General features: G+C 39.1%; 1 long non-coding RNA gene across 1 annotated transcript; it reads left to right on the plus strand.

Moving 5' to 3' along the window:
- The first annotated feature begins 4,696 nt into the window (after positions 1–4,696).
- Positions 4,697–36,115, plus strand: LOC136007274 (uncharacterized). Its single transcript, XR_010609573.1, has 4 exons — positions 4,697–4,803; positions 7,519–7,642; positions 28,699–28,841; positions 35,894–36,115. It is a non-coding gene; the product is annotated as an uncharacterized LOC136007274 (long non-coding RNA).
- Positions 36,116–72,089: the final 35,974 nt, after the last annotated feature.

Genomic DNA, 72,089 nt, shown 5'->3' on the forward strand with positions numbered 1-72,089 from the left:
ATATTCAGCCATTGTGGGGATGTGTGTAGGTAGCTGAAAGATTCTGATTCCTGGAAAATGTTCAGCATTGCTATCAGACCTTGTAATATTACATATTTTAGCAGAAATAAATTAGTTGATCTGATCTGAAGATCTCTGTTTACCACAGGTTCTCAGAGTGTAACTACAAGTTGTCCTTCTATTAACTTGTCACAGAGTGGAGGTGCTTATTATATAGTATCTTAATGCTGAAACCATCTCCAAATACAAGAGCTGGATTCACGTCATTCCTCTGTCTGAGACTTCTTAATCCTGTTTATCCCATTTATCCAGAGTCTTAATTATGCTGAGCTATATAGCACAGAGGGAAGCATCCTGCCATTAATTTTGCTGAATTAATTCCATTTTAGTTAAAAGAATTCACAACTTGGCAAGCAAAGATTACCAGCACTAGCATGGCTGTGTAACCACTAAGAGTTGTCTTGATACCTAGTACTTCCTTGAATTATACCGTATTTATTCACATAAATTCTACTTCATGTAAAAATACATGAAGCCACTGAATTTAGGCCTTTCTCGTGAAAACTTCACCATGAGGAGGAGTTATATCTCAAAGTGGCACCATCTAATTTGTGCAGCTTAGACAGCTGTCATGCAGGCATTCTGGAATTCAGGATTACACCATCAGGTTATCCTCTCCTTCAAGTGTTAATTCACTAACACGATCTTTCTAGGTATCATTGATTCAGGATTTCCCTGTTAGGCTGTGATTCCTTATGAAGATAAAAAGGAAAAAAATCCCAATGTAATGCTATACTGAGCACAGAATTTGTCTTATCACACTCCTTTACAGCTCTTGGGAAACAGCCTAGCCTTTTTTGTTGTTTTTGTCACGGGACCTGCCGTTTTTTTAACTCACAGTACTAGACTGTGGAGTCCCCTGTGTGGTTGTGAACTGGGAGTAAAAACCTATAGTTGTACACTGGCAGTGCCTATTTTATGCAGGAATAGAAAAAACCAACCAGTTTATATATAAGCCGCTAAATTTATTTCACAAAAAAATAAGCTTTTACAGCTTTAACCATACAACTTCTCTTTAATTTAAGGTTTTATATTTCATTTGATAGTCACCAAAATGAATTGCATTGTTTCAAAGTGGTCCTAAATCCTGAGCTGCCATCACCAGTCTTAATTTATCTTAATTTATCCATAATTTATCCATACTATCCATACTATCAGTAAGGACAAACAGTCTTAATTTATCCATACTATCAGTAATATGAGAAGAGAAAAAAAACATTTTAAAATAATGGAAGGAAGGATACTTTGCAGTGCTAAGGCTTCAAGAAGACAAAGGCAATTAGCTTCTTACTCTCATTACTCAGTCAACAATTTGCAACCTGGAGGAGTGAGAAGCCAGTCACAAAATAGTATGTCAACACATGTATCTTATCTTCTATTGTGGTATTATCCCACTGGTTTTCTGTTCTCAGAAGTGGACTGGCTCCTGAAACTTATCATTGAAATGAAAATTATGATGATTTAATAACAATAGCTTAATTCCAAGTTTTTCTGTGTAATTGGTTATTTTTCCTGCAAATCTATAAGCAACGCCAAATTGGCAGTGCTCAGTTTTCACTTGTAACATGGGGTTTTTTGAGTGCTTTTATTTTTTCTGCAAATAGTGCATCCTCAACACTTCTGTCTTAGCTTTTGGAATTAGAGGACTTTTTAAACACAGGTAACACAGAGGCAGACCCCCTTCCCACATACTGACAAGATAAATTAAGGATTATTTGGAATATTTTCTTTCTTTCTTTGTTTTACATAAAGTAGCAATGAAATTGAGGAGAGTTGACTTCCCAGGTCTCTCTTTGAAGTCCATGAGTGTTTATACTTGCCTCCAAGGTGCCAACGTCCCCTCCCATAAAATCTACCTTGGAATGACAGGCCACTTTGAGAGCTGAGTGGAAAGCTTCCCTAGTGAGGCTAACTGTGGCACCTTTATGATCCCCAGAAGCACCGTCAGAGGAAAAATAGGTCATTGAAGGAATTGGCCCTTCAGGCAACACTGACAGTAGTGGCACTCACTGTAGTGGCTGGCATGGATGATGAATGTAGTGAACACAGGTGAATGCTTAAACTTTAAAGCAAATGGGTGTAAAAATCCCACCAAGTATGCTATTTTTATGGAATGCAGACCTAGCAGAGTATTTTTCGTTTTCTTAAAGCGGGTGGGCTATCTGCATAGACAACACCAACAGTTGGAAACTCCCAGATTTTAATCCCACTTTACACTCAAATTCTGTCTATGATCATCATAGGTTATTCACATTGTTTAAATTCTCATTTCCCAAAAGAAGCCGAAGATTATTTAATGAAGAGAAATTTACATCTGAATCAACTGCCTCAGGAGCAGCATATTGAGGGAAGACATATTGAGAGATTATCATGTCACACAGCAACAGTGGGCATTTTAAACTCACTAGTGGTCTAGCCTGGTGGCCCCTGGCTCCCCCTACATTTCCCAAGACAGTGTTAAATGCTCCCCCATTGCCCTGTGAACTGTGGTTTCTCTCCAACAGTGGGACCATCCAGTCAGTCCGTGCAGCAGTAGGGAGGGAGAGCAGAGTCAGCATGCTTGGAGAACACAAGTGATTTTGGCCAGTGCCTGCTTTTGTCTCTGACACTATTGCCTCTGCTGTGAGGGATTAGATTCTTCAGACAGTAGGACTGCAAGTTTCTCAGGCCTGAAAAGCTACCAAAATGGAGTGTTTGGCATTCATGGTCTCAGAGTATTGTTTTGTAATAAAAGTTATAAATTGAACTCCAGCAAACAGTCTTAGTGAATAAACAGTGCAGCTGATGCTATACTCATTGATTAGAAGAGGCCTTACAGTTTCTTTCTCCAGAATGCCAGCTAACACATAACTCGAGGTCTGCTCCATTGACATCTTGCTTTTTTATTCCTATTTTCTCTGTTTCTTTTCATCTGCTGACTGCTATTCCCATTCATGCTGGCCTATGCCTTGGAAAGCGTTTTCATTACTGAATCGGGGAGGCATAAGAATTCAGAAGCCTTCTTCAGAGCATAACAAGATTAGGAGTCAGGAGACTGTTACCTCTGTTCATTGTTTGCATTAATTTAGACTTAGTAACGATGAAAATCCCTTTTCCCTGTTCAGCTACTAGATTCCTAAAGCTGTCAGCCTGTCCTAGTCGGAAACAGAATTTCAGTAAAATCCTCTTTGAATGACTGCAAGAAATGCTCCTAAGCCAACTTACTGTCATTAAACATTAGTAAAGAAGAATCAGGTTAAAACACCGTGAATTGGCCACCACTTCATTTAATTAACACTGACTCTGAAAGAACAATAAAAATTTTAGTGGTTTTTTTTAATCACTCTGTATTCTAGTTGCACTGATTCTAAAGCTTATATGATTATAATCATTGTGCTCAAAGTAAAAGGATTTTTCCCATGCCTTCCATTCCTTAAATTGTTTTTAGATTTCCCAAGGGACACATATTGTGTAAAATTACGATGAAAAAGATTTTAAGACAATTATGTTTCTTTAGTTGGAAGCTGAAGTTAATGTTTTTGAAGATTTTATTCCTAAGAGCCCTGGTAAAAACAGAAGCCGTGATGCCCCTCCTTTACATCTAGGGCAATCAACTGTCAAAAACAAGGCAGAAAGGCTAGCCTATCTTTGTGAACCACAAGTCAATTTTTCACTTAATATATCTGCTTTGGGTTGACTAGAAGATGTCTATAACAGAACATTAACAAACACTGTAATTTGCCGGGGTCAGACAGGTCTGTTGCTTTGTGACTCTGAGCCCTCTTAAATTATGCTATCAGCTTTCAAAACCTTATTAGGTTTAACCCATTTCGGCGCCACTGGCTTCTCGGAATCACCAATACACCTCTAATCAGAAAACCACAGAGAAGCCAATCTGCTGCTATCAGAAACCTCAGTACAATTTTGTGTATTAATATTTCAGAAAGCATGTAGGAACACATGCTCCCTGCTGAGCATTACAACGAGGCAAGCTACAGTAACAGCAGAGATTGATCGCCAGTAAATCTGGCCATAGAAACTTACTGCTGTCTCTTGTCTGGCTGTGGAGTTGGTAACCAAAGAGGGGAAAATGAAATGGGTTTTTGGGCTTGTGATTAATAAATTCCCATAAATGTCAAGTAAGACAGCACACAGAAGTTGCGTCTCTTACAGGAACAGAAAATACTTAAAATAATGTCTAAGGGCTAAAATTTTTGCAGCATTACCCTATGGCTGACGTTACAGACATTTTGTTTTCTCTCTTAGTTGTGGTGAAAAGTCACTCAGTATTCCTGAAGTATTTCTCCAACATAAGCAGCTGTGCATCTTCAGCCTGGATCAGGCAGTTACTGCCCTGAATACACAAGCCACTGGAGAAAAAACAGAGAGAATGGTTTTCCAGCGGTGAGAAACCAGGCATCTTGCTTCCCTTCTGTTTGAAAAGTTTGTATTCAAACTCAACGAACAGACCTCTTTGCTGGGGGATGTCTTTCTTTTTTTGCGAAGCCACAGATGAGCAAAGCTTTTGCTCATGGTGGGGCAGGGGCAGCGGCAGGGCCGGCAGGGGACATGGCACTGGGACCGAGGAGGGGCCACGGGCGACGGTGGCGCCAGAGCTCTCCTTTTCCCTCAGGTGGTAGAAGGGCTTCCGGCGGCACTGCCTCCCGCGGCTGTGCTGGGGCACACCACGCCGGGGCCGCTCCCTGCTCCTCCCCGCCCTGCGGCTGCTGGAGGAGCCGATGGGGAGGCGAGGAGCGGACTTAGGTGGGTATTGCGTTGCAGCCGGGCGAGGGACGCTGGCAGTTAGTGCGGGCAGGGCCGCCTCTGCCTGCTATCCGCCTCAGCCAGTCAGGTGTGGTGCCGGGCGGGAAGAGCGGGGCTGCCCCCCGTCCCGATCCTCGTGCGAAGCAAGTGTTAAATCTAAAGCTGCCGAACTTCCAGCTCTGCTAATTTAAAGTAAAATGAAAGCTACTGGGAGTGCTGACTGTCGTGGAAGGACTTATAGCACTATATATAGGAGGACCTATATTAAAAAAAATCCCTCTCAACAACATGAAATGCTTGTGTTGCATCGACTTACGATACTTTGTGAGGTGTTTTTCTTGTGGAGTTGTTGGTGGAAATACCAACGTTCATTTGGCCCAGCTTTGTCTTGCTCGGAAATCATCTCTCTGAAAGCTTCAAAATTAAGAGGTCAATTTAAACTATGAAAATATTCTTGCATTAGAAAAAAAAATAAGTATATGCATGTTTTGGAGGGCCTATATAATGCTTTTGTGTTTAGCAGTCTATTGTCACGTGCACCTTTTTGCACTAGACTGCAGAAGTTAACAATAATTTAGGTTGCTGTTATGAAATCAGCTTAGAGGGCCCTTCAGGACTGTCTCATCTCTTCAGGCTTTAATTTGTTGGTGGTTTTGGGTTTTTTAACTTCCTCCAGGCTAGTGCACAGAACATGGTTGTGTTCCTTGTCACTTTTGTAAATAGGCTGTGAAAAGAAAACTGAGTTTTAGAAAGAAGCATACAAGTTGGACTTCGTAAATTACAGAGACATACAGACAAACCCCCAAATTAGTAAAGCTACTATTCACATTGCACTCTAAAACCTTAGCAGTTTAAACCAAGAGTTGTCCTGACTCTGGGGAATTCAAATTTGAGATGTCACTAAAGTGTATGAAGCCGACAAAGTTCTGCTTGCTTTTTTTGTTTGTTTGTTTCCCTATGTTGATGTTGATGCTATTTTTAAAGGGATTGTCCTGGGCAGATCAGAAGTATGTGTGGCATGTTAAGGTCAGAGCTGGATGGTGTCATGTCATAATCTTAAACTATCTGCTGGAGCGGGTGATGCTTAACCAGATCAAGCCCTAGATGTATTTATTTATATTTTAGTACTCTTCTGGATCTCCAAGCTTTCAGGCACACTCTTCTTACCAGCAACGACTTCCTTTGTGCTTTTGTATCCTGTTTTACCTCTGTGCCATGGTAATGTGGTGTGCTTGCTCTTTGACTTCAACCTTTTCTAATTTGTATGATGTATTAATAATATTAGCAAGACCAACAGATTTACCCTGGTCTAGTAAAATAGCTGGGAAGCTGAACAGTTCATGCAGGATGAGGGAGAACTCTAGTTCTCAGTCATATTTCTTAGAAGAGTTCCCTAACATATATTAAGATATTGCATAATAGTACTTGCACTTCTCTGCTTTTAAAAACAAGTGGCTAAAACTATTGAGTGATCTCAGCAGACAAAATCTGCTTCAGAACTACACTAAGTTGATCCATTTTTATCAATTGATAATCTTCTGGTGATTTTTAGAGCCTTCTTCACCTTCTGATGGGTATTTTTATCAGGAAAGATAACTCATTTCCCTTCCTAGAGATAAGCACTGTCTTTGACTTTACCCAGGCAGTGGGAACTAATATGGAGGCAGCCTAAAGAGACCACAAATATCACAGGCTGGAATGTAGAGAAAATAAGTTATATCATATGCCCTTTTTCTTTGAGCACATAGGTGAAATGATTACTATTGACTGAGCAAAATTAGATTTGTCCATCTCTGCTCAAAGACTGAAGAATGCAAAGAGTAAATTGTTGCACATGTAGCAAACTTGCACTAAGTTTTGTTTTGTACTGCCCATGATTTAATTTTTATAACTCTTCATCTGAGAAAAAGAAGTTGAGAATTAAAACTTTTTTGCAAAGAATTTTGAAGATGAGTGCTTAGGATTTAATACTTATTAGATATTTATTGATCCATTCAGCACTTAGTTTGAGAGTAGCTGAAGGAGGAAGCTTTTAGGCACTAGTTTATAATGTCAAAATGAAAAACTCATAGAGTGGTAGCATCAGGAAGAAAAAGCAACTGTGTCTGTTAGTAACTTACATGGTATTTCTGCACTTTTGTCAGTTACAAGGAAAAAAAGTTGTATATAAACACAGAAAAGGAGCTTACCCGAATAGATGTCCTAATTTTGGGGTAATAACCTGTGTCTAGTTAGTGGTGCTTTTTTTGCCCCCCCCTTTTTTTTTTTTAATCTGTTTTGAGAAACAAAAGTACTTGATAAAACAGTTTTGAGAAACTTTTGTTAAACAAAGAGTCTAAGTAACCTCTAGGAATTCAATGAGAAAGCTGAGCAGAGGGACCCGGCTTGAACATTTAAGGAATTTGGAATCGGTTTCCTTATTCCTAATAACACATTTAAAACATAGAGTTGTATCTTCTAGTGCCATCCTCTGATGAATTAGAAAAGTAAGATTCTGTAAAGCAGAAGAGAAATTTAATCTTTAATTCCACAATTATTCTACAGCATTATGAAGATAACCATCTTAATGCCAATCTGACAAGAGAGAGAGATAAAGCTGTCTTATGGTATTGTCATTTTTATTTTATTTTCCTCTAGAGTGATACTGGAGCAGGGCTACTAGTCTGTATCTTCCCCTGAACAAAGCTGAATCACTTTCTAATCTCTTCTGCGTAGATTCTTATGACAAGATTATGGAAATCCCCAGCTCATCCAGTTGTCCAAGGCTGGATCGTAAAAATTCTGTAGCGCACGAGGAACATGACTAGCTGTGATCATAATCATGGGACTCATTTCTTGTGTGAGTAATCCTAATACAAACAAGTAAACCATTTTTTTTAATATTACTCTTTTTTCTTTTCCATTTTTTTTTTTTTTTACCTACCTAAGCACCCTGATCCTGTTTTCTGTAGTAGGACTATTGGCATGAATATGGATTAAAAGATCAGAGAAATAATGAAATGTATGAAGTCACTCTTGTTTTCTGGTCAAAGTTCTACATGTCAAATTAATATTTTTGGACAAATTCATGTCTGTTTCTAATCTGATCAATGTGACTAAAATAATCTTTTTTATGGTGTAGACTGTTAGGGAGGCCTTCCAGGAAAGGTCTTCCACATACCCCCTCTCCTTTTGTGCAACTTAAAAGGTTTTGAAATAGCAAATATAAATATAGTTTGAAAGATTTAAATATAGGGAAGATCAGTACAGATGTGCACAATTGTTTACAGAACTGTTGAGGAAGTATGTTCTCCAGCTGCAGGTGAGGAGGGTACAGGTGTCACTGGTGTTTATAGTTATTTCATATTTTCATACTGAAGAATTACCCTGATTTGATAGCAAGTCAGAAATTAAGCCACTTCTTAAAGTAGTCTTGAGGCAGGAATCTTCATGCAATAAAAACATTTGCATTGCTTTTTTTCCTAGCCAAAGAGGCTGAGCTATTGTTCTCCCATAAGGATTCAGGCAGAATCTTGTTTTGCTGAATTAAAACCCTATACAAGCTTGCCTTTTGTTGCAGCAAGAGATAAAGGCCTTCTTCCAGACATTGTTGGGGCCTGGGAAGGCGGGGCCTGGGAAATCGACATATATCTAGATGGTGCAATTTGGAGGGGGAGGGGCGCTTATATTTTTGCTTTGTTTCTTCCAGGAACCCTTGGCTTATTTCTAACAGGTTTCATTGGATGTGCTGCTTGGCTGCATCTTCCCAGAATCAGAGGGAATATACCAGAGCAATGTCTCTTCCATCAAAGTTTCTAAACCATGGTTTTTAATGCACATTTCAGTTATCTTTTTTTCTTGCCTTCCTCTTCCTGCAGTTTTATTTTGACTCCGTTTGAGTCCCCAAATATCCTGGGAACTGCACTGTTAAGGAATGAGAGTGGTTTCTTTCCCCACGGATTCAATATTCCTGCTGTCTTGCTACATTGCTTCGAGCAGTGCAAAACTGGTGAAAATCAATTAAGGTCTTGGGAAGTTGTTTTACATAGCATAGTTTTTCTGTCACTTTTCTGGAAGCCACATCTTACCTTTCCAATTTCATAATATGTAGCAAGTACAGAATGAGTCTGTATGTGGCTGGAAGAATGCAGAGAAGCTCGTGTTGTCGAACTAAAGTTTTTCTGCGGCTTTGTCTAATGCAGTTATTACTTAAAACATAAAAGCTTGTGGTGGTCCTGTGCTTCCTTCTGAGTTACTAGTGTCTCATCCACTTTTTGCAAGCTGAGTTGTGTAGTTCACGGAAAAATGCTACATTGAAAAGCATTTCACATGTGTAGGCAGTACAGGAACAACCTACAGTGCTGTGGAAATACTTGTTTTCTCACTGCACATTACTTGTCCAGTCTTTCTGCCAAGTGTCAGCATAAATAAGCACTTCTTTCAAAATTGATTTGCTTTCATCAATATGATTGCAAGCTTTTGGGCCTTTAACTGACGTTTCTACACCTTGTTCCCACATCTCTAATCCCAAGACTGTGAAGTTAACTCTTGTTTACAGAAATGTCTTTGCCAGCTGTTGCGCACAGATCATTCCTGCTAACCCATGTAGTGAAGCAGACATCCTGGTAGAAGTGCATTTGTTTAGCAACGCTTGATTGTTGTTAACTATACTTTGTAATTACTGTGGTTTGGTTGTCAAAATTGTGTTGGTGTCTAGCTATTGGGACAGAAGCTGGGAGGTGAAAGGATTTGTTAGCTGTAAACCTGCCTTTGTAGGTTTATTAGAATTCAAAGAGCTGAAAAACAGTCAGGTAGTAGCCTAGAGGTTTTGATTCTTACAAACTTTAATAGCTTTGGTGGAGTATTATTATTGGTATCAACAGGTACATCAGCAATCTGTATATTTGGGAGGATGGATACATATAAATTAGAGCATATGTCCACCATTTAATGTGTGTTACAAAAATAATGCATATGGAAATAGACCATCAGATACTTTTCAGGAGGCCTAAAAAGATTTGTGAGTTCTTTCATTATACCCATTTCTGAAGATGGGATGTTTGTTTACTGTAAAAGAAAGAAACTAGTTTGATGTAATGCATTCAGGGCTGCACTTAAGCGTGCTATGATTTGTCATTGTTTATAGGAAGAGGTTTAGTTAACCTTCAAAAATTGTCTTTTATGTGATCTGGAAGTCAGAAATATTCCATACAGATACCTAATTTCTGTGAAGACAGGATATGTAGAGCTGACTGATGAGTAAAATCAATTTCAGGTGAGAGAGAAGCATTGTTTTCCTCAGAATTTTCAGAAGCCCTCAAGAAAATTGTTTTGGCTGTTAGAGGGTTAGAATTGAGAAAAGTTTCTAAGCTTTCTTTTTATACTATGTATTTCGGTGCCTAAAGCACTTGCTTGGCTGGGTTTTGATCCTGCATCTTACTTATAAGTATAGTGTGTCAGTACTTAAAAGGCAGTTGGGCCTTTTGAAATCTGATGTATTTAAATATGTAAGTAGGTGTTTACAGTCTGTTCTTACAGTTACAGCCTAACCCTAGGAGGATGCCAAAAGTTAAACAGACCATTTTAGGGTATTGTAACAATTTGCACTTGCAGTGCATATAATCCTAGGAGGATGCCAAAAGTTAAACAGACTGTTTTAGGATATTGTAACAATTTGCACTTGCAGTGTATCTGACACAACGGTACTGTGTCTGGTAGGATGCTTTGCATCATTGATTACATGATCAAAATTTTTTCTGATTATCAACTGTTTTCAGTTGAATATGCTGCTTAAAAGAGCTTGAACCCTCAACCCCCTTCAAAATCAACAAAACAGAATCTTTATAGATGTCTTTGTTAGTGTAGATTCTCTTGGTTGCTTAAATAACACTGGCAGCTGTTGTTATTTTTGAACTGTTTTTTTCCTGTTTAAATATTCTTACTTCAGAACAAGAGCATGATGTTTTGTTGAGGCTTCTTGCACATTGTTGACTTCTATTCACGTCAGAGGAAATTGAGTGGCATGCAGTGCTACAATAAAATTGTGTGGCATTAGTAAGTATTACCTTAAAAGATAATATAACAAAATTTAGTATCCAGCCGAAGTCTGAATATCTACTAATGGTATCCTGCCAGAGTGAATCAGAAACTCAATACGGGACAGAGCAGTAAGTGTTACTCATTTTTAATATTGCCAGCAGAAATAACAGAACAAATGGGAAGGTACAGCACTGTGAGTTATCTGTGTAATTGGCACCACCTAAAGCTGACCTTTAGGTTTCTGAAGCATAATGTATATCTTGGGTACATGGCAGGAAGAGAAATAATGAAATAGGCTAGACTCATCATTGAGAAAAATATGTAATCCATTTTGCATTGACACATAATTCTTTGAGATTCTGGAAGCCATCCAAAATCTGTTCTAGTATTTTCAGACAAATGGCTGACACTTTAATGATCAGCTATTTAAGGTCAACAATTTAAAAAGAGTGGTCTACTTGTTCCAAATGAAATTTAATGTTTGAAAAGGAATTTAGTGTTCAGCTATAATATATGGCATGTGAAAACATAAGTTGACCTCCTGGAAGGAACATGTCTGCATACATTTCCATTTACATGAATGTCTCATGATGTTAACAGTGTCATAAATGTTGATCAGTTTAATTAAATGCATTTATCATTCTCTAGTAATGTACACAGTGGCACGTGTGTTATCTATTAAAGTTTTACTTTATGAAAATCAAGCTGATTATAAAATGTTCTGTCTGCTGTGACATATTGAGAGACACATGGTGAATATACCCAAATCTCATATCAGGTCTCGCTTTTCTGATTAATAACCATTGTGGCAAAATTTTGCTCTAGGCATATTTTGACTTTTACTGCATATGTTTTTAAAAGTATGTTCCAAATGCTGGTCTGTCTTGTTGTATCATTCTTTATTTCATAACTTAGTAATCACAGCATATTTCTGTAGTTGGACTGCCTAGTGAAAAATGACATTTCGGTCAATACAGTTTGTTTAAATGCAATGAAAGCATTAGCTGTGTTTAATATCATTTCTGGCATTACACATAACTGCACCAATACTTTATTATACTTCAGTGATGATACGCAAGCTAATACCTACAGCAGGATGAGGTGTGGTTCACGGAATTTTACAGCACTTTTAACACAAATAAAGCTAAAGCTTAAGAGAATTATTTTTATCACTGGATGTCGAGCACTTTGGATTATTTTTCTTGATCATTTGATTGAAAAAAAAAACATTTCCTACACATGCTTTCTCAATACAAGATGAGAATAATTACAGCTGAGTAAATGCTTAAAAAATACCACCCTCTTGTGTTTACCCTAAATAAAACAATAGCTTAAATTGCCTTTGTCTGTGGTTATACTTTCCACCTGCTTGCCCCAGGTGTTTTAATGAATAGGTTAACAAGAAAAATGTGTGCAGAAAAGCCTGCTTTCTCTAAGACTTCCCAGTAATTTTATCAGTATCAAAAGACAGCAATTGCTCAAGAAATATCATTATAAAAAGCTGCTTGGACCAATCATACTATAGATCACATAGTGTGTGCCCAGTCCTAATTAAAGTCATAAAGATCATTTGGATACTAGTTTAGATGATTTGATAAACATTATTCAAGTATGATAGCTAAAAGTGCTGCCATGCATTCAGACAATAAAAAATGAGGAAAAAGTGAACAGAAATGTGTTCTCAGGTATGTTGAGATGGTGCCAGGTTTTCACTTGGAGCTTGGAGGAAAGTTACAGCATGGGCCTGAGATTGGTCTGTCTTCTAATGCTCACTCAGCTTGAAGCAGGAGTGCTTTGAGCAGGGGGCTGAACTACAGCACATCCTTTTCAAATGAGATTGTTCTTCAATTTTGTGATGACCAGCTCCCACACCCATAAAGCAAAATCATATTGGTGAATTTGTTTCATTCTGCTGAATTTGCCTTTTTTCCATAGTTGCTGTCCCATTAACTCAGCTTGGAAATAAATACTCTTGCTCCACTGTTCTGCGTAATCACAGAGGAAGCTCTGAAGGGCTAAGCTTTGTGGAAACCACTTGGTTGAACTGCAGTGGTTATCAGCCTTTTGCTTTCAGTTGTGGACAGCACATTAGTTGTCTTAGAATGTAATGTACTTAATTTTCATCCTCTTGTGGCGTGCTGAGCGGAGTAATCTTATCCTTTTAACTGACAACATTTAATTTAGTTGCCCAGGTCGGGATCTTGATTGCACCCTGGAGCTGATGGTATGTCAGGATCTTCACTCCTGCTTGTGCTGGAAATGATGTGCATAAACTTGCAGTCTGTACTTGTACAATTGCACTTGTACCATACTGTACAAGTGATCTTGTACAACATGGTACCTTCTGGTGGTAACTGAGCTATCTGGAAACAAGCTTTGCAAAGGTATCCTTTCTTCCCAAAGGACTAAAATAACTTGGTTGAAATGTAAATAGAATGTTTGAGTAGACAAACCTATTTGTTTAGGCCTTATTCTATGTGCCCCACTGTTTTACAGGTTGTTATTCTCAAAGACTTTGTCCAGATTAGGATGGTACTTCTCTCGAATGGCATTGTACTGATGCAGTGAACTCATTTCATTCATCAATTGCTCAGCTGGTATGAGGTAGTAAGCAGTTGTGTGTGGAAGTGTGAGGGGGAAGGACCTGCACCTTCCTGCAGCTGCCAGGAGTCTGGCTGTATGTTCAAAGTTCTTCAGACAAAGGGAGTCTGCAGGAGGGTAGAGGGCTGACAAAAACTTAATGATCCCTGTTCAAAACAATAAACTTATGCAAATGCCTTTGGCTTGATGAAGCAAAGAAATGGGCAGGAGAATCTTTCCTTTTTGTGATCTAGAATAAATAATTCACCAGGTTAAAAAAAGAAAATAAAAAAGAACAACAGGGTTTGATTGAGAGGTGTTGTCTTCACTCTTCTTAGAACATTATTAATGAAATAAGGAAAATCCGTATAGGTAAATATACAAAGGTGATGATAACTATAAAAATATATCTTAATTTAGCATTCATAAAATAGATCTTGATGTTAAATGTAATATTTTTAGGATTTTTTTTTTTTGTCATGATATACAGTCTGTTTAACCTCTCAATATTAAAAGGAATAAGGACTCACATGGATAAAAAAAAGAAGTTACTATATTTCACATAATCTCATATCTTCTGTTATTTACGCCTCTTTACAATGGACGCAAACCTGTGTCAGACTAATTATCTCCTTGTGTGAAACAGTGCGAGAATCTTATAACTTATACTTTGCTTGCGTGTAATTACAGTCAGTCCAGAACATTCTCTCAGTAGTTTACATGAAGAAAACTTGAGAATGAGGTCATCAAAGTAGTAAACTCTTAATCATTATTTGAGTGTCAGTGTCCTGCTTTTATTGAAAACTGTTTGTTTTCCCCACTGTCACTGCAGAAAAAAATGGAAAATTAGGGGTTTATTTGAACTGCCTGAAAGGGATTATAAAGAAAGGATGAAAGAAGTTATTCATTGTTTCTTGACTTGCATCAGGTACAGGTATCTGACTCTCCAGTGATGTCCCAGTCGTGCTTTACAATTAATATTGCTTCATTTTCTGCATGTGGAGCTACTCAAGTGCTCCGTTGTCAACACTGTTGGAAGCTGTAGTGAGATCCTCTATGGCACAGGAGGTGATGTGTTAGTCTCACTGAATACATCAAGCACATCGCAGGCTGAAGAGCAAGATGGTGCTTAATTACTTAATTATCACTTTTTTTTTTTTTTTTTTTTTTTTTGTTTACCCAAACCTTGTTGTAGTTCCACATTGCTAAAGGACTGCTTAGGGACAGACTGTACTAAGAAAAGTACAGGTGCTGTCTTATGTCAGTGCAGTAATTCCTGTTTTTTTTTCTCACCTTACGTTGTGAGAAATAATCATCTGTATTACTGGAAGTACTTTTGGACTTTTGTTTTCGTATGAGCTGTTGGCTTTTGATTTGAACACCTCTGTTTTTTAAAAAAAGAGGCTTGGTTAGCCAACTGATGGAAGTTGATGAAACTTTAGAGAAGGCTGCGTGGAGACCTCATAGCAGCCTTCCAGTATCTGAAGGGGGCCTATAGGGATGCTGGGGAGGAACTCTTCATTAGGGACTGTAGTGACAGGACAAGGGGTAATGGGTTAAAACTTAAACAGGGGAAGTTTAGATTGGATATAAGGAAGTTCTTTACTGTAAGGGTGGTGAGGCAGTGGAATGGGTTGCCCAAAGAAGCAGTGAATGTTCCATCCCTGGAGGTGTTCAAGGCCAGATTGGATGGAGAGTTGGGTGACATGGTTTAGTGGGAGGCGTCCCTGCCCATGGCAGGGGGGCTGGAACTTGATGATCTTAAGGTTCTTTCCAACCTTAACTATTCTATGATTCTATGAAAGTACACAAAGGATTTTGCATTATGTTCAGTGGTGTGGCTTGGTCATGGATAAACTTTGTTGCTGTTGCAAGCTCTCTGAATACCCAAAAAGGGCTTCAGTATCGCAGAGTTAAGGAATGAGCTCATGAAGGATGTGAGCAGTTCTGCTTTTGAGAATAACACTGAGGATAAAGCTATTATAGACTTTGAGGAACCAGTTGCAACTGAACAGGTGAGTAGTTAGGATGAAAGTGATTGCAAAAGCCAAGATGGCATGTTTAGAGAAAGAAAATCTTTAGCACAGTCAAAACTTATATTTAAAAAAAAAATCTAAGAAGTTAGTATTATTAGTTGAAGTTAGTATTGTTAGCTGTTATATGAAGAATTACCTGTGGAAAACATCATACTGGGAGTAGAAGAACTTACGGTAAACAGAGGGCAATTTTGAAAAGGGAGCATCCTAAAGGTACAGTGGTGGTCTGTTTGGTGTTGAAAAAAGAGCAAGATACCAAACATTTATTTACCAGGGCCTTTTAGTGACCTGAAAAGTGAAACAGAATTCTACAAGACCATGGAAGATGATGTTGTTAGGAATGGATATAAAATAATAATGTAAGAATCCAGGAGGTTCTTGGAGTGGAAGATAACTTCCTAACCCAGCTGGTTAGTGAGCCAACTAGCAGAGATGCCCGGCTAGATTTGCTGTTCTCAAACAGAGAAGGACTAGTGGGTGATGTGATGGTTGGAGGCCATCTTGGGCAAAGCTATCACAAAATGACTGAATTTTGAATCCTTCGAGAAGTTAGGAAGAAGGTCAGCAATACCTCCACCTTAGACTTCTGGAGGGCTGACTTTGGCCTGTTTAGGACACTGGTTGGCAGAATTCCTTGGGAAACATTACTGAAGGACAAAGAGGTCCAGGAAGGCTGGATGCTCTTTAAGAATAAAATCTTTAAGGTGCAGGAGCAGGTGGTCTGTGTGCTGAAAATCAAACTGTTGGGGAAGAAACCAGCCTGGCTGAAAAGGGAGATATTGCTGGACCTGTGGAAGAAGGGACAGTCATGCCACAAAAAAGTACAAGATGTTGTTAGGTTACATAGAGAGTTAGAAAGGCAAAGGCACAGATGGAGATAAATCTGGCCACTGTCATTAAAAGTAATAAAAGTACTTTTACAAATATATTAGCAATAAAAGGAGGGCCAAGGGGAACCTCCATCTTCTAATGGATACTGGGGGAAACCAAGTGCCTGAGGATGAGGAAGAGGCCGAGATACTTAATGCTGCCTTTGCCTCAGTCTTTAATAGTCATACCACCCATACCCTCAGGGTACTCAGTTCCCTAAGTTGGATGGCAGAGATAGGTAGCTGATTGAAGTCCCCATAATTCAGGAAGAAATGTTTAGAGACCTCCTGCACCACTTAGGCATATACAAGTCTATGGGGCTGGATGAGTTATACCCAGGAATGTTGAAGGAGCTGGCAGAGGAGCTTGCTAAGCCACTTTCCATCATCTATCAATAGTCCTGGTCTAGTTGGCAGATCCTCTGCCCTCTAGAGAGATTGCAGAGGATTGGATCCCAGAGTTGGTCAGTGTGATGCCGCCCTATAAAAGGGCAGGAAGGAAGACCCTGGGAGCCAGAGGCCTGTCAGCCTGACCTCAGTGCCAGAGAAGGTCATGGAGCAGATGATCCTAAGTAAGAGCATAAAGACATGCAGGAAAATGGAGTGATCAAGCCCAGTTAGCATGGGTTCATGAAGGGCAGGTCCTGCTTGGCCAACCCAATTTCCTTCTATGATTTCCTTCTGTGACCTTCCTGGTTGATGAGAGAAAGGCTGTGGACATTCTGTGTTTGGGCTTAAAATAAAGCATTTGACACTGTCTCCCACAGTGTTCTGGAGAAATTGGCTGCTCATGGCCTGGATAAGTGGATTCTTTGGGTTGGAAACTGGCTGAGCCCAAAGAGTGGTGGTAAGTGGCATCACATTTAGTTGGTCAGATGGACCAGTCACTAGTGGTGTCCCTCAGGGCTTGGTGTTACAGCCAGTGTTGTTTAACATCTTCACTGATGATCTGGATGAGGGTATTGAGTGCACCCTCAGTAAATTTGCAGACACCAACATGTTGGCTGGGAGTCTTGACCTGCTAAAGGATAGGAAGCCTCTGCAGAAGGATCTGGACAGGCTGGATCAATGGGCTGTCGCCAGTGGTATGAGATTCAACAAGGCAAAGTGCTGGATCCTATATGGGCCACAACAAACTCATGCAATGCTACAGACTTGGGGAAGAGTGGCTGGAAAGCTGCTCAGTGGAAAAGGACTTGGGTGTGCTAGCTGACAGCCGCTGAACATGTGCCAGCTTGTGCCCAGGCAACCGAGAAGAACAACAGCCTCGTGGCCTGCATCAAAAATAGCATAGCCAGCAGGGCCAGGGCAGTGATTGTCCCCCTGTACTTGGCACTGGTGAGGCTGCACCTTGAATCCTTTCAGTTCTGGGCCCCTCACTACAAGAAGGACATTGAGGTGCTGGAGCTGGTCCAGGCAACAAAGCTTGTGAAGGGTCTGGACAGTAAGTCTTGTGAGGAATGGCTGCGGAAATGGGCTGGGGTTAGCCTGGAGAAGAGAAGGCTCGGGGGGGACGTTATTGCTTTCTACGCCTACCTGAAGGGAGGATGTAGGGAGGTGGGGATCTGTCTCTTCTCCCAAGTAACGACTGGTGGGATAAGAGGAACTGTCCTTAAGCTTTGCCAGGGGAGATTTAGATTGGATACTGGTAAAAAATTTCTTCATGGAGAGGGTGATCAGGTATCGGAAAAGGCTGCCCAGGGAAGTGGTGAGATCACCATCCCTAGAAGTGTTCAGAAACTGTGTAGATGAGGCCGTGATCTGGTTTAGTGGTAGACTTGGCAGTCCTGGGGTAATGGTTGGTCTTTTCCATCCATTGCTGATTCTATGATTCTGTGTTTGGACAAGTTAAGGAATATTGAGGATTCTAGAAATACTCTGAAATCACATTTGAAAACAAGAAAGCTAAAAGAAAGTGTGTCTCCAGTGCCTAACCAAGTGAATAAGGAAATAATGGGTAAAATAAGTGAGGCTGAAATGTGTAATGCCTTTACTTTCTAATATTTATATATGTGCTTAGAGTAGCTTCTACAGTGTAAACAAACATAAGGGGAGCAGATCAAGTATTTTTTACTTCTGTTACTGATTTGATGACAGAATGGGGAAATATTTTAGTTAAAACCTGAGCCCCAGTACTTCTGTGTTGTTAGCATCAGAAAACCTGGGGACTCTGAGTGGGTAATAACACTTGGACAATTTAGGACAGGTCCAACAGAAGTTTTATTTACTGTCATTGGAGGGAGAAAACATTTTCCAGCTCTCTCCCTCTGCTCCCCTGTTCCCTGCCTAGGAAAAAAAGAAAGGTGACAAAACTGAGTTATTTCCATGTTTACAAAGCCAGGTATCCATTCCTGGGAGGGATGGACTCCTTAAGCAGCTTGCTAACTGCTACAATTCCAAGAAGGAATCAGACAGAAGCTGACCATATGGAGAGGGAGCTCTCTGTAGAGCCTGTGGGGGTGGCATACCCAGTATTAGCTCAGAAGTGAGGAACTGCAAACAATCACACACTGTTGGCTTTCAGTCAAAAGGAAGGTTCTTTTAGTGAAGATAACTTTGTAGCTAGGCATCCCAATCTTAAATATCAGTATTTTTGCCACCAAATTAGTTAAAACAAAGTTTGAGACCTTCTGTGAGTGAAAGTATTTCAGTGAAGTTTACCTTTGAAGATCTTGCCATCATAAAATAACTTTTTCATCCACAACTAAGGAGTTACCTTCTAATATATGAATACATAGGTTTTCTGCTGTGCTTTTGGCAAAATGACATTGAAATGCTTCCTTCACTTTTTTTTAGCTGTACTATGGGAAATAGAAATCTGCTTTGTTAAACTTCATTTGGTTTTCTCAGAATGTGGAGCACTCTATAATGTGATAAACCAGTAAAAAGTGCCAGGAAAAACTGGGCAACTTGTTTAGACTTTCCTTCTCTCCTTCCATTTTAGCTTGAACTTGTTTAGTTCTGATATATATTTAAATTTCATTCAGTAGGTAGAAAATCAGTCTCAACTGGAGGCCTGAGATTTGTAGAGAATCTGTTTTTCCTTTCACTGCAGCATTAGGATGTACAGGATAGCTTAGGTCACACCTCAGTAGCCCATCAGGTATTTGAAATTATCATCATATTATAATCTCTTTTAGCCTTAGCATGCTGTTGATGGAAGCTCTTTTAGCCTTAGCATGCTGTTGATGGAAGAGTATCCTCTCTCCTAAGTTACTGTTAATGGAGCTTTAAAATGCGGAAGTTACCACTAAATACTAGTAAGTCTAGTATCTCAGTCAATGTGAGACACTGCATCCAGCAACAGAGAACATGTGTTTTCAAGAAGTGTAAAAATGGAAGCCTGTTTTCCTTGATCCCTGCACTGCGGTAATTTCAGCTTTTCCTTTATTCCATTTGAAGTTTATAATTCTGTAATGTTTCCTGTTGCCCAGCTATCCCTTTCCAGCCAGTAGCCTGGGCTCGTTCTTGTGTCCCTTAATTAAGAGTACATATTTGCCTGGCTAATGAGCATATGCATTCATGTTGGCCACGTGGAAGACACAACAACTCTTTATGTCACACTCGCCTTTCCAAGTTGGAAACCCATTTAATATGGGTATTTTCCCTTTATCAGTTTTTCAGACTGTATTTTTTTTTTTTTCACAGAACTTCTAGAAATTTTAAAATTTTTGATCTCTCTATCCTTCTCTCAAACTGGGTTAAAATTGGCTAGCAAATAATAGCTTACTAAGCAAAATAAGCACAGAATGGAGTTCCCAGAAAGTTTTGGGAAGCTGACTTTAAAGCCATAGCAAGCATCAGTCCTGCAGCTCTGTTGTAAAAGTGGTGGCAGAAAAATCTGGAGGAGAAGTAGCATCATTTCAGTTTGCCGGTTGGAAGTTGATAGATGAAAAATTTTGTTAGTCTACAGCTAAAAGTCAAATCTGAGACCTGAAACCATGTGAGGATGTGTGGTTGATAAATAGACTGTACACAAAAGTGAAGGACATAAATACCTGTTTTTCCTGGTTCTAGATTGGTTGTGCTTGAGAAGCAGACAATTCAATTCTTTGAAACCTAATCTGGTCTAATTTATGTGATTTGTGTAATGTTCCATTAGTTGTTTAAAGAGGCAAGAGGTTTAACATTAAAAACATAAATATCCCCTTAAGGGGGTGGAGCTCCTTAAGGTACTGTAAAGATTAAAAGTTATAAAAGCAGAAATGAAGAAAAGGAGAGGAAAAAAAGGAGACCAGACAACTTAAAGAGAGCTTGAGAGGGCACTTGTTAAGATAGAGAGGTAGTAGAGAAGAGATGTGCAGGAGGAAGGTACCTGTGCATTGAGGAGGTAAAACATGGGGAAATGTTCCTCCCTTCCTCAAGAATAGATTTCTTTATCCATGTCTATTTTTATTAATACATACAACACAACTGACTAGCTAAAATGCTGTTTATTGGCCTGTCATTCTGTAACTTCTTGGCCTAAATATCTTGTGCACATACCACAAATATAAAACTCTTCGGTTAATATTTCTTTGGCAAAACCCCAACTCATCAATGAAATACTAATTTGTTTTGGCAAGTTCTGCTTTTAAAAATTATTATTACTGGATTACATTTACATAAACACTGGAAGATAGCAATAAATGTGATATTTTTGTAACACATTGTCTGCTTAAGTCTTCCATAACTTGGTTGACTTTTATTATTTTTCCACAGGAGTTATATCTGTATTATTTACCACTTTATCTGCCAAAGTAGTTGCCACTTCTAACTCCCAAGTTTTCCTGAACTGTAGGGATTTGTACCTTTGTACAAGAGCAGCTTGTTTAATGCCCACACAGTCTTAAAAACACCATTGTCAGGAAATCTGAGGAATATTTCAGGACAATTGTATTGTTGGCATCTGTTTATAGTAATTTACACTTGAATGATCGATCTACTGATCTGTTTCAGTGGGGTGTGGAGTGCCCTGTCAGGTGTAACAATGTATCTAAAATAATAGCTTCATGCCATGTTATGTGCCAGTAATTGTATCTGATTAAGAAATCTGTAGCAATGGGATGTGCCAGACCTTCTGGATGCTTTAAAGTCCCTTAGATATTTTCATTTTAGATTATCTTGACCCTGAGTACATGATTTTGTACAACAGACAAGAACAGAGCCAATGGAACAGGGCATGTCATATTTCTGCTAAACACGTTTCACAGCACTACCCTGATTTATATACTATTTCCCCTTTTCTAATTCAGAGCTAATCAAAGTCTTGACTGCTTTACAGATACAAACTGCTGCTTTATTTATTCATTTTTTTGTCAGTGGTACTGAGATACTTTGAAAGAAGAAAAAAACCGCACTTATTTATTACCCACATAAGCTGCATACCTAATCAGATGTGGAGCCTTTACATTCTGTGTTCTCTAGCTTCTACCACTGATAAATGCAGTACAGACCCAACTAGTGCTTTAAAGGCAGTTCCTCTCACTTTTTTAACTGCTGCTTGTGTTCTAGGTGATAGCTGTATGAAAAGGAATGACACAGAGAATAGTCTTCTGATCTGCACATTCCTCATGGGTGCATTACACAGAAAATAATGCAAGTGTGTACCACGAAGTATGTATGTTACGTTGCAGTTCCACAATGGATCACTTGGCATTAGGTCCAATTGGGTGAAGATGACTCTTATTCATTGGCTTTTTTGTTTCTTAGCTAACATGGAAGCCAGAGAGAATGCTCTTCCTCCAGCCTCTCCACTCTGAGTATCTTACTGTTATAAGGATTGTGACTTGACTTGAAGAATGCCTGCTAGGCACTGGCTGTGCTTAGAAGAGGAAATATTACTGGTGACAAGTGAAGGGTTATTCTAACATAGGCAAAATAACTCAGTGTCCTTTCCAATATGCTGTATAATCCATTTTTATGCCACCTCTGCCAACTCTGAGAAAGAAGGAAATATTTTCTTACACTAGAGTTTTAGTGATCCAGTCATCAGAGATGTTACTGGATAAACATCTGCAGGTTATCTCTGAAAATTTCATGAACTCCTAATTTAAAAACTTGAGTGAAACAAAGGATTCAAATATTTAGGGGATTTATGATTTTATAATCTGGAAGTTTAAATTGAGTAGGTTAACAAAATAGGTTAACAACTAGGCAAGCCAGAAATGTATTGTGAAGGCAGAGTGACACTAAATGTTATTTTTAATTGGCCTGGATAATGTTCAATATGAGAGCAAAACCTTTCTGTGTATTTCTGACAGTTGTGTTATATATAAAGATGGACATTGCCAGTCACTCCTCATACAGCTGTATAAATGGGATTAAGACAAGCACTCCGTTACTGGCTGTCTTTAGAAAGGTGATGTGATGGTTGATAACTAGTCATTTTGGGGTGATACTAGGGCTGAGGTTCTGACTGATTTCCTGAGTGATATGATGCTATGTTTACTGAAGTATTTTGATTTTAAACCCACTTTCAGATATCAGTTCTTTAAGTGATAAAAAGAATGTTATTGTTAACATGCTTGGGCTTAAAAGTTGACACTCTTCTGTTCTTTGATCACGCAAAATGCTAATGTATTGGAGGTATATAGACACAAGTATTTTCTGTATAATTATGATCTATGCTATAGCTGCCAATTTGATTTTTATGTAAATGATGGAGTATGATATTGAGAAGTATAAGGCATTCCGACAGTGACAGCTTTTAAAATAGGAAAATATTTCACTAACTTAGAGTTCCTAGTTCATATAATTTTGTGCATGTTAATTCACTGACCATCAATATTGAGACTTCTATGCACTAATCAGAAGAAGAAATTAAAAAATACAAAAAAACAAAAAAAAACCTCTAAAATTAGTTGAAAAGAAACTACAATGCTTTTGTTCTTGTTGTTTATATATTAAAGAGTTTGAAGCTGAAAAACACAAAACACCGCGTGGATAGAAAATAGAAAACTTTCAGTTTCTTGATACTCAGAACTGCTACCTTACTGCATTTTCTATTTGTCTGCGCTATAGAAAATAGGATCAGCAGGCCAAAATTTAATTTTTTTGTCCCTCTAAACTTTGTGTGTATTTTCTGGGTGTGATTAACAAAAAACTTGGATATGATACACAAAAGCTAAATATTTGGTAGACCGGTAGTGAGTTCTGTCTGAGAAAAGTGTGATCTTCTAGGATGCATCTCTCTTTGAAACTTGCCTGAAAGGGAGACAGATGTTTGAGAGAAAATGGTAACTAAAAATACAGTTATAAAAAAGTTGATCTTAGTTAACTATTTTTAACTGTACAATTAATTAATAATTAAATACTATCAGTACAAGCATATGTAAACAAATTGTTCAATGTAACAGAATAAATCATGACTAATAGTTCAAGGCCTCCTGTCTACCTGCCTTTTCCTCAGAACACACCTTTTCTGGTGTTGTGTTTAGGCGCAAGTCCATTAGTTTTATTATTCAGGTGACAGCAGCATCTGCTTCTGCGTGCAAGTAGGAAGTGAATGTGTGGGCTTATGTCTTTCTTCAAAGAGGAATGAACTTCCTTTGTATGTGGCAGTGAATGTCAGTACTTTAAAAAAAAAATAATTACATCAACTTCTGTAATAAATACTGTAACTGGGTTAAGTTTGTGTTGCTAGGTATTGAAAAATCTATGTGAAATATAGATACTTTATGAATTTGATATATAATTGTGTTGGAGAGACTTCTTAAATTAATAGAGGAGAAATGGTTATTTTATTTTGTGCAGGAGGTTCATTCCAATAGATTGAACTTATGTATGTGCTGGAATCTTACCTTGTGCTGCAGTCATGCCTCTAAACTGGAATACCTCCACTGTTAAGAAATCAAATGTGCAAACTCTGTATGGTGATGCTGAAGTGGCTTGGGGGTTTTGAAGGAAATGATGTTCATATGACATTAGTGTGTAATTTCCCAAGAAGCAGGAGTAGCCTAATAGTATTCCTCTGTCTGTCTATATCTGAATACCAGTAGTGATCAAAGAGCACCAAAATTGTCTTTGTCTTACAGGAAGAGCTTTCAAATTAAAAGAGAAGCTTCATACTCTTTCAGTTTCCTTAACATAAAATCGGTTGGTTAAGGAAGAGCAGGGAAGCACACTCCTGTCTCTTTTGGTCTGAGCAGGTAGAAGGTTGGAGTCCTGAAAGTTCTTTCTTGACTTCCATTCTCCAGTGCTCACAGGAGGGAGTAAGACTATTTTTTTTTTTAAGTTGTTAACTAGCAAAGGATCTCCGTACTCAAGTTAGAGTAGAACCTAGCAGCAGGAGCTCCCAGTGAAGGAGGTGGACAGAGAGGAGGAAGAGGCTGGGCAGTTTCCACTCTGTCCTGTGGTTGTGAGGGTTGTGAAATGCTTTGTTTGGGTTCTCCAAAGAAAGGATGATGACCTCCTGCATCATTCTGAGGTCGCTGCCCTTACGCTCTCCAGGATCCTTTGGCACTTGGCCATGGATAACTGTCCTAGGTTTAGCTGTAGCAGTCACTTTTTTCTCCTTCTTAGTAGCTGGTGCAGTGCTGTGTTTTTGATTTTTGGCCTGGGAACAGTGCTGATAACATCGATGGTTTTAGTTACTGCTCAAATGTTTGGTCTGACCAAGGACTTTGTGAGTCTCATGCTCTGCCAGGGAGGAGGGGAAGCCAGGAGGAAGCAGAGACAGGACACCTGACCCAAACTAGCCAAAGAGGTATTCCATACCACAGCATGTCATGCCCAGGATGTAACTGGGAGTTAGCCGGAAGGGCACTGACTGCTCAGTCAGGTTCGGTCGGCAGATGGTATTGTATTCTCTTCCCTTGTTATTTCCTTTATCATTATCATTATTGGTGGTAGCAGTAGTGATTTGTGTTACACCTTAGTTACTAAACTGTTCTAATCTCAACCCATGGGAGTTGCATTCTTTTGATTCTCCTCCCCATCCCTCTGGGAGCGGGGGGATGGGGGGCGGGGAGAAAGGGTGTATGTTGTCGGGGGGAGTGGATTGCGTGGCTAACTTGATGACAGAGTTTAAACCACGACAATAACTTAGACCTTCTGCAAGGAGTAACGGGGCAAAAGGAGCTTTGGGGGAGAAATGAGAGCATTGGGTCAAATAGAATAATGTATAAATTAGTGCATGAGATCTAGTGTGTGGGTAAAACACCAAACAGGCAATTGTTGGGTCTTGTGCATAGTCTAAAAATCTGTTTCTGCTTTTTATAGTGGTAGTTCTTTAGGGGCATGCTATCTAATGATCTGCAGTGTGCTTGCTTATTAGTTTAAAAATAGTTCTTTGCACTGTAAATTGCATTTATGTAAAGCTCTGCTTCTGGGTGCCCCAGTTTCAGTATGAAATTTCTGTAGATGTTAAGGCTGTTAAGTTTAAACACTGCTTAGCTCCTAAGGTGATATGTATAGAACACTTCTACAAAAGAAATGGCAAATTTTATTCGATAGCAGTGATGTATAAACCTGATTTGACTTGATATTGTCGTTTTCCACCTAGTGCTTTATGAGGTGATGCAAAGGTATTTCTGAGTTTTGTGAAGGAAGTCTAGAGGATCAGTGACAGCAATGGTCAGCAAATTTGGGCAGAGTGGTCAGGGAGCAACCAGGTGTTTTTTTGTTTCAGCAAGGAACTATTGATAACCTAACTTAAAGTAGTCAAGTAAGTGCTTGAACTTCTCATAATCATTCGGTATCTTTTTTTATGAGCAGATAATCTCTGGCAGTTTTGCTTTTCCCGCACTAATGCTTCATAAGCAGCTTCAAGTAAGAAATTGCTGGCTTGTGAGCTCAAGATATGTGTGTATTAACAAAAACAACTTCAATATATATTACTACTTTGACCCAAATATAGTACATGTATTTTAGACTTGTATGAAAACTCTAGTAATATGATAAACAGAGAAATTAACATTCTCAGGATTGAAGTATTCCTTGTGGATTAAGAAATTGTTTTAACTTCTCCTCATTTCAAACAGCATAATTAGTGGCTTTTTTGAGAGCTGCCTTTCTATATAACTGAGCAGAATTAATTCTTTTGAACGGTAAACCTACAGCTGTGATTTCCCAGATTCCAAGCCAGCCTCACCTTCTGCTTTTCCATTCTTAATAATAGCTTTCTTAAAAATAAATCAGTAGCGAAAGTGAAATTTTAACCAGTCATCCTGACCCTATCTCAAGACTGGTCAAGCGAGATGGGTCAACTTGACCATCTGCATCAGATGAAAAAGCACAGTGCACAAAGGTAAATGTCACATGTGTTTTGATGAACTGACATCCCCAAGCAGTCTTGCTCCGTCCCTGAGATGCTTCACATAAACATTGAACAAGAAAGGCAACAGAGTGAAATGATGAAAAACCAGCTTGCAAGAGCCCTCTGGGCAGATGAGCAATTGTCCAACATCACCCTCTGAGACCTCCCAGAGAGCAGAGACCAGAGACACTACATTGATTTTTGGCCATCCTTGCCAGTGGCTGCAGATGAGTCAACGAAACTTAACGGTTCATGTTAACAGAGGTTGCTGACAAATCTACAATAATCAGCATGGAAACTTGACCTCTGTATTTTGCCAAGAGGAGATCATAGACCAATTAAGCCAGTGTAATCTTTGTACCTTACCTAGGCTGAAAGCCAAATTGAAAAGGCTCATGGAAGTCAAAGATGCCAGATGGCATAACAGCTGTTTAACATAAACTTTGCAGTCACCTTCTTCACTACAAGCAGTTTAGACAGGGGATGACAATTGATAAAATTACCAATGCCAACGTGACATCTCAATAGCAGGTGTGTAGCTGGTTATTAGAAGAATGCGGGAATTAGCTTTTCATGTACTCATGGGAAAAGCAGAGTTGCTTATTTGATTTTGTATCTGAAGGATAGTTCCATCCTGCCTCATTTCACCAGGCCTATCAGGATATGGTTAAAATGTCCAGAATTCTTGAAATTGATCCATATATTTCTTAGCCCTACAAATGCCATTTATTTATTTTATTAGTTTATTTCCTATTGACTCTAATCTTGAATCAGAAATCTGCAGCTTCCTTTAAGACCTGGGTAATGTTATTAATATGAAGGGTATCTGCTGAATACTGCTCTAACTTTTGCAGTTCATCTGGATAAAACAAATCCATCTTGTTTTCTGCCAAGGTGGGGAAAAAAAGCTGATGAATCATATAAGCGATCTACTGCTACAATTTTGCCAAATTAATAAACCCATAAAATTATGGATAAATTATGGGTTAAATTGTGTTTGAGAATTTTTGAAATGTAGCTTTATTCATCACCAATTTTCAAACAGAGCTGCTTACATGTGAAGAAGGTCTATTTTATCCTTCTTTTACTGTGGGAAGTTAATTTCTTACAAATAGATTCTGAAGTAACAGTCTGTTTTTCTGATCACCACTGTGATAAATAATGAAGAATTAGGTGAGATTGAGATGTCTAGGTTCAATTCAGTCTACTGCAGTCTAAAGTGTTTTGGTCTGGAAATGTCTGTATAGTTGGTAAATAAAGCTATATTGCTGCACATGCTCCAAAAATTTAGAGCTCTAGCTGACAGATGCTTAAGGTCATGTAAGTAATAGGCACTTAAACAGTAATTCCTAAAGTTTAAACCTCTAAATCTGCTGTAAGACCAAATCCATTAGGCCTTGTGATCCTTAAGCCAAAATGAACACTGACAAATAACGCTGAGTTCAACCTGAAATGTAGCAAAGGAAGAGGTTTTCCCAGCTCTCACAAAAACAGAAAACCTTCCAAGAAGCAGAAGGCCAGGCTAAGGAATTTCACTGGTGAGAGGAGAAGGGACCCACCACATCTTTTAGCTATGAAGATGTCATGACTGCACAGCCTACAGGGCTATTGACTGGACCGTCCTCACTGCTCCTTCTCCTAACATGTCACTGAATAGGAGGAAATGCAAACTGGGGTTTGAAGAGTAACAATAAACTAGAGGAAGCCTGGTTCTGTAGGCTCATTGAAGGCAGTCAGAGCTTCGGGGATTACTTGTGAATTTTACAGTTAAATGAATACCTAAAATGCACAGGTAGCATTGGCAGTAGGGACCCGAAGGCAGGAGGTGGCTCTAATCCAATCTGGAGCCAGACTGATGGCCTACTAAGGTATTTGACTTCCTGAATAATAAAGGCTATGAAGTTTGGGGGTATTTTAATTAAATTTGGTTCACTTACAGTTACTTTACTGTAGTAAGAGGCTATCTTTTGGAAAAAAATGTAATCTAAATTTTTCCAGTGAACAGCACTTGTAGACATGGAGACAATCAGATGGTCTGCATACGATTCTCTGTTCATGTGAGGCTGAACATAGGTAGTTCTTAGATACAGTTTTCAGTAAAGAAAGCTCTCCCTACTTAACCAAAAATTTTAACAGGCATTCTGCTTGTTTCTAGACATGAATTTACAGGACTCATCATCATCAAAAACACAAAAGAGATTCCCAGATGGGAAGAGGAAGGAGAAGCCTGAAAGACTTTTGCTTTCCTGTCTGGAGTGGTATAGAAAGGCAGAAAAAAGTAGTAACTCACCCTCACCAGTAAGTGGATTTTTAATTTTTTTTTTCTCCTTTAGACTTCCTTCTAGACTTTACATTAAACTGTAGCAATTCAAAGAACTACAGGTATGTTCTTTCTTTTCTCTGGTTATCAATGGCATCCTTGCAATAATAAAAGTGAAAAGAGTGATTCACTCTGATGATGCAGTAAGCTTTAATATGCTTCTTTTCCTTTAATTTCCTGTAGAGTTAATAGGTATCGGGGGCAAGAGATGAGAGCTTTTGCACATGTGCATTTATGTTTTCAGCATTGCTTTTGTGTTCAAAAGAAAAATCACCATGGGACTCTTTATGTGATGATCTTTTGTTGCATCAATTGAGAAAAGGAGTAATCACTTGGGAATAGCTACTTTATACAAGTTCGAAAGACTCCCAAAAGAGAATAAAGTCATGCTTCTCTATATAATACAGCAAATGCCAGAAAAGATGGGTCATTGTCACTGCAAGCCACAGGACACATGAGGCGAAATGTAAACCTTGTGTAAATTCCACTTGAAGTGACTGGAATTATCAGAGGCTGAAACTAGACAAATCATCAGTGGACAAAAAAAAAAAATATTAAGAGCTCTTTTGAATATATGGCAGTTTCATATTAGTATGCACAAAGGCTATCAAAAGCTATCAACTCCCCAGCCAAGTGCTGATTAGGTAGGTTTCCTTTCTGTTCTGTAAAAGTACTGGGATAGGTTTCCTTTCTGTTCTGTACAAGTACTGGGAGAATATCACTAGCCACAGCCTAGGGGACCAGGTCCTTTTATGAAAAGGCATAGCGCAGTGTGGATCTGCAACATGACTGAGATCTCTCAACTTTACTATGCTAGGAAGAATAGATAATCATCATTATCAACTTGTTTGGGTTGGAGGGGACCTTAAAGATCATGCAGTTCCAACCCCCTGCTGTGGGCAGGGACACCTTCCACTAGGCCAGGTTGCTCAAACCCCTGTCAGTCCTGGCCTGGAACACAGGGTGAGGCTGGATTTTATTGCATGCTTCTACTTTGACATGAAGCTGTGTTTCTACCTAATTTGCTCATTTCTAGCTTTATGCATGTTCTATATAAATGCTGCCCCAAAATTAAGAGAAGAATTGGGTAAAAAGTAAATGATCTGCATACAGAGATCAGAAGAGAAATCCAGGAACAGGTAAGGGAGGAGAGCACAGATATATATCTATGGACATGGTGTTTCCCCAGTATTACATACAAGTAAGTCCTTGTAGGTTTTCTTATGGACCCTATTGTTCTAGTAGGATTTTCAGACCATATTGAAGTTGCTTAACTCATATTTTGATTGGAAACACCAGGATTTTTATCACTGATTTGGAAGTAAACAGAGGTTGTGTAACACAATGTGTAAGGTAGCTTACCAATTCAATATTAAGGAAACTATATTTTTAAATGCAGGAAACATTTAAAATGGAACAGATGCGTGCTTATTTCTGATTGTGTTTAGTCTTCTGCTATGAAGTCTTTGATTAAAAGTGATTCAAACCACAAACAAAATTGCTTGATAATTACTTCAAGCATCTTCTCACTAGTCTTGTGCGTGATCTCAGATAATGCTTTCTGCACTTTGCAAAGTCTTACTCCAGGAGGTCCCTGCCACCTCTCATTGTGTTGGCAGAAGAAAAGATATGAATGTATTTAGCAGCAAGACTCAGGAGTCTGCCTTCAGACCTGTCAGATATTTGAGTGTTTGTGTCTGTGTCTTCTGATAGCACTTTTCCCATTTGCTTCAGCTTTGGCACCCAAATGGACTCTTGAGTGCTACTAGCCTTACACTAGTCAAAGGATTCTAGGGAAGGATAATTTGTATTGCATTTTTCTGTAGATTTTTAGAGTGAAAGTATATTTTCTAGTTCTTTTCATCAGTCTTTTGGGAGTTTTGGCGTTTTCCTGCAAGAAGAGAACACTCAGAATGCCCTTCATAGGCAGAACAATGGCTGTTTTATAAAACAAGCAGGTTCAAAATGCTGGAACTTCTTGCTTAAGTGCATTTTCCTAAATGACAGCTTTGTGGCATTCATCTGCGCTTCACATGCTTTTGTAGAACTTTGTCTATATTCACATATGTAGCTCTCAATCTTCTCTCAAGTAATTAGTTTTAAAATACTCTATCACTTTTAATGTTGAGCTTAAGTCTACCTGCTGTAGTTGATTTCATGTGCAGTGTTAATCATAAATCCGATACTGCTGAATGAGCTTTATTTGTAGTGGATTGCATTGGTTTTTATTAGATTTTTTAGAAGACTCTTCAAGCTTATATTTGACTCTATTTAAATAAATATTTATGCTATTTACTGTTGTCCTGGGTTCAGCAGTAGCTGTCATTTTCTCCTTCTTAGTAGCTGGTGCAGCACTGTGTTTTGACCTTTGGCCGGGGAACAGAGCTGATAACACAAATGTTTTGGTCTGGCCAAGGACTTTCTGAGCCTCATGCTCTGCCAGGGAGGAGGGAAAGCCGGGAGGAAGCAGAGACAGGACACCTGACCCAAACTAGCCAAAAATGTATTCCATACCACAGCACATCATGCCCAGGATGTAACAGAGAGTTACCCGGAAGGGCTGGGAGGCACTGCAGGGTTGGACGAGGTATGGGTTGGTTCTCGGTCCGGTGGGGTTGGGCGAGTTATCGGTTGGCTGGTGCTGAGGTGTTGTGTTCTGTCCTCTTGTTATTTCCTTTATCATTACTATTATTATTGGTGGTAGTAGTAGCGATTTGTGTTAAACCTTAGTTACTAAACTGTTCTTATCTCAACCCGTGAGAGTTGCATTCTTTTCGATTCTCCTCTCCATCCCTCCAGGTGTAGGGGGAGGGCAAGAAGGGGGGGGAGTGAGTGAACGACTGCGTGATTTACGGCTGACTTTGTTTAAACCACGAAAACTGTTTACTTATATTAATTTTATTCTTTTGAAGAAATGAATGTGTTCAGGAAAAAAATGGTAGGCAGGGAAAGTTTGTCCAAGCATAAGGTCTCCAAGTATTGAATTTAGATAATAGATACAAGATTCCATTGCCTATTTTTATTTATTTTATCATTGTAATATTTGCTCCAATGGTTTCATTAATTCTTTAATGTAAAGATACAATGTATTTAGTACCTTCCTCTTATTGTGTACTAATCACCAGCTTACAATAAATTTGGCAGGTTAGTTTGATAAAATCTGCAGCAGTTACTGTGTTTTTTGCTATTGTGGCTCTACAGTTTTTGTCAGCAACAGAAGTGTTAACATATTACCCAGAGATTCCAGAAAACCATTACCTGTGCTTCTGTGTACATACGTGTGTGTCTGTGTGTATATATGTATACTCCTTGTGTAGAAAATGGTCTTCAGCGGTAACTTTGAGTGTTGTTTTCAACCCAGTTGGCTGCAGAGCATCCAGAATGAGAAGAATTAAGCCAGTACTACAGTTTGCAATAAGGACATTCCAAACTCCTTAAGGATTAAATGTAGTCTTCCTTAATCCCTGGGTTTTCCCCTGAATTATGCAATACTGGTTTCGTTAGGTAAATGCACTATGAATACATCCCCAGAAGTTGTATAATGAGGTTTGGTTTTATATGGTTGTTTTGGGAGCTCTATCTTTACATACTGTCTTCATTCTTCAAATGAGAATGTCATACTTCTTGTATAATTTTGGATGAAGATGTGGTTGACATCTTGCCATTTGTGGCTCTGTCATTATCTGTAATAGAACCTGGTATGAACTGTGCCCTAGTGATCAGACAGTCAACTGGCAGATTGCTAATCCTTTCTCATTTGTACTGCATTTCCTCCTACCTCAGTGATTATAAGGTTTATTTCCCTAGCTCAGTATCCATAATTTAAAGAACTACATTATTTCTCGGTATCACAGTGCTACTTGTATGAGGTTTTCTTCCTCTTCTTTTTACATGTGGGAAAATAAACAACAATTATCTTAAAGACTATAAGCTTCATTTGTTGCCTTTTACTAAATACAATAATGGAAAGTTTCTCTTGCATGTGTGTGTAAAATTCATCCAGATTGTTACTCTGTGCACACACATACAGCACATATAGGCCAGTTAACAGAGACATTCATTTTATACTAAGTTGCTTGTGTGATCGTACATAGTCACTGGAGATTATTCTGTGCTTTTCTGGGGCTGAGATTGTTTACAGTGAGCAATGAGAGAGGGCTAATCCTCCCTCAGAGCTCTCCATCTGCAGAAGCAGATGACTGTTCATTTCAGAAATTTGTCCTGATATAGGGCAAAAAGTGCATCTGCTTAATCACCCAAATGGTCCATTTTTATAAATGGATGCTTTCTTTTATAACTATCATGTACACATCCAAATACAGACACAAACTCCTCTGCAGTTTTGGTGATTGATTTCATTATTTTAATGGGTCATAATCCACATTATGAAATAATACAGATCTTTTAAGGTAAAGCTTTCACAAACCACTTTATTAGAATATGCTATTTAAAGTAGTAAGTGAAAACAGAACAGTTATTGCTTAACATACATATACATGTATTTTGTCTGAATAGCTCAACTGATAGACACCAAGCAACTGTTTATTGTAAAACATACGCAAAGAAAGAATTATACATGTAGCAGATATTGTCCCTGACATATACAAGAGGACACTATAGGTAAAATCCTTTGTTTGAAAAGCTGCTGCTAGGAACACTGTCCCAGTACCCTTCACTCTTTCATCATATGTACTTCATTCTCAACCTTTATTACCTGCAGGAGCAATGCATTTAGAGTTAGATTATGCAGTTAGACTAAGCCAGTACAGTGTTTAGCAGCAAATAGCCACTGGGAGAACATTCTAAAATAGAAGTGATGTGGATTTCTGAAAGAATTCTGGAAGTTTTTCCATATATTGAACAAATACTACAGTGCCATGCAATTTTTGTATTTTAAGAATTACAGCATTATTTCTCTATTGACAAGACAGGCCTCAGCCCTAAGCAGTAATAGGGCCTCTGAACTATAGTGCTGAGAGAGGCTACATGGAAAACAGTTTTCTATACTGTGAAACTTTTCAGCTTTCCAAGTTCTTCCCTCATCTTTCTTAAGGACTGGGAAAAAAGGCTTAATAATTGCGTGTGTGAGTGTGCTTAGAAGTTGGCTTTCATGGACAGATGAGTATAAAAGAGAAACAAGATGAGGCAAGTCTTAAAAAAAACCCCAAACCCTCAAGCACACCAATATGTGATCATCAAGTACCTGTGCTTACATCCCAAGTCAAGCTCTTAAGTTATTAACACAGTTTGCCTTTTTTCCTGGTGGATGTTTTGTCAAAGCTGACTTTGACTGAAATGTTTCATTTTTGAAAACCAGGCATTTTTCCAACAGCCATGGTTTCATTAAAGCTTTTCCATTAGAAAAGAAAAGGTTCAGTGACTAGCTTCTAAGTGTGGACTTCACAGTATCAGTCTTACAGTGCTGGTGAGGAATGAACAACAGTTACAAAGGGCTCGAGGAATGTAGTGTACCCACCAGCGCTCTGCCTGTATCATATGTGGCACACAATAATGTAGAAATATCATAACATGATTAATATTTCATATCTTTCCTGGTATAAAATATTAATTTGGTTATTCATTCACCTTTAATGAGCTAAATTAGAATAATGTTTGAAACAGTTTAAAACATTAGCCATGTTTACTTGTCTTATAACCTAAACACCCATTAAAGGTTCCGTATATTAAGCTGCCGTAGCCAAGGTTTTTTGACAGATTCCCCTCCTCCCCATAGGTCTTCTGCTATTAGTAATATTTGAACTTATATTTTGCTTATTTATATGAAAAATTAAAAGTAGCAGAAAAAGCTATATAGAAGTGCTGTCGAGACTGTGGAAAACACAGAAGAACAAGCTGTCATTCCTATTCCTTGTCTGGAGCAGACACACAAAACTTCCACTTCAACTACTCCTACAGTCACGAAGTGAGACTACCCGACATAGCCACTCCAAATGACAAGGAGGCCTGGCTTCATTCATTAGGTGCAGCCACAATTTAGGCTGAGGTGGTAATAAAGAATAAAAGCACTCATTTTCCATCAGGCATACTCAAAGGAATGTGAAAAGTACAGGATGAAATTTTCAGAACAAAATGAAGTGCTGTAAAGAAAAACATAATGGCAACTGGAAGAGTAATAAAGAATAAGGGGATGCCAGGTAATTGGCATCAGAAGGCAAAAGGGCATGAAAAAGAAACAGAAAAGAGTAATCAAGATGAAAGAAGCACATGTTAAGACATAAGGCACCAAGTACTAGTCTTTAAATGTTACCTGTGAGTTCTGTCAGATATATCTGAAGGGGAATGTTTTATGCAGTCATATTTTCAACTTTATGACTTAGTAATTACATAGCCTGACTGCCTCAGAAAAGCGAATTAGAATACAGTATTTAAACTACTATGAGCCACTATCTCATCTGCCAGGTGTTAGGCATTTCGTAGTAGCTTGAGGACTCTATTTATATGTATTATATAGCTTTAAATATTGTACAGATGTGAATGCAATTACATCATTTTAAATGTGCACATTCAATGAGGCATCTGCGTTTTTCACAAACATCATAATTACATGAAAGGGAATTGTGAATGAATCCTTGGATTTGTGATTTTAACATAAATATGTGGTAAATATTGTTAACGCTCTGTTAAGCAGGACAGGGGCTAAATACAGTAAGTGTTGAGATGTTATTTCCAAATGTTTTGTGTTAAATATCTAATCAGCATGGAAGATTCCATCTAAATCTCAGCAATATAAAATGAATTGCTTTCAGTTTATCTTCTACTTTATTTTTCAAAGAAAAATGCAGTACATTCTACTAAAAAAAAAAAAAAGAAAATAATCACTTCTCATCCCCAAGTTTCTAACTCTTCTTCCCCAAGAAATGGCTTTCAGTGTCTCATTTTTATTGAAAAGATTGAATTGAATGCAATTTTAATGGTGCAGTTCTATAATGTAATGGGTCTGTTTAAGACAAATGGGCACCTTTTTATAAACAATTGAAAACAATTAAATGCAGATACTTGTATTTTTCAGGAAATGTTAACATTGCATCGCTATCACCTGGCAGCCTCTGGCACAGGCATGGGTTGTTGAAGTAGCTCCTTCCTGCCATCCTCCCGAAAGAAGATCACAACTGTGTCCGCGGTCTCTTCTCAAATGCTATTTTAACTAGTATGGAATAAAGGCAGTTGACCACACAGCTGGTCTTGTGTTTCACTAGGAAGGTGTATCCCTTCTGGATGTGAACAGTGTATTTCTGCGTGATCTCTTCTGACTGTTCTGTTTTGGTTATTTACTCCTGGTTTGTACTGGAATGGAATAGGCAGAAGTAGATAGTTAGCTGGTCTCAGATGGGCAATTCTTCTGGGCTATAATTTGGCCTTGTTAAGGTCAAGCGTTTATTCAAACCATCTGCAGTGGTTTTAAGCCTAAACCTGCAACCCTCTTGTTCTGAAAGGGACTACGTGTGTTCATATCATTTGATAGAGCAAAGAAGCAGACTGGGGCAGTTTTCTTGTCTGTTTCAGTAGTTAGATGTGATCCTCCAGGTGGGACTTGATGCCAGTGTAACTGCAAGTGTAATTGCTGTGTATTTACTGTGTTTATTAAATATCAATACAGCATGACTGAGTTTATATCCCAGAGCTTCACTTTAGAGTGCCACTTACATGTCCCTTGTTGTGTTGTGTCACACTGTTTGAACAGAAGATGTCTGCTTCAGGACTGATCTTTGACCAATATACCTATCTCTGTTCTGGGGAGAAAGGCTTGGACTAAGCCCTGTGGGAAGTGTAGTTTTATTTGCTTTAAAAATCCCAATGACTAGGTATGTTTTCTCATGATGTAATGATCTGTGGTGGTACATTTATACTGGCGAAGCCATCCTTACTGAGACGGGGCTTTTCAAGTGTAGGTTACATTACAAGCAATGTTCATCAAAATACATAGTTTTTAAGAGTTTAAAAACATTAATAAATTATTTATCTCAGTTTTTCCAAAATTTGCATTCAGGACAGAATGTCATCAGAGCATGTTTTTGAAAACCTGATTTCAAGCTAAAAAATGGCTGTAATTAGATAACTAAATAAACACATGGTTTTCCTGAAAAGCAAGCAGCAGAACACACGATTTTTTATTTTTTTTTTTAATTACTTAGATCACTGTAGCTCTAAGGATAGAGCTATGGAACAAGTTCCTGAGGAATTTGTATCTAAACCTTGTACCACTCTCAGCTCAAGACTGTTATATTCATACATCTGATTGGTTATTTTGAGCAGAGAATAAAATTCCAAACCACCTATGTTATTTTTATTGTAATGTTTTTTTGTTTGTTTGGGGTTTTTCTATTGTTGTTTTTTCTGACAAGTTCAGCACATCCTTCTGAGGAGAGAGTTATTATTACTACTGTAAAATCATTTAGAATGCATTTGCATGGCTTAATTGACCTTGAATAATGCAAACTGTTCCACTCTGGCTGACATGAGATGGAATGAAAAGGCAATGAGACTTGCATAATCTTCCTATTAATTCAAACTGCCAAAATGAAAGGAAAACTGACTTAGAATTTGTCTCTAACTCACTTCCCTGTTCCCCAGTGACACAAAGATACAGAAGGAATCCGAAAAGAATTTGGTTAGCTCTCAGGAAGGAGCAATCATGCCTAATTTTAAGACGTTTAATAATGGCAGACATATTTTGTGGCTCATGGAGCTCTCCTTTATAATGGTTATGGTTTCACCAATAGTAGGTTATTTTAAGTTTATAGTAAATTTATTTATTTTTAACTCAGCAGCTTTACTTGTTGATTTGCTCATCTATTCATCCACAGTGTGCAAACCAGTCCTTTCCACAGCTCTGTCTGAGATGCTTGTGTTTCCCTCTAACTTGTAATGACAACTCTGGTCTTCAGCTAAAACTCTTCTCGAGTGCTTTCTTTGTAACCTTCATTTCTTTATGCTGTTGTTTTTCTCTTGGTGGTTTTATGTGATTACCTTAGATATTTTAAAGAGACATTGCAATTATGTCCAGTATTTCCTTTTGGAAAAGAGCTCTGGTTGGTAACTTCTCAACTTACTTTCCTCAAATGCCCCCACCATGTTTTGGGGATTTTTGGGGGGTTTGTGAGCTTTTAGACAGATGCTTTTCCATTTAAAGCCTGATAGACTGTGAAAAAACCACGCAGCTTTACTCTGATGCTAAATTTTTTTGTTGGGTTTAGTGTGGGTTGTGTTTCTAATTTTGAAGGAGGTATATCCTTGAAGTATATCCTTGGAGATTCATTGTGTACAGTGATTCTAACTGCATAGGTATAGTTGAGCAACAATAATCCAAATGTAAGTATTACTAGAATGCACATTACTGATCTTTCTGTTGCACAGCTACAGTGTCTGTGGAATGCATTACTTCTGCTGCAAGCCTACCTCTTTATCAGTCAGCTTCGGTCAGATGAAGTCTGGATATGTATTTCTAGACTTCTCATGTTAATCATCCCCTGATTACTTCTGGTTTTGTTTTCTCAAGTTAGTGATATTTTTTTCATTGCTTCTTTTTGTGGTTGTGTAGGCGAATAGTATAATTTATTGCATTTCCTTCGATGCAAAGCTCCATTTTTATAGCAGCAAAAGCCACTGGAGAGTCTGTAGGAAAAGTATGGCTCCATTGCAAGTCAAGTGTGGGAAGAGTCTTCAGAAGCTGATTGGAGTCATCTGCAAAGTTACAAACCTTCTTCAATTATTAGAGTTTCTTTGCAAAGAAGCTTCATTTTCCAATTCTGTAGTCTTATTAGAAGGTCGGGACTGTACTGGGGTTTCAGAGTGTACTTGAGAGGCCACTTCATGGTCCTTGTACTACATTCCCCATACCAGAGGCTGTTTGGGAATGTGAAACAGTGGAAATCTAGTGGCCTTCCCGTTTTAGGAAACAAAACACAGAATCCCAGCACATGTATTAATTTTGCTCTTGTACATCATTTTTTTTTTTAATTTGTTTTAATGTATTTCTAATTATTGTGAGTCTTCCATCATCCCTTTGCTGACATTTCAGTAAATGTTAAAGAACAAAGATTAAAGAGCAACCAATGCAAGTGTGACTTTAATTAAACCATTGAGCCAGGATATTTCATTCTGAATATTACTGAACTTACGTTATCTTGCATTTCATTGATTAACTGCATTTAAATGTAAATTTTGATTCCACATAGCCTATATTATTTTTAATCAAGATAGTCCTGTCTTAAAATGGAGCAATTTATTTCTGAATCAGTGATCAGCGTTAGCGAGAATACAGTATTTATTCTAGATTTTTTTAGCATACTCTAGATAATATAATGCCTTTTGATAGTGTTTCTGGATTTTTAAGCAAACACCGTGAGTCTGTATAAAGTGTAACTGTGACTACAAGTAAGCATTTTGCGGGACAGGAGGCTGAAATTACTGCTAATCAGGTATCTGATAGCTTCCTTAGCACATAAAAGAAAAGCATTTTTAATACATTCAAATAAATGGTTTATATCAGAAATGGTGATCATTTCAGTTCAATATATGAAAGGAATACATTTAAGTTCTCATTTTAAAGCAGCAGATTCTGTTTGAAAATTGTCCTAGCCAAAGAAGTATTTGAGCTCCCAAAGAGATTAACCAGCTTCTTTTGAGTAGTATGACATTTTTAGCATTTATTGTAAATTATTTGGAACTTTGCTTATTCTAATTCCTTTATTAGAAACCCACAGCTCTAAACCAAATAAACAGATTATTTATTCTGTCTTCTTTACCATAATATTCCATTCCTGTTATCCTGTGCCTCAACATAAATCAGTTGTCTAATTTGGTGAGTGAATGAAGAGTCCATTCTTGTTACATTTAGTGAAAAAAAAAGAAAAAAAAAAAAGCCAAAACAAAACTCTACAAATTTTATATAGTGGTTGCCTGGGTAAAGGAGTGGGGATCAGCGAGGGCAGCTATTTGCTTCAGTTCTTTTAAGAACAAGTACAATGCTGCCACTTGTGCGTTTGAAAATACCAAAAATACTGAACATGTGACTGGTGAGCAGTGAATGGCAAGACTGGGTCAGTACATTTTTATTTTTTTTTTAACTCTGCCCTTGTTCCCCCCTGTTTAAGTCCATGACAGTTGAAATCAAAGCTCCAGCAGCTCTGAATCATATCACTCCATTTATGGACAGTCTAGCAAAATGAATCTTTTCAGACATGAGTTTAAGGTTAATCTGTTTCAAGTACGGTCACTCATGGGTTAGTGCAGCCTTTGCATCTTGTACAGCTGAGTAAAAAGTAATCCCATTTAGGCTACTCCCACTTGGAACTCAACTGGGTGTTCATGCAGTTGAAGCATCTGTTGATGCTTTACACTGGTGTGTATTTGAATAGTATTTTCTAAATACTGAGGGTATCTTTGCAACATAGAATCATAGAATGGGTTGGGATTCAAAGAGATCTTAAAGATCATTCAGTTCCAACCCCCCAGCCATGGGCAGGGACACGTTTCACTAGACCAGGTTGCTCAAAGCCCCGTCCAGCCTGGCCTTGAACACCGCCAGGGATGGGGCAGTCACAGCTTCTCTGGGCAACCCTCACAGTGAGGAATTTCTTCCTAATACCTAATCTGTCATCTTCCCTCTTCAGCTTAAAGCCTTTCCCCTTGTCCTGTCTTTACATTCTGATGTAAAAAGTCCCTCTCCAGCTTTCTTGAGGGCTTTCTTTAGGTACTAGAAGGCTGTTCTAAGATCTCCCTGGAGCCTTTTCTTCTCCAGGCTGAACATAGCTTATCTCTTTTAATTTTGGACAGCTGGTGCTCATACCATGAGACAAGCTCAGTGAGACCCACATTATCAGTTGATGGAAACCATTCAGGCTAGGTTGGGGGGATGGCTATTAACCACCTTTGCTTCTTTCAAAGGACATGGTAGATTGAAAGCCAGTCAGGAAGCCTGTGTGCCTCGCAATACGCTTTCGTGAGACAAAACAATTAATGACCTCTTGCTTAGTTGGAATAGGCAGAGTAATCAAGCCCAGTGTATCACAAAAACAAATACAGTTCTTGAAATAATTGTCATGTGGACAATTACATGTAATGCAAACTCAGCTAATATGAAACATTATGAGCTCAGTAATATGAAAACATGTCAGCAGTTGATAATGTATGATTAATACTTGAATGTCATTAACTGCAGTAATGTAGATGTGATTTCAGTGACTGTATCTTTCCTAAGCTTGCTCTGTATATCAAGGTAAATATGGAAGAACATTTACTGAGTGGAAGTCTCTAAGCAGGGTTTAGTCATCCATACATCAGGAGCAACTTGGACCTTATGACAGATTAGTAGATCCTTGCCTGATGGTCAAAGGACCCTACCCAACTTTCTGAATGGCAGTGTATTCTAAAAATTTTTTTATGAGAACAAGAGCAAACATTTACTTCTGCTTTCAAGTGTACCATTTTGTATGCCTAGTCCATTACTAAGTCTGAATCCTTAGCCTTGCCCTTCAGGCTATAGCACCAATGTCTGTGTGTTGGGCCTTCTCTAGGCTGTTGATAGCCATGCTAAACTTTCCTTTTTACAAGCGACATCCCACCAAACTCTAGACATGACTTTTGTTTCAACTAGACTAGTAGCTTATTATCCTTATCATCATTTTTGCAGCAAACAGAGAAAAATAATAATTTCTAAGATACAGTTCATCTCATCCTGAGGTAGATGTCTGAAACAGGCCACATATATCACACAAAGTGTCTGTTTATCCTCAACAATTTTGGAGAGTGCTCAGGGTGATTAGCTCAAAAACGGATGCCTCTAATGCAACAGGATAAACCCAGGTGAGATAAATCTTAATATCCGTGGGTAGCTGCACTCTCCCTTAATAGCTTTAAATAAACAGACTGCCATGGCAAATGTATAATCACTTCCAAAATATTTATCACTGTACTAGTAGTTTTGACTAGAGAGACATATTTTTTCTGGTTTGAATATTTAGCTTCTTGTTTTACAATACTAACTGCACTGGAATGACGTATGTAAGTATCATATTGTTTTGCATAAGATTTGAGTCTTCCGGTAAACTAATTCTTAAAATACACTCTATATGCTTTTAAAGTTATCTCTTAATAATAATCCTGTCCCATCAGCAATAATTCTGTGAAGGTATCTAAAAGGCATAGCATTTTTCTTCAGTGCAGAAGTTGTTCTTTCATATATATGAAATGATAAATAAAATTCTCTCTTAAATCTAGGGGGTTTGGCAGCTTGCTATTAGAAATTCAGGTTCTTGCTACTCACAATGAAAAGAATAAAAATAGATATTTTCCTGCTGAGAAGTGTCTCTGGTGTCAGTGATGAAAGGATTGTTATCAGGGAACTGCAGAAGAATTATCTTGCAGCATTTGTTTAAATTTAGCCTATTTTATTGGCCTTTTGCACCTCAGAAGGACCTCTCAGATTATGGTGGGTTGAATTCTTGTCAAAGTGTGATAACCTCTCACTCACATTGAAATCAGTGACAGCTGTGTGAAACTCTGCTTCTACAAATGCAGGCAAATTTTGGGGTGCAGTCATCTTATACCTAGACGAGGTCATGGGATTTGAATTTTTCTCCTAGAAGTCTGTTGGCTAAACCACTCTAGATTAAAGGGAATGCTTGAGAATGTTGTGACATGGAATCACAGAATGGCTTGGGTTGGAAGGGTCCTTAAAGCTCATCTTGTTCCAGCCCCTCTGCCATGGACGGGGACACCTTCCACTAGACCAGGTTGCTCAAAGCCCCATTCAGCCTGGCTTTGAATGCTTCAAGGAATGAGACATGCCTCTGTAAGTACAGTTTTACAAATGTTCATGCTCACACATGTGTGCCCATGCTCACACAAGGCAAATAGTCTTTGAGGAGCAGAAGCCCAACTGAGCATTCACAGTGATAATATGCACACTCATATCCTTTTGGTAGGTATGGTCCTCGCATCTCAAGGAACAATTTGTCAGTGCATAAATAGCCTTGCTATCAGGTTCATAAGGAAAAATGAATACCAGCAGGTCAAAGGAGGTGATCCCGCCCCTCTAATCTGCTCTTGTGAGAACTCACTTGGAGTATTGCGTACAGTTCTGGTGCCCTCAACATGAAAAGGACATGGAACTGTTGGAACAACATGAGGGCCATGAGGATGATCAGGGGACTGGAGCACCTCCCTTATGAAGACAGGCTGAGAAAATTGGAGCTGTTGAGCCTGGAGAAGAGAAGGCTGCGTGGAGACCTCATAGCAGCCTTCCAGTATCTGAAGGGGGCCTATGAGAATGCTGGGGAGGGACTCTTCATTAGGGACTGTAGTGATAGGACAAGGGGTAATGGGTTAAAACTCAAACAGGGGAAGTTTAGATTGAATATAAGGAAGAAATTCTTTACTGTGAGGGTGGGGAGGCACTGGAATGGGTTGCCCAGGGAATCACAGAATCACAAGGGTTGGAAGGGACCTCAGAAGATCATCTAGTCCAACCCCCCCACAAGAGCAGGGTAACCTACAGTACATCACACAGGAACTTGTCCAGGCGGGCCTTGAATATCTCCAGTGTAGGAGACTCCACAACCCCCCTGGGCAACCTGTTCCAGTGCTCTGTCACTCTTACAGTAAAGAAGTTCTTCCTGATGTTAACGTGGAACTTCCTATGTTCCAGTTTACACCCATTGCCCCTTGTCCTATCACTGGATATCACTGTAAAAAGCCTAGCTCCATCATCCTGACACCTACCCTTTACATATTTGTAAACATTGATGAGGTCACCCCTCAGTCTCCTCTTCTCCAAGCTAAAGAGACCCAGCTCCCTCAGCCTCTCCTCATAAGGGAGATGTTCCACTCCCTTAATCATCTTTGTGGCTCTGCGCTGGACTCCTTCAAGCAATTCCCTGTCCTTCTTGAACAGAGGGGCCCAGAACTGGACGCAATATTCCAGATGCGGCCTCACCAAGGCTGAGTAGAGGGGGAGGAGAACCTCTCTTGACCTACTAACCACTCCCTTTCTAATGCACCCTAAGATGCCATTTGCCTTCTTGGCCACAAGAGCACATTGCTGGCTCATGGTCATCCTCCTATCCACCAGGACCCCCAGGTCCTTTTCCCCTTCGCTACTTTCCAGCAGGTCAACCCCCAACCTGTACTGGTACATGGGGTTGTTCTTCCCCAGATGCAAGACTCTACACTTGCCCTTGTTAAATTTCATCAAGTTTCTCCCCGCCCAACTCTCCAGCCTGTCCAGGTCTCGCTGAATGGCAGCACAGTCCTCTGGTGTGTCAGCCACTCCTCCCAGTTTTGTGTCATCAGCGAACTTGCTGATGGTGCACTCAGTTCCCTCATCCAGGTCATTGATGAAAATATTAAACAGCACCGGTCCCAGCACCGACCCCTGAGGGACTCCACTAGTCACAGACCTCCAGCTAGATTCTGCGCCATTGACCACAACTCTCTGCCTTCTTCCTTTCAACCAGTTCTCGATCCACCTCACTACTTGATTGTCAAGCCCACACTTCCTTAGCTTATCTGTGAGGATACCATCATCCCTCCACCTAGTCACTTCCTCATAGAAGGCTATAAGGTTGGTCATACATGACTTCCTCCTCATAAAACCATGTTGGCTGTTCTTAATGACCCCCTCATCCTTGATATGCCTAGTGATGGAGTCAAGAATAAGTTGTTCCATCACCTTTCCAGGGATGGAGGTAAGGCTGACCGGTCTATAATTACCCGGGTCCTCCTTCTTGCCCTTCTTATAGACTGGTGTGACCTTTGCCATCCGCCAATCCTCAGGCACCTCGCCCGTTTCCCACGACTTACCAAAGATGATGGAGAGTGGCCTAGCAATGACCTCCGCCAGCTCCCTCAGCACCCGTGGGTGCATTCCATCTGGACCCATCGATTTACAGATGTCCAGATTGCATAGCTGATCCCTAACCCAATCCTCATCTACCAAAGCAAACTCCTCCTCTGTCCTGACTCCTTCTGGGGCTATAGAAATCCAGGGCCCTCGGGGAGAGTCTGCAGGAGTAAAGACAGAGGCAAAGAAGGCATTCAGCACCTCTGCCTTCTTTATATCCTCTGTCTCCAGGGCACCCACTTCGTTCAGCAGTGGGCCTATATTGCCTCTTGTGTTAGTTTTATTTGCTATGTATTTGAAGAAGCCCTTTCTATTGTCTTTAACCCGACTAGCAAGATTGAGTTCCAAGGAGGCCTTAGCTGTCCTAATTGCCTCCCTACATCCTCTAACAACTGTCCTATATTCCTCCCAAGCGGCCAGCCCCTCCTTACATAATCCATAGATTCTCCTTTTCCACTTGAGTTTGCCCAGCAGCTCCTTGTTTAACCACGCCGGTCTCCTAGATCCCTTACTTGACTTCCTACTCATTGGGACGCTCCGATCCTGAGCTTGGAAGAAGCGGTCCTTGAATGCTAACCAACTATCTTGAGCCCCTTTACCGCCTAGTACACTTTCCCATGAGACTTCCCTTAGCAGTTGACTGAAGAGGCCAAAGTTGGCCCTTCGGAAATCCAGAACTGTGGCTTTGCTAGGTATTCTATTCCTCCCACACAGGATCCTAAACTCTACCATCTCATGGTCACTGCAGCCAAGGCTGCCATTGACCGTCACCACTTCGACCAAACCCTCCTTGTTGGCGAGTACTAAATCTAGCAGCGCTGCTCTCCTAGTTGGTACATCCACCATTTGCATTAAGAAATTATCATCAATGCACTCGAGGAACCTCCTAGACTGTGAATGACTGGCTGTGTGAGTCTTCCAGCAAATATCGGGGTAGTTAAAATCCCCCACGACGACTAAGGCATGTAGTCGCGAGGCTACTTCCAGTTGCCTGTAGAAAGCCTCATCAACTCCTTCGTCCTGATCAGGAGGTCTGTAATAGACCCCCACAACTGTATCACCCGTGCCAGTCAGCCCCTTGATTCGTACCCACAGACATTCCACTTGCTCCTCATCCGACCCCGGACAGAACTCAATACATTCTAGTTGCTCTCTCACGTAAAGAGCAACTCCACCACCTCGCTTCGCTGACCTATCTTTCCTAAAAAGGACATAGCCATCCATGACCACATTCCAGTCATGTGAACTGTCCCACCATGTCTCTGTAATCGCCACTAGATCATAACCTTTAGCCTGCACACAGACTTCTAACTCCTCCTGTTTATTCCCCATGCTGCGTGCATTGGTGTACAGGCATTTCAGGGAGCCAGTCCTAGTACCCTTTTTCCCCTGCGGGGCAGGGTCTAAAGAGCTATCCTTTCCCACAAGTGAAACAAGAGATTGATAGTCCTCCTTAGCCCGCCATCCTTCAATCCCTAGCATGTTCCTCTTGGGCTTGCCCCCAACAGGCCCAGTTAAATCCCCTCCCCCCTTCATAACTAGTTTAAAGCCCTGTCAATAAGCCCTGCTAACTCCTGCCCCAAAACCCTTTTTCTTCTCTGGGACTGGTGTATCCCGCCTGTCACCAGCAAACCAGGTGTCCCATACAGCAGCCCGTGACTGAAAAACCCAAACCCCTGCCTTTGGCACCAGTCACGTAACCATACCTTAACCTGCAGAGTCTTCTTATATATCCCTTCACCCTCGCTTGCAACAGGTATTGAGGCAAACACCACTTGCGCTCCAGACCCTTTAACCAGTCGTCCCAGGGCCCTGTAGTCTCTCTTCATTGCCCTTACGTTCCTCGTAATAATTTCGTCACTGCCAACCTGAAAAACCAGCAGCGGGTAGTAGTCAGACGGCTGCACCAGTTCAGAGAGTTTCTTTTTAACATCTCTAATCCGAGCCCCAGGCAGGCAGCAGACCTCCCTGTGGGGGGGATCCGGTCGACAAATGGGCCCTTCTGTTCCCCTCAGAAGGGAGTCACCCACCACAATTACTCTTCTTTTCTTCTTGGTTGGGGAAGTTCTGAGGCATGGGAGTGAGTGACTAGCCCTGGGTGACTCACTAGATAGATTTGCCTCTCCATCTCCATTCACCTGGCCCTGAATTTCCAAGACCTCGTACCTGTTATTCAAGGGCAATTGGGAGGGAGGAAGGGATTGTGAGGGTTTTCGCTTACCTCTCTGAGGAGGAACCTCCCTCCATCCATCCTTGTCCATTAAGCTCTCTCCTTCTGTCTGATGGTAGGAGGGAAGGGGATCCATAACTTGTTGAGCCACTTCCCTCTGCCCTTGCCTTAGGGTGTGGTTCCACCAATCTATTTCACTTTCACACTCTCTAATGGCTCTCAACCTTTCTACCTCCTCCCTCAGTTCAGCCACCTGCCTGAGCAGGTCATTTATTTGCTCACAGCGAACACAAGCAGTGTCACTGGCTCCCTCCAATACAAGTGCCAGGCTCAGGCATTCGCTGCAGCCAGAGACCTGCACAGCTGCATGTCTGCAGGAAGGCTCAGTCTGGATACCCACATTAGTACTCACTACAGCTTTCGATCGTGTTGTAACCATGATCTATCTGGTCAATCAATCCGTCTACGTCCCTCAGCACTCCTTCCCCCTCCTGTACTCCAGGCGAGTCCTCTCGATGAGGCGGTTGGAACGCTTCCCTGCCCGCTCCCCTGCCCGCTCCCCTGCCCACGCGAACTGCCTCGACGCTCTCTGTTTGCCGGCTCTGTTCGCCGCGCTCCCTGGGAAGGTTTTTTAGCCACTCCCAGCTGGTGCCACTCCTCCTGGCTCCGCCCCCTGTGAGTCAGCCCCTCGCGGGAGCTGAGCTTCCGAGTCCTGGGCAAGTCCTGTTGAGGACTTGAGGCTCCCTCCTCAGTGGCTCTTGTCGCTCTGAGGTGAGGCTCCTGGACGCTGATCTCTCCCCTCCCCTCCCCTCTCCGCTCCGGTGTTGCAGGCGTCCTCTCTCAAGCTACTCACCTCAGCAACTGAACTCACCTCAGCAACTGAAGCTGTGAATGCTGCATCTCTGGTGGTGTTCAAGGCCTGGTTGGACAAAGCCTTGGGTGGGATGGTTTAGTGTGAGGTGTCCCTGCCCATGGCAGAGGGGTTGGAACCGAATGATCTTGAGGTTCTTTCCAACCCTAACTATTCTATGTTTCTTTATCAATGGTGGGAAAAAAATAGATATTTTATAATGTGCAAGTATGTTTATGTATGTATAAATATAAACACTTGGCAGTCAGAAATTTCAAGCTGGGTTTAGAGTAGCTGCTGCTACTGAAATTAGTAGCCAGCAGGGTCTCACTACCATTTTGTATTGTCTTGAAATGTATTCCAATGATCCAGTAGCTTTCGGTTTTAATATTATTACTATTTTTCAGCAACAGTTTATGCCATCTCTTTGCTCCTCTATGTATATAGGGATATATGATTGCAGCATTGGATTTCTAGGAACTAAACAATATAACACGTTTAAGTAACACCGTTGTAAACATTCAGAATTAAATGTACCCTAGTTCCTTCTCCCCCCATCTCTTTCACTGCTTCCCAAGACTGTATAAGGAATAGGAAGGGGAAAGAAAAAAAAAAAAAAAAAAGAATGATTTTTGTGGAAATTTGATAGTTTTCTTCTTGTTTACACACAGTAGTTACAAAGTCATTTCTATTTCTGCCTAAATTACAAACTGACATAGATTGTCTGATGAAATCTTTGCAAACAATATGACAGTAATGTATATAGCACTTTCTGTGGTTTGAGAAAAGCAGTACATCTGGCAGGAAAACTGTTTCCATTGAGAAAGATAAGCTATGATGTGGTATAAAGATTTTACTAAAAAAAAAATAGACATCTCTGTTGTACTTACAAGAAGAAAAGCATCATTTTGGTTTTGTTTGCTCTATTAATCTTACAGACTGTACTTAGGCTGTCAAAATCTCCTTTTAGAGGTATCCCCATGACCGGTGAAACATGACACATGAACCATGAAAATCAGGCTCATGTGTACTGAGTTATTTTGTGGTACTTGTGGTTCTTTTGTAAGTTCAGCTAATACAGCTTCACAGGTCAGCTGTGGGTTATAATTGAGTTAGATCATGTGCTTGAGGCTTTGAAACAGCAGATCATCCAGCAAAACGTCAACAGCTATAACACTTGTCACGCACTTGAACCTAGCCGTGACTAACCATAGTTTCAGCTCTTGTGTGACTTATCTATGAAGGTGCTACAAGTTATTAGTTTAAACGTAGGTATGGAAGTGTATGGAAATATATGTATTTATAGAAATATTTTTTATAGGTAAATGTCTTTATACATGCAGTTGCCTCAGTGTGAATTTAACCAATATACTGCAAAGCTTTACTTATTTTGAATAAAGATGGAAAAATTACTTGCAGTTTTGAAAAGAAAAAACAGATTTTGGCAAACAAAGGATTATATTTAATTTAGGCTGTGCATGGAAAATATGATGTTTTAGTGAATGCAACACGAGAGCAGGGAAGGACTTTCCACACTGCACAGAAGCAGCTCTGTTTCTCATTTGTGGTGCTCTTTTAACAACCAAACAATGAGAGCTTTACCTTGAAAAGCAGAAATTGCAATCTTACTGTGCCAGGGTGGGGTTTCATTATGCTGCCAGAAAAGGGAGATTGGTTAGTTTCCATGCTGCACACAGCATGTCTGCATCCAAACCAGTACCTGTCCTGCAGGCGGCAGAACACAAAGTCTCATTACCCACTGTGCTTCCAAACCAGGATTGCAGCCACTTTGACAGAATCATAGAGTGGTTTGGGTTGGAAGGGACCTTACAGATTATTCAGTTCCAACACCCTGCTGTGGGCAAGGACACCTTCCACTAGACCAGGTTGCTCCAAGCCCCATCTAACCTGGCCTTGAACACTGCCAGCGATGGGGCAGCCACAGCTTCTCTGGGCAACCTGTGCCACTGTCTCACAACCCTTACAGTAAGGAATTACTTCCTGGTACCTAATCTAATTCTCTTTCAGTTTAAGGCCATTCTGCCATGTCCTATCTCTACATGCCCTTGTAAAAAATGCTTTTCCAGCCTTAAGGTATTGGTATTTTGTGCAGCTTCTCCACAGCAGGAGCTGCGGAGGTTGACAAAATGACTGGGTGGTAGTGTCCCAAAAGGTGACAGTGGTGGTAACTCTGGCCCAGGGCCCACAGGACCCCCAGGATACCAGTGTGGCCTCTGGTGTGTCAGCCTGCTGCAGCTGAGACTGTATGTCTGCCAGGATGGTGCATCAGTGTTGTACCATGATTTTCTGCTTTAGAAAAGGCTCCATACCTAGGTAGGTACCTAGCTGTGATGGAAACAGAAGTTAAATCATTGCAAGAAATAAAAGGGTGGATGTAGCTCCTACCTTTTGGCACAACGTGATTTGGGTTTGTACGCTGGAGCTGTGTCACTCTAGCAGGAGGTCTTGCTGGGCTTTGGATGCCCATCTGAAGGGCTGACATGAAAAAATTGTCTGCTCTGAAGTTCGAGGCCTGCCCTGAAGGCAGAATTGTCTTGTAGCAGAGATTAAAGTTGCCACTGCTCTTCACTTGCCCTGGGGGGTAGAGGCATGTGTTGTCACTTCCAACTTGACAGTAGCTCCTGGAGGCTGTGATGCATGGCTGCTGTGCCAAACAGCTTTGCTGTGGGAACTCCTTCCACAGCAGGGGCTTTCCAGTAGTACAGTAGGATATATTCAGCACAGGAATATGTTCTTGGTTCAACTGCGTAGATCGATTGTAGGCAGACATGCCTCTAGTCACATGCTTCCAATTTTAAAAAATTCTGGAGAGAAAAATAAATGTTTCCTGTGTCCCATCTCCAAAGTATTTGTTGTCTTTCTATTTATCAGGGCTGTATGCATGCTGGTAGGCTCAGCCTGTCTTGAGTAATGTGAACTTTGTTATATATATAGCTTTACTGAAAAAAAAAAATAACCAACCAAACGAGGGATTTTTATTTCTTACTGTATAAAAAAAAGGGTATTTATTTCTCACTGTATAAAAGATGACCTTTCTCTGGTTGTGTTTTGGTTTGTGACCTTTGAGACATGCTGGATAGTAGAGATACCGTATGCAGACTTCTGGGGCTGAGGAGAATTAGTTTGTCTTCATTACGTGGTCAGTGTTTTACAAGAAAAGGCTTGTGAGGGCATGACTGCTGCTTTTAAGGTAGAGGATTGAGTAAGCTTTCCTCGTCTCTCAGTGCATCTGTACCATAAGGGTGCAAAAGTCCTTTTGTTCCAGTTTGCTTTTTTGGAATACCGTTTTCATGGGCAGAAATACTTAGATTATCCGATTAACTCTAGTTTGCTTTTGTGAACTGAAGAAAAGTAAAACATTAAGATATGAAGCATAGACATGAGTTGTATAATTTATGGTTTTTTTTTAGCTTTAATATTGTAAATTGGTTCAGTGAACTGGAGATACAGATTAGATTAAAAAAATAATAAAGGGTCTGTTTATTGTATTGGTTTTGCTGTTCCATTTGCATTATTTCAATGAAGCTCTAATGAAAATGCAAAGAAATAACACTAATCTGGATCAGAATGTGTGGTCTGAGTGTGTATTTTTAACTTAGAATCTGTGCCTAGTACTTTCCATTGTGGTAGTGTGAGACTGAGCCACATAGTTTGAAATTTTCAATAATGTTAAGATCAGAGTTACAACATTTTTTGTATCATCTACTGGCTGAAGTCATAGAAGAATTTTAGTAATTATCTAGGCCTGTTAACAAAAGAAAGCAGTTAAAAGTAGGGTGAATACCTTTGTGCAGTACTCCAGGCATACACACTGTAGAGTTGGTTTCATTGTATTAGGGAAGATATTTACAGATGCAAATATTGTTTTTCAGTATTTTTCATTGGCTGATAAAAAAGAATCATATCTCTAAAGTAACAAATGGAATTATTCAGGTTTAAAAGTGGTTTAATTTTCATTGAAAAATTTTCTCGTGAGAGTTCATTCATTGCCAGCCAAATGATTAATTGAAGTAGCAGGTCAGCTGAGAGAGAAGATAAAGTTGGATACATGAGAAATATAATGACAGAAGCATTATGACAGAGGGGAGATTTAGAGTACATAGTAGGAAGATGCTCTTTACTGTGAGGGTGGTGAAACACCGGTACAGGTTGCCCAGGGAAGCTGTGGCTGCCCCATCCTTGGCAAGGATGTTCAAGGGGCTTTGAGAAACCTGCTGTAGCAGATAGTGCCCCTGCCCATAGTAAGGGGTTGGAACTGGATGATCTATAAGGTCCCTTCCAAACCAAACTGTTCTGTCATTCTGTTATTTTTAGTGGCAGTGTAACGAAGAAGCAGAAGGCATGTGTAGTTCATACATTCAATTATAAGGTGTTGTATTGCATGCTTTGCATGTCAGCAGTACTGAGGCAGTTTGTCCTCTTCTGGTAAGATGACTTTCTTTGGAGCTCTAGGGCACTACGTCCAATTGCCATTAGGAGTGAGCCAGTATTTAGCTGAAAGAGTCCGTACTAGAGCTGTGTAGGGGATCTTACTTCAGTGTGGAATACTGATGTTGGTGGGGGTGTTTTCGCATGTGATAGTTTAAACTGTAAGATCTGGTATTTCATAGACAAGAAGAAAAATGTGATGGGCATTTAAGTAGGGGCTGTCTTATGGGAGAGAACTGAGTTCTCATGAAAAACACAGCTTTTGTGTCTTTCACAAGACTTACGTAACTTAGTAAAACCATGGTAATTGATTCTTCAGATTTTGTTAATGATTTTAGCAAGAACTGAAATAGCTTTTCAAAAAGGAGAAAAGATTACCCCCAAACTGTCTGCTTTGTTTTTACCAGCAAGCGTGGGTTTTTCTTTTCTGCTCTCTGCTTCCACCTGCTGAAAATGTTCCTGTCTCCAATCTAATCAGCTCTTTACTCCTCTTCAGAGCAGCTGTAGGAAATCAAATGGAGATAATAGTATGAGTCAAGTTCAGGAAGTTTCAAATCTGATCAGAATCTCTGTTCTGCTGCATCTTACGTCAATACATACAGTAGTAAGTTTCTAAAATACAGGAAATTACACTCTTGAAAATTAAGTGTTTAAGTGGTATATCTCAATTTTTAAAAAACGGTATTTTTTTCTTTTTTCATTAGTGATATGGTGCTGCTCTGCATCTGTGGGTATGTTGGAGCATTCTCTCCATGCATGTTAAAATGATAAATGATTCTTGCTGGTCAGTAAGGGAGCATGAGAACTAGTATGTAGGCAAATACTGTATTTGCTTCTTGATGTTGGATTTAATGACTTTTCTCCTTGCTCATAAAACCAATTTGCTTGGTTTTACCTGAAACTTGAAATTCTCCTGTACATTCAGGACTCCAGGATCATGAATTATTGAGAAAGAAAGAAGTTGAATAGTGTGAGACTTGTGGTACAGTTACAGTGCCTGTGACTGTACGCTAAATTTCCAGAAGAATATTTCCAGATAAATGTTTACTGTATTACTAAATCTATACCAAAATAGATTTCATAATTTAGATTATTAATTTATATGACAAGGCTTTAAAAACTTTTGCTGTAAGCAATTTTGGCGTGAAAGTGCATATTAGTACCAAAACTCTGTTTCAAGATGTAACTGAAACTGTTGTTCAAGCTCTTACTTAGATCTGTTGTATTGTAGGACTAAAAAGCAGCTGAAACATGTTTAATCTCCTGTATATGTATGTACATTTCACAAAACCACAAATGTCATCAGGTGGTTTTCAGTATAAATGTCTAAAAAGAAATGTCAGATACGGGCATAAATTTACAATTTCATTTATCTCATACAAGTAGCTTTCTTCATTAGCCTTTGCTGTTAGACAATTAATCCAATGTTCAATATGAGGCATCACCCTAAGTGTTACATGTTGTCAAGATACCCTTTTTGCTTCTATATTATTCTAGAGTGTTGCCTATCCAGTAGTACTGACTTTTGCTTCAGCTTTTCAGGAGGGAGTACTACATGTAGTATATAAGGACATGCATTAGAATTCAATTAAAAAGATGTTTGGACTTGTGCTGGGTTTTTTTTGTTTGGTTGGTTTTTTGTATTTGTAAATCTCATTAACAAAGCGTGGTGAAATTATGCAGCAGAGCTGTGACAACTTATGGTGAATAATGCCGTGTGAACCAAATCATTAAGAAATCTATCATGATACTTAAGTGTTCAGTCACCTAATCTAAAACAGATGAATGGGCTACAATGACAAAATCTTTGTAATCTGCTCAAGGTAAAAATCATCATAGAATCATGGAGTATGGTTTGGAAGGGACCTTAAAGATCATCCAGTTCCAGCCCCCTGCCACAGGCAGGGACACATTCCGCTAGACCAGGTTGCTCAAAGCCCTGTCCAGCCTCGCGTTGAACATTTCCAGGGATGGGGCAGTCATATTTTCTAACATACTGTAGGCAGCCAAGAACCATTGCACTGTGATGTTCTTCTGCCTTCATGTTTTGTTTATGATACCATTAGCGTGATGGGAGAGAAGCAAAGGGCTACTGTACTTACCTTGTATTTACTGTGAATACGTGTGCTCCTAACCCCTCTGCTGTTCACGTGTGTTGCAGTTGAAGCTGATTTTAGGACTGAAGCTGCTCTTCTTATCTATAGAAGCATGGAATACTGCTCCCATAGCACAGGGGACCTTCTCCTCTGGAGTGCTTCCAGTATGTTTTTAAATCAAGAGGATTTTTTTGTGTTCATAGTGAGGTGTAAGTCCAATGAGATTCTTTACAGATAAATGATTCTGATGCTGATCTAGTGCATCATCCTGAATCTCTATGCATTTCTGTATGTTTTAAAGTGGTGAAAATACCCCTCTTGCTGACAGCAACATTAGTAAGGGTCAGGGCTTTTGGATATTTTTAACCTTTGTGATATCCCATCTTGCCCCAGAAAGACAGGAAGCATTAGAAACTTGTTCGTTAAGCAAAATTACATTGCCTTGTAAATGTGCATGTTGATGGCTTGTTTTAAAATGTTACAAGGCCCATAACAATCCTTGAATTGTATTTATTGTTTGGGAGAAGTGGAGTTGCAAAGCTTCCGAAATAGATCGTAGTAAACCCCATTCAAGCACTAAAATATCGCAAGGCAAAGCAGAAGTCAGTACTTTGGAACTGACTGCAGACTTCATCAGAAATTCAGAAAGTTCTGTTGGTCATTGGTAAAAAGGTTGAAATACATATAGTGTACATAGCGTATTGTCTCCTAACCCTTAACGTATATTCTGTAAAATCTTAGTAGCATATTCCTTCAGGGTATTGACAGTGCTTTAGAAATTACAGGTATCAGAAACAAACGGATCTGTTATCCTGTCAATGCATCCTTCCTCAATTACCTCTCAGCACAGGATTTTTCCTTTAACGTACTCTCCAGCTTATTGAATATCACTGTAAGTTTTCTTGATGATTCGTCTAAATTTATATTCTTTTAAATTCATCAGATGTTGCAGAATTTTACACTTTTAGTACCATCCTGATGCTACAATCTTACAGTGTCTTAGGTGCGTTTGCATGCATCCACAACATCGGCTGATATTTATAGTCCTTTTCATCATGTGTTCAGTATTTACTGCTTTTCAATCACAAGAAGCACTTCCCACGCTTCAGAATTGTAACAGTTTTACTGCAATTTTTATTTAGGTTCTGTCCACATCGTGTGCTTTCTTCTAGTCAGTATTCATTGCCCATTATTGCTTTCTCTGCATTCCTAAAATGAAATAGTAGCCTGTTACACTAACCGATATTCATGCAAAATCATTTTGGATCCCATTGTTTGAAGATCACTGTTTGACAGAGCACAGTAAGGAGAATTAAACAATCTGGGTTTTTCCATGAAAAATATGTAGTATTTGAAAAAGAAATAGTTAAAACCTTGAAGCAGGTAAGTGTCATTCCATGGAAGTTTGACTACCAAAATTGTTCACTACATACTGTTTAGGAGATTTCTGCAGACATACTTTTTAACCAAAAGTGTACTTTCTACAGTGCAATTTTATTTAATGTTGTATTAAGGTAAAACGAGCAGAGATTTGATGTTGCTGATGCACTAAGATATAAATGATGAAGTGCTAAAACTGCCAAACTGTTGTTTGATTTAGGCCTTTCAAGTAGTAAAGCAGAGAAAGCTCTTACCCTCTTGGTCGCAATTCCAAGTTGCACATGATTCATCCATACAACTAATTGTCTTTGCTTGTACAGTTTTTAGTCACATATTTGGAATATATTACTTTAAGTGAATAAATTATGAGCACATGTTGCTCAATAAGCATTGTATTTTAATTAAAACAGATAATATATCTGCATTTCTATCTGCTAGATTAGATTGTAAATGAAGAGCTGTGTTAAGGTCTTCTGTGAGACAGAACTAAATGATACCGCACATATTATTTCAAATTTGATTTGTATTGGAGGGGGTATTATTATTATTAATTTCTGTGAGAGGAAGAAAAGAGATTTATGTTTCATGCCCTAAATCTTTCCTCTTCATCCTCTTAGCACCACTGCTTGCATGCACAAGGAAGAGTCTTTTCCATCACCTGGTGATCCAAGTATACTGCTTTTAAACAAATTATACTATCTGGGTTCACAAAGATTGTAGCACTCAGTGTATTGAGCTAACACCCACTTGTTGCTGGCCAAATGCACAGCTGAATCCACACAGAAGAAAACAAAGACATTAGTTCAATTTAGCTGTCTTTAAAATGCCATCTCATAACTAAACAAAAATGTAAATAGCTGAAATAGTGTAATACATACTTGCTAATACCAATACTAATACTAAATTTTTATATTTTTTTTAGAAAAATATCTAAGGAAATATGTGTTTCTTACCCATCCATCTTTTGTATTTTGCTTGAAATATTCTGTTGCTTATTATACCATCCTTCTGTTCTAGTTACCTTGGGTAAAGGTTTGCCTATTTATCAAAGATCTAATCCGCTATCTTAAATGAAGAATAACAACAGGAAGTACTAAACAAGAAAGAAACAGATCTTGAGTGTGTATCTTTGCTTTCTGAAAATGTTCCTGGTGATTGTAAGCACGTGAGTGAAAGGAAGATGAATGCAAAGTGATTTTATAAAATTACTAACCTGCCACAGTAAATAAACACCAGAGGAGGGCCATGAGGATGAGCAGAGACAGGCTGAGAGAGCTGGGCTTGTTCAGCCTGGATAAGACAGGGCTCAAGGGAGACCTTATAACAGTCTTCTAATACCTAAAAAGGGCCCACAAGAAATCTGAATGGGGATTTTTTACAAGGACATGTAGGAATAGGACAAGGGGGAAGGGCTTTAAACTGAAAGACAGCAGCCTGTTCTAGGAATATTTTAGCTAAATTATGAATGAATACGGACTTCAGATATGTCTACCTCTCATTATAGTTCCTCTCAGAAAATATAGCAAAGCAACAATCATTTTAGATCTCTGTAGAGCAGTGGACAGATCTATGTATAGCAAGTTAGTATCCACCACCATTATCTCACAGCATTTTTTTTTTATATGTTAATATTCCACAAAGATATTTTCAAATTAACTTGATTTCTGCCTTCCAGTTGTGTTAGTAGTTTAAAACCACTCTGGAAACTCTTAAACGTAAGAATCTTTTGAAATCTATTATTATTTCAATAATTGAAAAAGGCAGAAACTTTATTGCAAGTTCCAGTACTGATTTCAGAATGATAAAAAAAGATCCTAGAAGCTCATGTTATTTTTCAGTTTTAGAAATAATGCTGTTGGCTGAGCATTAAAAGCTAGCAAACAGTGAGTGTTCATCAGTTTAAAATGCTAACCTCTTATGGTCAGCCATTCAAAAATATTACACAATCAAGATGGTAGCCCCTTATTATAGTGTTTAGCTAGTGGTCTAGAGCTTTTATAACTAATCATTAGGGATTTAGCTATATAGAGAATGGGCACAAAATCCTTCTTTAATCTCCTTTCTTTCACTAAAATTGTGACCGCTGTAGGCCATTAAGATAACATAGTGATCATTGTAATGAATTTGTGAAAACCAGTTTTAGTAATAGGAGTTAGGGAAATTACTTTCTAGTCTCCAGGATAGTAAATTAGATATTTACAATTGATGAAAACAAAGCTGTTCACTGCATACTAACGTTTGTAATGTAACAGTGTTTTGGCTTTATCCGTACTATATATCCAATATGTTAACAAAATGTTCTCATGCAGTAGGTAACATGCTTTCATCTCTATAAATGTAAAAAAAAAAAAAAAAAAAAAGGGATCTTAGTCTTCAGAATCTGTCCCTGCTTGTCTCTGGTAATGTTGTTCTCTAGCTGTTTTTTAACCAAGTTAATATTTACATGTGGGCCCTTCATCTGTTAGACATCAGGACAATCCAGATAGTAGTCTCAGTTATGACAATTTTAAATTTTTTAGCATGCTATTAAAGAGGAATATGGTTGTAATTAAAGTAATGTTGGCTCTGATCCTGGTAAAGGTTGACTTTTTCCTACTGTAAATAGTTACTGGAGTAGACATGTTAATCTTGATGCATATGTGTAAGCTAAATCAGAACTAAGTGAAATTCACAGATTTTAAATTCATTTCAAACTTGTCTTGATTTTATTTGTAAGCATACAGGTTTTGCCTGTTTTTCATTAGTATTCATACAGTTTGTTTTCAGTCATTCAGTGCCTGAAGGCAGAGGTAAATCCTATATATCTTACACAGATATAACTATGTTGTAGTTTATTTTTTACAAACTTGACAATGTAATTATAAGTGCTGTGACAGAAGCACAAAAAATTGAAATCAAAATTTTATTCGACACATTTCAATCCTTACAAAAGTTGTACTGCAATATGAGTACATTATGACAGTTACTATGGATGCCAGTAGTAACGCAAGTATTAAATATTTAGGCATACGTGTCTGAAAAGCAAGCTGGCAAGCATTGTTTAGACTGTGGATTGAGAAACTGAGGAACAAAAATCTCAAAATCACCTACACAAAGACACAGTTTATTCTCAGTATAAAAGAGGAAACATTCATAGTCTCAGCTATTGGTAGCTTGCTGCTTCTGAAGCTCACTGCTTCATAGCAGTGCTACATAGCACATACAAAATTCCTCTATTAGTGTAGGAAATATGCCTGATACTGTCATTCTAATTGAGTTGTCAAATACTTGTTTTCCTGCTTCTTATACTGTGATTTACTGTCACTTTGCTTCACCATTAATCTTGTTGGCTTCAAGGGCCACTCATGTAATAAACTGTATTTCATAAGAGTAGAGTCACAAGAATCTGTGTGTGCAGTTGACCGTTCTTGTTGTTTGCAGGGTAAATTTAGATTAGATATTAGGAAGAAATTCTTTACTCTAAGGTTGGTGAGACCAATGAACATTGCCGAGAGAAGCTGTGGCTGCCCCATCCCTGTCCGTGTTCAAGGCCAGATTGGATGGGGCTTGAAGCAGCCTGGTCTAGTGGAAGGTGTCCCTGCCTGTGGCAGGAGGTTGGAACTAAATGAGCTTTAAGGTCCCTTCCAACCCAAACCAGTCTGTGATTCTGTGAAGTATTAGATGAATTTAAGATTATGCAGCATTTGTTTAATATACAAAAGATTAATAAACACAGTGCTTAATAAGAAGCACTGCGTTTCTCCGATAGATTTCCATCCTGAATAAGTGGAAACACTTGGATAGCATGAAAGCAAGTCAAGCTTTGTGTTGAAGTTGCTTGATTTATGTACACATGCAGATTAATACTTGAAATGCTTTGAAAGTCTACCACCCGCTCACTGAGGCTTCCAGCATGCCTGGTTGCCTTTCTTGATATCCAAGGCAAGTAGAACAAAGAACAGTTGAATACTGCTATTTTGGATAATGGTATAGTTCAGTCAAGATGAGGCTTTTCCACTGGATTGGCAGAGACTGCCGCTCTTTTCACTCACAAGTTCCCAGGAATGTGATGTGAATGCTGTTATACTGGCAGGCAGTAACAACGGTGCCTGGAAAGCAGTTGAAGAAAGATGGTTGACTGACCAGAAGTGTGGCTGAGCTTTTCTTATTAATGTTACATGGTGTCAGCATGAAATATAAAGGTATTCTGAAAGAAGATTTTTAAAAAAATAAAGTAATTGAAGTTCAGCAACCTAAAAGTATTAAGCTTTCAAAGAAATAGCTCAGACTTTTGCATAATAAATGCAAAAGTCAGATGGTCCTCAGCTCCAGCTTGCCAAACTTAGCACTGTGAGGAGAATAGACTGCAAGAACATTATACATTCACATTTGAGAAAAGAAGTATGAGTAAGAGGGAAAATTGTTGCCTTGTTCAGAGTCCTAGTATTGTAACAATCTCAAGGAATTTTTAAGCATATTTGGTATTGAGAAATACCAAAGAAGTTAGATTGGTTTGTAATAGAGCTGAGAATATTCACACATTTTGTTGAGTATGTATTTTACACATCATGTAATTTGGAATAGCATCAATAGGGAAAACTGTGACTGGTGGAAAAAGAATTATAATGATTTGAACCTGCTGTAACTCTTTCCGAGGGTGGAAAGTAATAGAAGTATCAAACTGAACAGCAACAGAAAAAGGGAATCTCTTACACAGAAAGCTGTTGAAAGAAAACTACAAGTTATATTCTTGTACACAAATGACAAATTGCAGAATGCACATTTGGCAGAAGAAAAGAAAAGAATCCCTGGTAAATTGAGTGATTTGAAGTGTAAACCAGTTATATATAGTTTTCAAGCTATTAACAGTAAGAAATGGTACATCAAAACTTTAGAAAGAACATAAATATCACTATAGGGAGTCTCTTTAAATGTTTCCAAGAGGAAGGATTGGTATGATTGAAAAATCATTTCATGACAAAGAAAATGAAACAAAAGGACAGTATTTAGAGTTATGTATACATAGTTGCTGAACCTAGGTACATAACATATAAAACAAAGCTTGACCTGTGAGTCTGTATTTTGATCTTAGTTGTACTGCAGACAGTTCTTTCACCAGTGTATTCAGGCACTGCATAGAATAGCTTGTGTATGATTAAAGTGTATTTTTTAGGTAGTTGTCTAGTTGTCATTTGAAGTTATCAAGAGGTACAAAGCAAGTTGCTTGTAACTTTTTCCTAATGGTTAGTTTGAATTCGTCTGGCTTTAGCTTCCAACTACTGAGTTGTGCTAAATCTTTTTGTGTTAGAGATGTGTATTTTTTCCCTTTGGAGGTGCTCATATACTGCTATCAAGTCACCTCTCATTTTCTTTGATGAACTGAGCAGACTGACATCTCTGAACATTTTTACAAGCAGCAGTGAAATAAATTTTTTACCTCCCCCTGAATGGTTTGAGAGCATTCTTTATAATGCCTGTCCTCAGCATCATTTAGCATGCTACCATTTTTGAGATGATCATTCATAATTTTTTAATTTCTTAATGATTGGTATGTTGCATAACATAATCCCTAAATTTAACTTTGAAGGAATCATACTTGTATTTATATTTGACTAATGATTTTTTGCTTGAAAGCTACTTTGGGCATGTATCTGCTAATTTGTTCTAAATTCAAATTTATGTAAGCTTCAGCAATATTGTATGGTGCTAATCCTATGGTTTTAAGTTGTGGGGTTTATTTTCTAAGCAACATATGCTAGTAAATCAAACTTCTTAGTGAGGTATTTATTAGTTTATATCATTATCTGTGGAAGCCAGAATAGGCTATTTTGTATAAACCATGTTAAATTTAGTTTTCCTTAACACATCATCTTTTTTTTCCTGTGGTTGATGTTGCACCAGTTGCCACATGTTTTCCTTCATGGTGCTGCCGGCTATTTAAAACCACAACGTGAACATGCGTGATGTCTAGAATATCTCTCTTATGTATGAGTTATGCAAAATTTATATCTCCAACTTGGGAAGCTGCTCAGGTGACTCACTCATGACTCCTGAGCACTAAATAATGTGGTTTAAAAGAAGTTCTTGACCCATCATCAGTGTCTCATTCTCCCTAAAAATAAAAAATGGAAGCTATTTCATGGTTGTTATTAATAATGTTTTGTTATGAATCACTGAGGCTTTCAGTATACTTTTCAGCATTTTAAATTTTCCATAGTGTGAAGTGAGGTTTTTTTCTCTCTTGCATTACAGGCTGGACCTTAAGATGCATGTGCTTTATTACCCAGTTTTCTTCACTGTTTTGTAACACTGTTCTTTGTGTGTTTTCTGCTGTGTGTGTTTTCAAGGTCTGTTTGTTCTTCATTATCCACTGTAAGAAAACCAAAACCAAGAAAAAAGTAATTGTATTTTTAATGTGCATTTTCCAAACCATGTTAATCCCAGACATATTTTAAACAGTTTTTAACATGTCAGTTTTTGTCATCAAAAAATTCAAATAATGCCACCTTTCTCCTATTTCATTTCCGCAGTACATACTTAGGAGACATGAGAAGTCGGCACATGTGAGCCTTATGAGCTTCAACAAGGCAAAGTTCATGGTCCTGCTCCTGTATTAATAAAGGCTGGGGGATGAAGGGATAGAGAGCAGCTTTGTGGAGAAGGACAAGGTGTAATGGTTTTAAACTAAAGCTAAGTACATTTAGACTGGACAAAAGGTATAATTTTTTGGCTATGAGGGTGCTGAAACACTGGCACTGTTGCCCAGAGAGATAGTAGATGCCCTGTCCCTGGAAACATTAAAGGTCAGGCTGCTTATGAAAAATCTGACTTAGTTGAAGATGTTTCTTCTTATTGCAGGGGGATTGGACTAGGTGTACTTTAAAGGACCCTTCCAGCCCAAACTGTTCTGATTTTCTTATTTTTGACAGATTGCAAGGACGGCTATGAAAACATTTTGTGTTTATTTTTCCTTCCTGTCCTTTCCAGGTTTACTCTTAACTCCAAAATGTGCTTCTGAAAATTGCCAGGTGTTTTAACTAGCAGTCAGTTTAGTGGAATACTCAGCTGTTGTGAATTGTCAGGATGTTTTAAGTAGCATTTGGTTTGGTAGAGCAGTGTTTCAGTCTGTTGATGTTGATGTAGCCCTTTCTATGCAGATTCCAGAACTAGTACTATGAGCTCCACAACAGGTAGGTGTTAGCGTATCCAATTGTTTTGGTCATTCTTCATTCTTGTGTAAGTGTAAGGATTTTCAAAATCCTTTTATTTAGCATCCTCCTAAGAATCTCACACCAACAGTTGTATTTCCACATTATCTTACTACTATCACCTGCACTTTTTTATCAGTGTCCTAGATGTCCCTGAAAATTTAATGGTTGTGATGCTTCTTGGGCACCCATCTTGAGCTTTAAGCACAAAACAACCTCTGTATTGGTTCAGACTGTAGGCTTATCTCTCCTAATTCCTCACCTCTTTAATAGCATCCAATAAACAAATACAGAAGGAACAGAGCAAAGTAGAATGATCTTTTCCTCATATGTCCAGTCAACGACGTTAGCAGTTTCCTGAGGAATTGCATTCCAGATCATTGTATTTAATAGCCACTAATGGATTTATCACATCTTCCTGAGAGATTTTAAGCTTTTGGCTGTTGTTGTTGTTCAATATGGTATTCTAACAGATCACAGTTAAGATTGTATGAAGTACAAGAAGGCAGAGTTATGCTTTTTACTTCTTGTTAGCATTCATTTTTCAGTTTACTAGGAGTGCTGATATAACCTTTCTTCATAATGCTGTTAATAAACTCACTCAACAAGTCATATTTTGGATTAGCACTCCGTCTATTTCTTTGTAGTTTGTTTTTTTTTAATTCAGTCAATGGGTAGAAGGCATCTACCTACTATGACTTTTGTAGCCTTTAGCAGCTGTGAAGTCTTACAGATACTGATGGAAAATGGAACTTCTGCATCTACAAAAATAAGTGGGTTTGTAATTATCATTCTGGCCTGGAAGAGCAAAACAAATGTAGTATATACCCTTTCAGTCTCCTCACTCACTGTATGTTACTGACCCCTTCAGTGTTGTAGGGAAGAATTACCGAGGAAACAAAGAAAATGGGTATTTGAGGAGGTAAGAGGGTAAATGGCATGTACAGTGAAATCTCTTGTTGCAAATCTGGCCTCAAACTTGATCCTCTCTCATGCTTGGAATTGCAAGCAGTAAAAGAGGCAATAAAGGGGCCTACCTGAACATGTCTTCCAGCAGTTTGAGAGTTTGACCAATTGCTTCGCAATGATAACAGTCCTACTTAAGATTAACTGAAATTGCTCCCAGGTCACCTAATCCTTTTTTGACAATGGCGTTCCCAAGCTGAGGAATTATTTTTGTGGTTGCAGACTGCATTGAAAGTATGGCATTTTACTAAGTTCTGTCAGTTTATTATTCACATGTGCTGTGCCATCTGCATTTTGAGCTGCTTTTTATTTCAGAAAGGTTTTTTTGATGGTTTTTTTGGTGTTCAGTTTTTTGGGGTTTTTTTTTTTTGAAGAAATTTGAGTGAGTAGCTGTTCTGTTTGTTTTGGGGGTTTGGATTTGTGTGTGTGCGTGTGTGTGTGTGTGTGTAATACCCTATATGCAAAAAAAAAAAAAACAAAAAAAAAAAACCAACAAACCAGCAAAATCCACAGTGCCATTTAGGCATGGCAGGACAATGGGGAGTGGCTTTAAACTAAAAGAGGATAGATTCAGATTAGATATTAGAAAAAAGTTCTTCCCTGTAAGGGTGGTGAGGCACCACCCTCAGAGAAGCTGTGGTTGCCCCATCCCTGGCAGTGTTCAAGGCCAGGTTGGACAGGGCTTGGAGCAACCTGATCTAGTGGAAGGTATCCCTGCCCATGGCAGGGGATTGGGACTGGAGGAGCTTTAAGGTCCCTTCCAATCCAAACCATTCTATGATTTACGGATTTGCAAACTCTTAGCTGTTGTTTTAAGTTCAGCGTTATAGGAGCTCACAGGTCAGCTGTAGTCCATCCATAGTCATAAGTGCAACTCTTGCCCTGCATGTTCCAAGCAGCCTCTAGGGTATTAAGGAGGTCTTTGACCTGCTGGGTTTTTAGCAAATGCAAAGCACTGAATATATGTAGACAGTCAGATCCTGAATGAGTACTTTCTTGTCATAGAATCATATGTATCTTCTTGCATGTCTCTAATTCTTTATTTTACTTTTTTTAGTGGTTTAGACCCGATTTGTCTGCTGGAAGAAATCTGTCTCCTGATTATGTTATGTACAGTTCCTACACTTTTGCTTAATATAGAAAATGTAAAGAAAGGAAAGGAGATAATTCTCTCTTCCTGCTTGTGAAGAAACTATTGTGTACAACCATCTACCAGCTGGCTGAGTCTGGGAGAAAATGCCAGAGCTGGCAAAGCACCTAAGGGATACAACTTTCACTGATGAAATCTTTGCTGCTCTTCAGCAGTACCATAGGAGTACAAGGTTATTTGTAAAATAAGTTCCTTTCAGACTTATGTGAATAGGAACATAGTGAGACCTTCTAGTGTTTTGCTGTAATGTTCTAGTGCAATAACTTGATACTGAGCATATGCACATAAACAAGAAATTGTCTGTGTTTAGGATTATCAAAATGAATTTGCTGAGGGTTTTTAGCTGGGGAGGAAGTTTTGCTGGACTGAATGGAAGATATAATTAAGGGGGTTGCTCATTCTGAGCCCAGGGACTGCGACTTTACTACCTTGAAGTCAGGCTCTGTGATGTTCATAATTGACATGGACAACTTAAACTGTTCTTAGTGGTGGATTTGATCAGGAAGGCAATGCTTATGCCAAACGGAACAATACTGAATACATCATTCTGTTCCTGGAAGTGTTTCAGTTAACTTGGAGAAACAGGCTACAGGGAGAAACTGGGTACAGAGAAAAGCCCAACCCATATGTCACTAAGGAGAAGTGTGGCAAGAAATGCTAGATAAAGCTCCTTAAAAGAAAAATAATTTTATGCCACTGAGGTTGGAATAAAAGTGGGATATTGGCTATCTGTTCTTCACACACAAAAGGCTTTGTTTTTCTTGCTATTGAGGGGAGAGATCCGGAAAGATAGGAAGAACGAGGAATAACAAGAGAGTCAAGAACAAAAGCACTTCAGGCCTAGGTGTTGTAAAATCTGGCATACAATTTAAAATGCTCTTTTATATGCCAATATGAATTCAGAAAAGCCAGTGCTCATCAAGTTCTGATAAAACAGGAAACACACTTGGTAATTTGGTTTGGCTGTTATTTTAGAGAGCCATGACATCTGAGTAAAGAGTGAACTTGGAGGCTTAATGATACAGGTGTTAAAACTCCTGTGCTCACACCTCTACAGGTACCCTACCACAAAACAGTGACCAGAGGATAATTCAGGTAGGAAAGGACCTCAGCATGTCTCTGCTCCAACCTACTGCTCACAGCAGGATCAGCTCTAAGTTCAGACTGGGTTCCTTAGATTTTTAGCCTGTTGGCCTTGAAAAGTCCCCAGGATGAAGACTCCACAGCAACTGTGGGCAGCCAGCTTGACTTTGTGACTGTCCTGTAGTAATATTACTGCAAAATAAAGTAGGAAAACGAGACCAGTGGCCTGTATTGGAAGAGGGAGAAATGGGTAAAGGTTTTATATAGAACTGTTAGATGTAGTGTTGCAAGTAGAAATTTGAACCCAAAAGATGTGTTTGAAATATCAGTACACCTGCGGATTCTGAGCAACAGCAGTGGTGAGAATGCCTGACCTTCCAAGGATTTGCCATTCACTATTTGCAAATGTCTCCATCTGGTTTAATGCCAGGAGAGTGCCTAAAAGTTAAGTTTTTTTCACCATCTGTCATACCCACAAGATCCTTTTGTATTTGATAACATTGATTCACAGCTCAGTTCGGTACGTCAGTCATCATAAAACTGAGGACCTAAGACATAACTAGCAGAATACAGTATTAACCTTTTATTTTCTTGTAATTTTAACTTGTGAAGTTTCAAGTTCTGACATCTCAAGTTTCATGATAAGGAAAAATCTGATTTGTGATATGTGGATGTGAGTTTGCAAATAGTAACATTATGGAATCATTTGACTCAGTTACAGACATGCTGAATGAAGAGCAGGACAGAACATGTACCTTGGCACAGAAAAAAATTAATCTTTGGAGCTGGATCAGAATATTAACTGTGGGGATCTCATGCTGTGTGGAACAACTGTGAACGCTGCAAACTTGACTTTAGATAAAAAAAAAAAAATACCCCCAAATGGAGCTGCTGAATCAGCAAGTTCTACTTAGGTATGGAAGGTTGTGGCGCAAGCTAGAGCTTTTGTGCTAGACTTCAGCAGTTTCTGTTAGAATCATAATCCTGGGTAATATTGGATATCGCCAAAGATAAAATGTTCTGAGAATTCCTGCTCATCCTTTTAGTACTAAGAAAGTGTCAGGAAGAATTTGCTCACAAGTATTCTTCTGTTTGGCAGCCTACTACATATTGTAGATCTCATTTGTTAGGGTGTCACTGCTCTTGCTATATCAACTCAGCTAACAAGCCTCACTTTCTAATTTGAATTTTAATTTCACAGAATCATATAATAGTTAGGGTTGGAAAGGACCTCAAGATCATCTAGTTCCAACCCCCCTGCCATGGGCAGGGATACCTCACAAACCATGTCACCAAAGATTCGATCCAATCTGGCTTTGAACACTGCCAGGGATAGAGCATTCACAACCTCCCTGAACAACCTGTTCCAGTGCCTCACCACCCTTACAGTAAAGAACTTCCTCCTTATATCCAATCTAAACTTCCCGTTTAAGTTTGAACCCATTACCCCTTGTCCTGTTACTACAGTCCCTGATGAAGAGTCCATCCCCAGCATCCTTGTAGGCCCCCTTCAGATACTGGAAGACTGCTATGAGGTCTCCATGCAGGCTTCTTTTCTCCAGGCTGAACAGCCCCAACTTCCTCAGCCTGTCTTTACATGGGAGGTGCTCCAGTCCCCTGATCATTGCTGTGGCCCTCCTCTGGACTTGTTCCAACAGTTCCATGTCCTTTTTATGTTGAGAACACCAGAACTGCACACAATACTCCAGGTGAGGTATCACAAGAGCAGAGTAGAGGGGCAGGATCACCTCCTTCAACCTGCTGGTCACGCTCCTTTTGATGCAGCCCAGGCTACGGTTGGCTTTCTGGGCTGCGAGCGCACACTGCCGGCTCATGTTCATTTTCTCATCAACCAACACCCCCAGGTCCTTCTCTGCAGGGCTGCTCTGAATCTGTTCTTTGCCCAATCTGTAGCTGTGCCTGGGATTGCTCCGACCCAGGTGTAGGACCTTGCACTTGTCATGGTTGAACTTCATAAGGTTGGTATCAGCCCACCTTACAAGCGTGTCAAGGTCCCTCTGGATGGCATCCCTTCCCTCCAGCGTATCAACTGAACCACACAGCTTGGTGTCATCAGCAAACCCGCCGAGGGCGCACCCAATCCCACCCTCCACGCCACCAACAAAGACGCTGAACAAGACCGGTCCCAACACCAATCCCTGACGGATACCACTCGTTACTGGTCTCCAGCCGGACATTGAGCCATTGACCACAACTCTTTGTGTGCAGCCATCCAGCCAGTTCTTTATCCACCAAGAGGTCCACCTATCAAATTGATGTCTCTCCAATTTAGAGACAAGACCTTATTCTGGTGTACTCTGAATTTAATATAATAATAGTCCTTAAGAGTACAAGTGTTTAAAGACTATCCTGAAGAACAAATATTCATTTACATGGAATAACTGGATCATTGTGTTCTGTGAATTTCCTGACTATTACAACTCCAGTAAATAGTATTCCTTCTTGCAGCAGTTGTAATATTTAATTTTTTTTTTCCTGGTGTTTAGGGTCAGTAAGTTCAGCTATCATCAGACTTTTCAAATAAAGCTGTTAAAGTGAAAATCTGTAAGGATTGCATGAAGCACTGTAGATTCTTTTCAGGGAATCCAATATGTGTAAGCAAGGAGATTTATACTTGGCTACATCTTGTTGAATTGCTGAACCCCAGTCCTTGCACTTAATATATCTATAGCTCTGACTCGGGATAAGGAAGCCTTATAGGTTCTTGATAATTCAAGAAGGGTAGATTCCTATCACAGAAGGTATCTGTGTTGAGATGTTGAGAAGGTATCTTGTGCCTTGCACCCTGCCTTGGTGATTTCTTACATTTTTCTCTTGGTATTTGCATTACAGGGTTCCACATCCACAAAATGGAAGTTCAGTGTCTGTAGTACATCACAGACCTGTTAGTGTTCTAGGATGGTACTAGAAATAAGTGCAGTCTCTCAGGCGGAGTCCAATGAGTTGACTAAGCACTGTGTTCTCAGAAGGGAACATGAATATGTGAACGCAAATGGTAACCTGCAGGGTGTTTTAGACAGTCATGCAGCAGGGAGTGCTGAGGTTAGTCTAATTGGAGTTTACAAACATAGGATGGACACCTTCAGATCTGCATAGAGACACTTAGGTTTCCACATTACCAAAATTGCCCAAAACTGAAGCAGAAGACTTGAATATGCTTTGACTGGAGAGTTAGATCACTATAGTTACGCACAAGACATGTGCATGTGTATACATATATGTATTTACATACACACAAACACACCTGGTTCTAATTTAAAGTCAGCCTGCATTTTGAATTTTACTTTCCTGCCTTTTTCCTGTGGTAGGAAGGTCTAGGTCAATTAGCTCTCAGTAGTCACAAGTATGTATGGATGAAAATGCTATTTAAGTAAAATAAGAGCTGAAGCTTAAGGCACTAGACTTTAACTAGCAGTCTCAAAATGCCACCTTTGTTAATAGCTTTGGTATTACCTTAAGAAAACTGTAGTTATCTCAGGTGAGCAGTGATAACTTTATATGCCATCCTCCTTTGTGAAGTTTAACTGGGCTACTTTCATGGCCAGTGTGAAAAGAATTGTCATTGAACAAAGATGAAGTAAACAACTGCTCACAGTTAAAAAAAAAAAAAAATATTTGTTAATATTAATGTTAAATATCTGTGGTTTCACATGTGCAAAGTGCTCAGACAGATTCCAGACCTGCTACTGATATCAGCCAAATATATCCCTACACAATGTGAAAACCTATTAAATTCAAGAAGTCCTAGCAGAGTCAGGTTTTCAGGTGTTAATTTGTGAGACCTTAAAAAAATGTATCTGGGAGAACACCTACTTAATATGTACAAAAGTCTAGACAACTAGTGTAGTTGAGCCACATCATCTGTATTTCCAGTTTTAATCAAGATAATACTGTAGCTCTCTCCTGTACAATATAATGAAATTTCAAAGCATGAGCTTGGTTAAAAGAACAAAAAAAGGTGGGGGGGGAAGGCAAAAAAATCTTGTTCTTGTAACTAGATTAACTGTTGTAACCTGCTGGAGGGATACTTTTATCCCCAAAGAAAGAGGTGATTCACAAGGGTCTGCAGTAGTTGTTCCAAGAAGAAAATTAGCTGTCAGAAGAATAAGAGTGTGTATTTTACTGTATGGAATCTGGTTTCCATTCTGCATGAAATTCCTTGGATATTATTTTTGAAATTTTGGGGTCTGAGTTTATATAAAACTCTATTAAAATTTGCATCTCAGTTGAAGCCTCTGACTATATGTTATGACTTAACAAGAGGAAAGAAAGGTTCTTGCAAAAATGTTTCATGGTTCATTTGATGGATGGAAATGTGTATTTTCTTGACAGTCTGGAACTTTCCTGGAAAAAAAAGACAAAAAACATTTGGGAAAACTGTTTCTTAAAGGGACGTTCAATGATTTTTGGAGTCCAGAGCAGTAGTTAATTTTGTTATTTCCCGGAGGAAGACGATTTGATGAAGTAGTTCTCAGAGGCAGTTGTAAACCTATTTTGTTTATGACACTACTCATTCTTTCCAAGTTTCCTAAAGCGTGCCTTTTTGACCTGTACACTTGTTCTTTCCTGCATGTGGGTCTTGGAGACATTTGTAATGCACAGCGTCCGTTTCAGTGGTAGGAAATGTTGACACTTTCCAGATGAGGAAACATAGTAATACTTCATCATATTATGTTTGGTAAGCACCCAGGTCCCAGGGAGATGCAGCTGGCACCATGAAGTAGAAATGAAATATTTGTGAGCACATTAAAGTGCAACTCCATGAAATATACTCAATGCATGAGAAATAATAGTTTCTGTGTAAATGTTTGATTCTGCTTCTTTCATCAGAAGAGAATAAAGGACAAGAAAATATTTCTATTACCTCTTCAGCTGTGAGAAGAAACACAACAAGAGAGGGTAGGAGAACAGGTTGTTAATGAGTTACCAGAAGAAATTATTAATTTAAGAAAAATCTAATTGTTAAAATCTCAGCAAGAAAAATTGTTACTGTAACATAAATGGCAAGAAATGAAGGTCAAGAATAAGATTCAGACAGTTCAGCATGGTAGAGTGGGTCATCTCCGACTTCATTGTTTTGCATTTGGTATATGTAACAGTTTACTTTTACTGTACATGATATAAAAAAATCCAGTAAACTAAATACCCCATTGTAACACTGAAAACCCTGATACTGTTGAAACACTGGAAGATGCTAAAAGGAAACATTATATGAACAAAAGACTAGATTAATGTTACAAAATAATAGATATGTGTTAATGAAGATAAATTGTATAGCATAAGATTTTCAATTTTGATAGTGCCCTTATGATGTTTTTTACTACATAGTGGGATGTGCTACAGGCTTAGAACCAGTAATTAGATATTTTAAGATTTATTTTCAGGCCAGTCTTTTCCCAGGGCTGTGGATTACTTCATAATGCATTGCTTTGCCCTGTAACTCTCATCATGGGAAGATGTAATTATTTTAATTTGGTTTAGTATTGGGGTATCAGCATTCTCTGTCTTGCTTCTCTTCTGTTACTATGTAATGTAACATTTCATTACAGACTTTTGATCAAAGTGTCTTTGGGTAACTTGTGTCAATCTTCACACTGTGTATTCCAGCAGCCTGGACTATATAATTGCTTTCATCTCATTTGCAAAGTGTTTGAATCCATTATTTTATGGACTATGGCTATTGCTGCATTAGTGATATTGCTAATATCTTTCATAAGTTGCATTAAAAAAACAATGTGGACAAGAATAATAGAGGCAACCTGGGCAGTACCCCAGTTAGCAACTGTAAAGCAGTGTCTGCTGCCTCCAAAATTCTAAGTATTTGCATGTCCAAAAGTTAGTTGACAAGAGTCCCAAGGGAATCCGTATGTGAGAAGAAAAAGAAATTCAGTAAAAACAATTAACTATGAAATAAGTCAGCCTGTGAGAATTTTTCAAACCTCATACTCAATTCATGCAATTATGGTCTTTATTGCTGTCTATAAAAAGAAATGCATTTGAGGCTTCATGTGG

This window comes from Lathamus discolor, chromosome 1 (assembly GCF_037157495.1).
Source record: "Lathamus discolor isolate bLatDis1 chromosome 1, bLatDis1.hap1, whole genome shotgun sequence".
Taxonomy (NCBI): domain Eukaryota; kingdom Metazoa; phylum Chordata; class Aves; order Psittaciformes; family Psittacidae; genus Lathamus; species Lathamus discolor.